This window comes from Xenopus laevis, chromosome 3L (assembly GCF_017654675.1).
Source record: "Xenopus laevis strain J_2021 chromosome 3L, Xenopus_laevis_v10.1, whole genome shotgun sequence".
Lineage (NCBI taxonomy): Eukaryota > Metazoa > Chordata > Amphibia > Anura > Pipidae > Xenopus > Xenopus laevis.
Genome location: NC_054375.1, coordinates 54,680 through 119,105, shown reverse-complemented (window position 1 = coordinate 119,105; position 64,426 = coordinate 54,680). Strand labels below are relative to the sequence as shown.

At 39.9% G+C, this 64,426-nt stretch overlaps 1 protein-coding gene across 1 annotated transcript; it reads left to right on the top strand.

The window, feature by feature from the left end:
* The first annotated feature begins 15,145 nt into the window (after window positions 1–15,145).
* rerg.L (RAS like estrogen regulated growth inhibitor L homeolog) lies at window positions 15,146–44,148 on the top strand. Its single transcript, NM_001092789.1, is given in 5 exon segments — window positions 15,146–15,176; window positions 18,846–19,013; window positions 25,129–25,185; window positions 27,755–27,828; window positions 41,788–44,148. Coding segments are annotated over 4 exon segments (600 nt in total). The 5' UTR covers window positions 15,146–15,176; window positions 18,846–18,952; the 3' UTR covers window positions 42,196–44,148.
* Window positions 44,149–64,426: the final 20,278 nt, after the last annotated feature.

Genomic DNA, 64,426 nt, shown 5'->3' with positions numbered 1-64,426 from the left:
CGCTCAGATTCGGGGAGATTAGTCGCCCAGCCACAAATCTGCTCTTCTTTGGGCGACTACTCTCCCCGAACTGCCTCCGCTGGCTACAATCTAAATTGCCGACGGGATGGCAATCAGGGCGCTTTGTTTTCCGAATATAACTCACCCCAAATCTCCCCCTAACTGACCTTCAGACTGGGCCCCCTTAGCTCATAACAAGGTTACAGATATATAGAAACATTGAGGTGTCACCCTGCTATAGTTCCAGGGGTACCCAGGGTACAAATAAACACTCACCCCAAATCTCCCCCTAACTGACCTTCAGACTGGGCCCCCTTAGCTCATAACAAGGTTACAGATCTATAGAAACATTGGGGTGTCACCCTGCTATAGTTCCAGGGGTACCCAGGGCACAAATAAGCACTCACCCCAAATCTCCCCCTAACTGGCCTTCAGACTGGGCCCCCTTAGCTCATAACAAGGTTACAGATATATAGAAACATTGGGGTGTCACCCTGCTATAGTTCCAGGGGTACCCAGGGCACAAATAAGCACTCACCCAAAATCTCCCCCTAACTGACCTTCAGACTGGGCCCCCTTAGCTCATAAGGTTACAGATCTATAGAAACATTGGGGTGTCACCCTGCTATAGTTCCAGGGGTACCCAGGGCACAAATAAGCACTCACCCCAAATCTCCCCCTAACTGGCCTTCAGGCTGGGCCCCCTTAGCTCATAACAAGGTTACAGATATATAGAAACATTGGGGCGTCACCCTGCTATAGTTCCAGGGGTACCCAGGGCACAAATAAGCACTCACCCCAAATCTCCGCCTAACAGGCCTTCAGGCTGGACCCCTTAGCTCATAACAAGGTTATAGATAAATACGAATATTGGGGTGTCACCCTGCTATAGTTCCAGGGGTACCCAGGGTACAAATAAACACTCACCCCAAATCTCCGCCTAACTGACTTTCAGGCTGGGCCCCCTTAGCTCATAACAAGGTTACAGATATATAGAAACATTGGGGTGTCACCCTGCTATAGTTCCAGGGGTACCCAGGGCACAAATAAGCACTCACCCCAAATCTCCCCCTAACTGACCTTCAGACTGGGCCCCCTTAGCTCATAACAAGGTTACAGATATATAGAAACATTGGGGTGTCACCCTGCTATAGTTCCAGGGGTACCCAGGGTACAAATAAACACTCACTCCAAATCTCCCCTAACTGACCTTCAGACTGGGCCCCCTTAGCTCATAACAAGGTTACAGATATATAGAAACATTGGGGTGTCACCCTGCTATAGTTCCAGGGGTACCCAGGGTACAAATAAGCACTCACCCCAAATCTCCCCCTAACTGACCTTCAGACTGGGCCCCCTTAGCTCATAACAAGGTTACAGATATATAGAAACATTGGGGTGTCACCCTGCTATAGTTCCAGGGGTACCCAGGGTACAAATAAACACTCACCCCAAATCTCCCCCTAACTGACCTTCAGACTGGGCCCCCTTAGCTCATAACAAGGTTACAGGTATATAGAAACATTGGGGTGTCACCCTGCTATAGTTCCAGGGGTACCCAGGGTACAAATAAGCACTCACCCCAAATCTCCCCCTAACTGACCTTCAGACTGGGCCCCCTTAGCTCATAACAAGGTTACAGATATATAGAAACATTGGGGTGTCACCCTGCTATAGTTCCAGGGGTACCCAGGGTACAAATAAACACTCACCCCAAATCTCCCCCTAACTGACCTTCAGACTGGGCCCCCTTAGCTCATAACAAGGTTACAGATATATAGAAACATTGGGGTGTCACCCTGCTATAGTTCCAGGGGTACCCAGGGTACAAATAAACACTCACCCCAAATCTCCCCCTAACTGACCTTCAGACTGGGCCCCCTTAGCTCATAACAAGGTTACAGATATATAGAAACATTGGGGTGTCACCCTGCTATAGTTCCAGGGGTACCCCAGGGTACAAATAAACACTCACCCCAAATCTCCCCCTAACTGACCTTCAGACTGGGCCCCCTTAGCTCATAACAAGGTTACAGATATATAGAAACATTGGGGTGTCACCCTGCTATAGTTCCAGGGGTACCCAGGGTACAAATAAACACTCACCCCAAATCTCCCCCTAACTGACCTTCAGGCTGGGCCCCCTTAGCTCATAACAAGGTTACAGATATATAGAAACATTGGGGTGTCACCCTGCTATAGTTCCAGGGGTACCCAGGGTACAAATAAACACTCACCCCAAATCTCCCCCTAACTGACCTTCAGACTGGGCCCCCTTAGCTCATAACAAGGTTACAGATATATAGAAACATTGGGGTGTCACCCTGCTATAGTTCCAGGGGTACCCAGGGTACAAATAAACACTCACCCCAAATCTCCCCCTAACTGACCTTCAGGCTGGGCCCCCTTAGTTCATAACAAGGTTACAGATATATAGAAACATTGGGGTGTCACCCTGCTATAGTTCCAGGGGTACCCAGGGTACAAATAAACACTCACTCCAAATCTCCCCCTAACTGACCTTCAGACTGGGCCCCCTTAGCTCATAACAAGGTTACAGATATATAGAAACATTGGGGTGTCACCCTGCTATAGTTCCAGGGGTACCCAGGGTACAAATAAGCACTCACCCCAAATCTCCCCCTAACTGACCTTCAGACTGGGCCCCCTTAGCTCATAACAAGGTTACAGATATATAGAAACATTGGGGTGTCACCCTGCTATAGTTCCAGGGGTACCCAGGGTACAAATAAACACTCACCCCAAATCTCCCCCTAACTGACCTTCAGACTGGGCCCCCTTAGCTCATAACAAGGTTACAGGTATATAGAAACATTGGGGTGTCACCCTGCTATAGTTCCAGGGGTACCCAGGGTACAAATAAGCACTCACCCCAAATCTCCCCCTAACTGACCTTCAGACTGGGCCCCCTTAGCTCATAACAAGGTTACAGATATATAGAAACATTGGGGTGTCACCCTGCTATAGTTCCAGGGGTACCCAGGGTACAAATAAACACTCACCCCAAATCTCCCCCTAACTGACCTTCAGACTGGGCCCCCTTAGCTCATAACAAGGTTACAGATATATAGAAACATTGGGGTGTCACCCTGCTATAGTTCCAGGGGTACCCAGGGTACAAATAAACACTCACCCCAAATCTCCCCCTAACTGACCTTCAGACTGGGCCCCCTTAGCTCATAACAAGGTTACAGATATATAGAAACATTGGGGTGTCACCCTGCTATAGTTCCAGGGGTACCCAGGGTACAAATAAACACTCACCCCAAATCTCCCCCTAACTGACCTTCAGACTGGGCCCCCTTAGCTCATAACAAGGTTACAGATATATAGAAACATTGGGGTGTCACCCTGCTATAGTTCCAGGGGTACCCAGGGTACAAATAAACACTCACCCCAAATCTCCCCCTAACTGACCTTCAGGCTGGGCCCCCTTAGCTCATAACAAGGTTACAGATATATAGAAACATTGGGGTGTCACCCTGCTATAGTTCCAGGGGTACCCAGGGTACAAATAAACACTCACCCCAAATCTCCCCCTAACTGACCTTCAGACTGGGCCCCCTTAGCTCATAACAAGGTTACAGATATATAGAAACATTGGGGTGTCACCCTGCTATAGTTCCAGGGGTACCCAGGGTACAAATAAACACTCACCCCAAATCTCCCCCTAACTGACCTTCAGGCTGGGCCCCCTTAGTTCATAACAAGGTTACAGATATATAGAAACATTGGGGTGTCACCCTGCTATAGTTCCAGGGGTACCCAGGGTACAAATAAACACTCACCCCAAATCTCCCCCTAACTGACCTTCAGACTGGGCCCCCTTAGCTCATAACAAGGTTACAGGTATATAGAAACATTGGGGTGTCACCCTGCTATAGTTCCAGGGGTACCCAGGGTACAAATAAACACTCACCCCAAATCTCCCCCTAACTGACCTTCAGACTGGGCCCCCTTAGCTCATAACAAGGTTACAGATATATAGAAACATTGGGGTGTCACCCTGCTATAGTTCCAGGGGTACCCAGGGTACAAATAAGCACTCACCCCAAATCTCCCCCTAACTGACCTTCAGACTGGGCCCCCTTAGCTCATAACAAGGTTACAGGTATATAGAAACATTGGGGTAACAGTCACCCTGCTAAGTAGTGTTAAATAAAGACAAAATGGTAAAAGTATAAATGTTTCTGGTAGTAGTTTCAATCATCTGCCTGTCCTGTGTATTCTCACATTTCCCATTCAGAATGGCTTCTTCCCACCCACACCCTCTGCATCAGAGCCAGGTCAATAGGCAGAGGCCCCCAGGCAAGTAGCTCTGTCTCACTACCCCCATCACTTGTTTGCCCACTGGCAGCTATAACAGCCCCCCTTCTGCTTAATACCCTGACCCCCCCCCAACACTGTCCCCCTGCCCATCCACATGCCACTTTGGCTCCCCATTGGAAGAGGTTAGAGTAACACAGGGTGGTGGGAGCAGAGTGTATTATGCTAATTGCAGATCATCAGGGAGGAAAAGATCCATTCTTATTGAATATCGGATTCCATGATATTATCTGGCCAGGAGTGGGATAACATGGAGGAAGTGGACATGTCTATGAATATGTGGCCCATTCTAGGTATATTGTCAGTTGGTATAACCCTATTCCAGTAATTAGTTGGTATAATCCCATTCCAGCAGTCAGTTGGTATAACCCTATTCCAGCAGCCAGTTGGTATAACCCCATTCCAGTAATTAGTTGGTATAACTCTTTCCAGCAATTAGTTGGTATAACCCTATTCCAGCAGTCAGCTGGTATAAGCCTATTCCAGAAGTCAGTTGGTATAACCCTATTCCAGTAGTCAGTTGGTATAACCCTATTCCAGTAATTAGTTGGTATAATCCCATTCCAGTAGTCAGTTGGTATAACCCTATTCCAGCAGCCAGTTGGTATAACCCTATTCCAGTAATTAGTTGGTATAACCCTATTCCAGTAGTCAGTTGGTATAACCCTATTCCGGTAGTCAGTTGGTATAACCCTATTCCGGTAGTCAGTTGGTATAACTAGGGTTGTCACCTTTTGCAAAAAAAATTCCGGCTGGTGGGGGCGGGTACAAAAAGGGGGCTGAGTGTGACGCCAAAGGGGTGGGTTGTGTGACAAAGGGGCGGGGCCACAGCACGGCCAGGACAAGAACCGAAGGACAAGGTAAGTTTACAGGGGATTGGGGGCGGGCCGAGGGGGTCTTTTTAAGGGTATTACAAATTTACCGGCAACTACATTGCCGGTAAATTTGTAATACCGGCCCCGGCCTTGGCAGGTGTTTTACCGGCTAGGCCGGTAAAATACCGGCCGGGTGGCAACCCTAGGTATAACCCTATTCCAGTAGTCAGTTGGTATAACCCTATTCCGGTAGTCAGTTGGTATAACCCTATTCCGGTAGTCAGTTGGTATAACCCTATTCCGGTAGTCAGTTGGTATAACCCTATTACAGCAGTCAGTTGGTATAACCCTATTCCGGTAGTCAGTTGGTATAACCCTATTACAGCAGTCAGTTGGTATAACCCTATTCCAGCAGTCAGTTGGTATAAGCCTACTCCAGTAGTCAGTTGGTATAACCCTATTCCAGCAGTCAGTTGGTATAACCCTACTCCAGCAGTCAGTTGGTATAACCCTATTCCAGCAGTCAGTTGGTATAACCCTATTCCGGTAGTCAGTTGGTATAACCCTATTCCGGTAGTCAGTTGGTATAACCCTATTCCGGTAGTCAGTTGGTATAACCCTATTCCGGCAGTCAGTTGGTATAACCCTATTCCGGCAGTCAGTTGGTATAACCCTATTCCGGCAGTCAGTTGGTATAAGCCTACTCCGGCAGTCAGTTGGTATAACCCTATTCCAGCAGTCAGTTGGTATAACCCTACTCCAGCAGTCAGTTGGTATAACCCTATTCCAGCAGTCAGTTGGTATAACCCTATTCCAGCAGTCAGTTGGTATAACCCTATTCCAGCAGTCAGTTGGTATAACCCTATTACAGCAGTCAGTTGGTATAACCCTATTCCAGCAGTCAGTTGGTATAACCCTATTCCAGCAGTCAGTTGGTATAACCCTATTCCAGCAGTCAGTTGGTATAACCCTATTCCAGCAGTCAGTTGGTATAACCCTATTCCAGTAGTCAGTTGGTATAACCCTATTCCAGTAGTCAGTTGGTATAACCCTATTCCAGCAGTCAGTTGGTATAAGCCTATTCCAGCAGTCAGTTGGTATAAGCCTATTCCAGCAGTCAGATGGTATAACCCTATTCCAGTAGTCAGTTGGTATAAGCCTATTCCAGTAGTCAGTTGTTATAACCCTATTACAGCAGTCAGTTGGTATAACCCTATTCCAGCAGTCAGTTGGTATAAGCCTATTCCAGCAGTCAGTTGGTATAACCCTATTCCAGTAGTCAGTTGGTATAACCCTATTCCAGTAGTCAGTTGGTATAAGCCTATTCCAGCAGTCAGTTGGTATAACCCTATTCCAGTAGTCAGTTGGTATAACCCTATTCCAGTAGTCAGTTGGTATAAGCCTATTCCAGCAGTCAGTTGGTATAACCCTATTCCAGCAGTCAGTTGGTATAAGCCTATTCCAGCAGTCAGTTGGTATAACCCTATTCCAGTAGTCAGTTGGTATAAGCCTATTCCAGTAATTAGTTGGTATAACTCTATTCCAGCAATTAGTTGGTATAACCCTATTTCAGCAGTCAGTTGGTATAACCCTATTCCAGTAGTCAGTTGGTATAACCCTATTCCAGCAGTCAGTTGGTATAACCCTATTCCAGTAGTCAGTTGGTATAACCCTATTCCAGCAGTCAGTTGGTATAACCCTATTCCAGCAGTCAGTTGGTATAAGCCTGTAGGGAAGTGTTATTTGCCCTTTACCTAACTGCCATAACCTGTGACTTTAAATCTGGAGCCACCAAAAACATGGCTGCTGCTTGCACTGCAGTGAGACAGTTTTCTGCCACAGCCTGGCCAATCAGCAAGAAGGATTTGCTGCTGACCTTGTGACCTCTCTGAAAGAAGTTTGGAGCCAAAATGAAAGTGAGGCTGAAGTTAACCAGGAAGAAGAGAAGAATAAAGCATGGTCTCTGCACAGAACTACTGAGAGCAGTCTGAGATTTCTCCTCTCTGATGTGAGGAGAAATCATACAAAGGGTAATACTTATATTGTCTAATATTCATTGTATTATTGTTATTTCACTGTTCTTATTGCATTGCATTTATTGCATTCCTAATATTACATATTACTGCATATCTGCTTATTGTGTGGTTTATTGTCTACTACAATTGGTACCAAAATCACTGCTATTGCAGTTCCCAGTGAGTTATATGCCACCAACATCTGGTTTTAGCCCTGGGTGGAGGCACTTAACTTATCCAAACCCCTAAATCTCCCACTTAGCGGAGGCTTGGGATCTATACTGTTAGCGCCACAGTGTGGCCCTGGATATTCCTGCCAAGAAAGGGTTACAAGCCTATTCCAGCAGTCAGTTGGTATAACCCTATTCCAGCAGTCAGTTGGTATAACCCTATTCCAGTAGTCAGTTGGTATAACCCTATTCCAGCAGTCAGTTGGTATAACCCTATTCCAGCAGTCAGTTGGTATAACCCTATTTCAGCAGTCAGTTGGTATAAACCTATTCCAGTAGTCAGTTGGTATAACCCTATTTCAGCAGTTAGTTGGTATAAGCCTATTCCAGTAGTCAGTTGGTATAATAACCCTATTCCAGTAGTCAGTTGTTATAACCCTATTACAGCAGTCAGTTGGTATAACCCTATTCCAGTAGTCAGTTGGTATAACCCTATTCTAGTAGTCAGTTGGTTTAACCCTATTCCGGTAATTAGTTGGTATAACCCTATTCCAGCAGTCAGTTGGTAAAACCCTATTCCATCAGTCAGTTGTTATAACCCTATTCCAGTAGTCAGTTGGTATAACCCAATTCCGGTAATTAGTTGGTATAACCCTATTCCAGCAGTCAGTTGGTATAAACCTATTCCAGTAGTCAGTTGGTATAAGCCTATTCCAGCAGTGAGTTGGTATAACCCTATTCCAGCAGTCAGTTGGTATAAGCCTATTCCAGTAGTCAGTTGGTATAACCCTATTCCAGTAGTCAGTTGGTATAACCCTATTTCAGCAGTCAGTTGGTATAAACCTATTCCAGTAGTCAGTTGGTATAAGCCTATTCCAGTAGTGAGTTGGTATAACCCTATTCCAGCAGTCAGTTGGTATAAGCCTATTCCAGTAGTCAGTTGGTATAACCCTATTCCAATAGTCAGTTGGTATAACCCTATTTCAGCAGTCAGTTGGTATAAGCCTATTCCAGTAGTCAGTTGGTATAACCCTATTCCAGTAGTCAGTTGGTATAATAACCCTATTCCAGTAGTCAGTTGGTATAACCCTATTACAGCAGTCAGTTGGTATAACCCTATTCCAGTAGTCAGTTGGTATAACCCTATTACAGCAGTCAGTTGGTATAACCCTATTCCAGTAGTCAGTTGGTATAACCCTATTCCAGCAGTCAGTTGGTATAACCCTATTCTAGTAGTCAGTTGGTATAACCCTATTCCAGCAGTCAGTTGGTATAAGCCTATTCCAGTAGTCAGTTGGTATAAACCTATTCCAGTAGTCAGTTGGTATAACCCTATCCCCGGTAATTAGTTGGTATAACCCTATTCCAGTAGTCATTTGGTATAAGCCTATTCCAGTAATCAGTTGGTATAACCCTATTCCAGTAGTCAGTTGGTATAACCCAATTCCGGTAATTAGTTGGTATAACCCTATTCCAGCAGTCAGTTGGTATAAACCTATTCCAGTAGTCAGTTGGTATAAGCCTATTCCAGCAGTGAGTTGGTATAACCCTATTCCAGCAGTCAGTTGGTATAAGCCTATTCCAGTAGTCAGTTGGTATAACCCTATTCCAGTAGTCAGTTGGTATAACCCTATTTCAGCAGTCAGTTGGTATAAACCTATTCCAGTAGTCAGTTGGTATAAGCCTATTCCAGTAGTGAGTTGGTATAACCCTATTCCAGCAGTCAGTTGGTATAAGCCTATTCCAGTAGTCAGTTGGTATAACCCTATTCCAGTAGTCAGTTGGTATAACCCTATTTCAGCAGTCAGTTGGTATAACCCTATTCCAGTAGTCAGTTGGTATAAGCCTATTCCAGTAGTCAGTTGGTATAACCCTATTACAGCAGTCAGTTGGTATAACCCTATTCCAGTAGTCAGTTGGTATAACCCTATTCCAGCAGTCAGTTGGTATAACCCTATTCTAGTAGTCAGTTGGTATAACCCTATTCCAGCAGTCAGTTGGTATAAGCCTATTCCAGTAGTCAGTTGGTATAAACCTATTCCAGCAGTCAGTTGGTATAACCCTATTCCAGTAGTCAGTTGGTATTACCCATTCCAGTAGTCAGTTGGTTTAACCCTATTCCGGTAATTAGTTGGTATAACCCTATTCCAGCAGTCAGTTGGTATAACCCTATTCCAGTAGTCAGTTGGTAAAACCCTATTCCATCAGTCAGTTGTTATAACCCTATTCCAGTAGTCAGTTAGTATAACCCTATTCCAGTAGTCAGTTGGTATAACCCTATTCCAGTAATTAGTTGGTATAACTCTATTCCAGCAATTAGTTGGTATAACCCTATTCCAGCAGTCAGCTGGTATAAGCCTATTCCAGTAGTCAGTTGGTATAACCCTATTCCAGTAGTCAGTTAGTATAACCCTATTCCAGTAATTAGTTGGTATAACCCTATTCCAGCAGTCAGTTGGTATAAACCTATTCCAGCAGTCAGTTGGTATAACCCTATCCCCGGTAATTAGTTGGTATAACCCTATTCCAGTAGTCATTTGGTATAAGCCTATTCCAGTAATCAGTTGGTATAACCCTATTCCAGTAGTCAGTTGGTATAACCCAATTCCGGTAATTAGTTGGTATAACCCTATTCCAGCAGTCAGTTGGTATAAACCTATTCCAGTAGTCAGTTGGTATAAGCCTATTCCAGCAGTGAGTTGGTATAACCCTATTCCAGCAGTCAGTTGGTATAAGCCTATTCCAGTAGTCAGTTGGTATAACCCTATTCCAGTAGTCAGTTGGTATAACCCTATTTCAGCAGTCAGTTGGTATAAACCTATTCCAGTAGTCAGTTGGTATAAGCCTATTCCAGTAGTGAGTTGGTATAACCCTATTCCAGCAGTCAGTTGGTATAAGCCTATTCCAGTAGTCAGTTGGTATAACCCTATTCCAGTAGTCAGTTGGTATAACCCTATTTCAGCAGTCAGTTGGTATAACCCTATTCCAGTAGTCAGTTGGTATAAGCCTATTCCAGTAGTCAGTTGGTATAACCCTATTACAGCAGTCAGTTGGTATAACCCTATTCCAGTAGTCAGTTGGTATAACCCTATTCCAGCAGTCAGTTGGTATAACCCTATTCTAGTAGTCAGTTGGTATAACCCTATTCCAGCAGTCAGTTGGTATAAGCCTATTCCAGTAGTCAGTTGGTATAAACCTATTCCAGCAGTCAGTTGGTATAACCCTATTCCAGTAGTCAGTTGGTATTACCCATTCCAGTAGTCAGTTGGTTTAACCCTATTCCGGTAATTAGTTGGTATAACCCTATTCCAGCAGTCAGTTGGTATAACCCTATTCCAGTAGTCAGTTGGTAAAACCCTATTCCATCAGTCAGTTGTTATAACCCTATTCCAGTAGTCAGTTAGTATAACCCTATTCCAGTAGTCAGTTGGTATAACCCTATTCCAGTAATTAGTTGGTATAACTCTATTCCAGCAATTAGTTGGTATAACCCTATTCCAGCAGTCAGCTGGTATAAGCCTATTCCAGTAGTCAGTTGGTATAACCCTATTCCAGTAGTCAGTTAGTATAACCCTATTCCAGTAATTAGTTGGTATAACCCTATTCCAGCAGTCAGTTGGTATAAACCTATTCCAGCAGTCATTTGGTATAACCCTATTCCAGCAGTCAGTTGGTATAAGCCAATTCCAGTAGTCAGTTGCCATTACATTGTTTGGCTCCTTGGCCCTTGTGTATATTCCTTGTGTGTTCTTGTCTGTATTCCTTGTGTGTGTTCCTTGTGTATATGCCCATGTATATTCCTTGTGTATATTCCCATGTATATTCCTTGTGTCTATTCCTTGTGTATATTCCTTGTGTCTATTCCTGTGTATATTCCTTGTGTGTGTTCTTGTCTGTATTCCTTGTGTGTGTTCCTTGTGTATATTCCCATGTATATTTCTTGTGTTTATTCCTTGTGTCTATTCCTGTCTATATTCCTTGTGTGTGTTCCTTGTGTATATTCCTTGTGTCTATTCCTGTGTATATTCCTTGTGTGTGTTCTTGTCTGTATTCCTTGTGTGTGTTCCTTGTGTATATTCCCATGTATATTTCTTGTGTTTATTCCTTGTGTCTATTCCTGTCTATATTCCTTGTGTGTGTTCCTTGTGTATATTCCTTGTGTCTATTCCTGTGTATATTCCTTGTGTGTGTTCTTGTCTGTATTCCTTGTGTGTGTTCCTTGTGTATATTCCCATGTATATTCCTTGTGTATATTCCTTGTGTCTATTCCTTGTGTATATTCCTTGTGTCTATTCCTGTGTATATTCTTTGTGTGTGTTCTTGTCTGTATTCCTTGTGTGTGTTCCTTGTGTATATTCCCATGTATATTTCTTGTGTTTATTCCTTTTGTCTATTCCTGTGTATATTCCTTGTGTGTGTTCTTGTCTGTATTCCTTGTGTGTGTTCCTTGTGTATATTCCCATGTATATTCCTTGTGTATATTCCTTGTGTCTATTCCTTGTGTATATTCCTTGTGTCTATTCCTGTGTATATTCTTTGTGTGTGTTCTTGTCTGTATTCCTTGTGTGTGTTCCTTGTGTATATTCCCATGTATATTTCTTGTGTTTATTCCTTGTGTCTATTCCTGTCTATATTCCTTGTGTGTGTTCCTTGTGTATATTCCCATGTATATTCCTTGTGTCTATTCCTTGTGTATATTCCTTGTGTCTATTCCTGTGTATATTCCTTGTGTGTGTTCTTGTCTGTATTCCTTGTGTGTGTTCCTTGTGTATATTCCCATGTATATTTCTTGTGTTTATTCCTTGTGTCTATTCCTGTCTATATTCCTTGTGTGTGTTCCTTGTGTATATTCCTTGTGTCTATTCCTGTGTATATTCCTTGTGTGTGTTCTTGTCTGTATTCCTTGTGTGTGTTCCTTGTGTATATTCCCATGTATATTCCTTGTGTATATTCCTTGTGTCTATTCCTTGTGTATATTCCTTGTGTATATTCTTTGTGTGTGTTCTTGTCTGTATTCCTTGTGTGTGTTCCTTGTGTATATTCCCATGTATATTTCTTGTGTTTATTCCTTGTGTCTATTCCTGTCTATATTCCTTGTGTGTGTTCCTTGTGTATATTCCTTGTGTGTGTTCCTTGTGTATATTCCTTGTGTCTATTCCTGTGTATATTCCTTGTGTGTGTTCTTGTCTGTATTCCTTGTGTGTGTTCCTTGTGTATATTCCCATGTATATTTCTTGTGTTTATTCCTTGTGTCTATTCCTTGTGTCTATTCCTGTGTATATTCCTTGTGTCTATTCCTTGTGTATATTCCTTGTGTCTATTCCTGTGTCTATTCCTTGTGTCTATTCCTTGTGTCTATTCCTTGTGTCTATTCCTGTGTATATTCCTTGTGTCTATTAATTGTGTATATTCCTTGTGTCTATTCCTTGTGTATATTCCTTGTGTCTATTCCTGTGTATATTCCTTGTGTGTGTTCTTGTCTGTATTCCTTGTGTGTGTTCCTTGTGTATATTCCCATGTATATTTCTTGTGTTTATTCCTTTTCTATTCCTGTGTATATTCCTTGTGTGTGTTCCTTGTGTATAGTCCCATGTATATTTCTTGTGTTTATTCCTTTTCTATTCCTGTGTATATTCCTTTTGTGTGTTCTTGTCTGTATTCCTTGTGTGTGTTCCTTGTGTATATTCCCATGTATATTTCTTGTGTTTATTCCTTGTGTCTATTCCTGTGTATATTCCTTGTGTGTGTTCCTTGTCTATATTCCTTGTGTGTGTTCCTTGTGTATATTCCTTGTGTCTATTCCTGTGTATATTCCTTGTGTGTGTTCCTTGTCTATATTCCTTGTGTGTGTTCCTTGTGTATATTCCTTGTGTCTATTCCTGTGTATATTCCTTGTGTGTGTTCTTGTCTGTATTCCTTGTGTGTGTTCCTTGTGTATATTCCCATGTATATTTCTTGTGTTTTTTCCTTGTGTCTATTCCTGTGTATATTCCTTGTGTGTGTTCCTTGTCTATATTCCTTGTGTGTGTTCCTTGTGTATATTCCTTGTGTCTATTCCTGTGTATATTCCTTGTGTGTATTCCCATGTATATTTCTTGTGTATATTCCTTGTGTGTGTTCCTTGTGTATATTCCTTGTGTGGGTTCCTTGTGTATATTCATTGTGTATAGACTATACAAGAGACAACTGCACTACTCACTCACTAGGAGGGAATCCTTTTCTTGGGAATACCATTCAGTGGCTGTAAGAACTGAATCTTGAGGAGTGGGTTGCCTTTATAGTTATTTATCTTGCAGTCTTTTATACTGCTGCCTGGTTGCTACACCAAATGGTGCCCTAGCAACCAGCAATCTTTAAACTACAAAATGGGGAGCTGCTTTATTTGTATGCCAGAAGTCAAAAACCACAAAGAGCAGATAAGGTTCTTGTTTACATGGTTCCAGTTAAAGTACTTGCTGTAAAGGAGAAATAAACATCCTCTACTTATCCAGAAAATGACATGGGCTGATTTCTTCTATTCAACTTTAACATAATGATACAACTCGCCAACATTAAACTGATTTTTTTAATTGCACAAAAAATAAATCTGGAATTTGGTTAGTAATAGTGTCTAGTGGTATCTGGCCACATAAACAATGTCTATTAAAGGAAAACTATACCCCCCCCCCAAACAATGTAGGTCTCTATAAAAAGGTATTACATAAAACAGCCCATATGTAAAACCCTGCTTCATGTAAATAAACCATTTTCATAATAATATACTTTTCTAGTAGTATGTGCTATTGGGTAATCATAAATAGAAAATTGCCATTTAAAAAAATAAGGGCTGCCCCCTGGGATCATATCATTCACAGTGCACACAAACATACCAAACAAACTATACTTGTTAGGTCACATGAGCCAATTAAGAGACAGAGTTGTGTCTTTTGCTTCAACACTTCTTCCTGTTACAGTTAGAGCTGCAGTATTTCTGGTCAGGTGATCTCTTCCTGTTACAGTTAGAGCTTCAGTATTTCTGGTCAGGTGATCTCTTCCTGTTACAGTTAGAGCTACAGTATTTCTGGTCAGGTGATCTCTTCCTGTTACAGTTAGAGCTTCAGTATTTCTGGTCAGGTGATCTCTTCCTGTTACAGTTAGAGCTACAGTATTTCTGGTCAGGTGATCTCTTCCTGTTACAGTTAAGAGTTGTAGTATTTCTGGTCAGGGGATCTCTTACTGTTACAGTTAAGAGTTGTAGTATTTCTGGTCAGGTGATCTCTGAGGCAGCACACAGACCATCATGAAATGGTGGTTCAAGGCAAGAGATGTAAAAGGACAATATTTTCTTAAGTATATATACCAGTTTGGTAAGATTCTTTAATATGCCACTTAATATGATATAAACTATCTGTTGCTTAAGAATTCATTTTGGGGAATAGTTTTCCTTTAAATAAAAGCTGCACAGTATTGAAGCCATTCCTTGGAACTTTCCATTCATTCTGGAAGACACGTTGGGGCTATAAAGTCCCTGCTGCAGTCCTGCTCACTCCATTTGAAGGGTCCAAGTGACAACTGCACTAATCACTCACTAGGGTTAGGCAACTTTACTGAAAAGCAGTAACCCAGTGTTCCCATAATCTAGTCTAGTGCAACAAGTGCAATTTATAATATTGTAGCCAAATGCTGCTGCTGTTGCACATGATGGCCTTCAGGGGTCGCCAGATTCCCAAGCTAAGGTTCTTCTGGGCTGAGTCAGTACAACAACATCCTTTTCTGTTGCTGATCTAAAGCAGAGGATAATCCGCAGTCAGATGAAGCAGCAGAGGAGAGGTAACGGCAGCACAAGAGAGGTAACGGCAGCTGGGGAAAGGAGTGGGATTCACTGGGAAGGTTTCAGATGCCTGACTCTTGGAATGAGGCTTAGCCCCTGTACCTTATTGCTGAATGTGTATTTACAGAAGGCTACAGAGAGAGAGGCAGTGAATTAGCCATTGGTATAGCCATCATTGTATATATATATATGTATTGCATATGTGTTACTGTATACTGCATTGTACACACTGATATTGCCAATTAGATAAGGATATTAAATTCAGGTTATTCTGATACACTGTATTGTCTATGGCCAGATGTATTTTGTATGTACTCGTATTGAGATATAGATAGGCAGTGAATTATTGACCCAAATCCTTATTGCTCAAGTGCTTGAGCTCACACCTGACTGATCATCCATCATGTCAAATGAATGTGCAGCAATTAATCATGTCTATACCACAGGCACCCTGATTGTTTTTGTATTGAAACATTGATAGAATAGATATTACTGCAACTGACTATACACTGAAATACAGAAATTGTATAGACGAGGCAGGTGACTTCATTTCCCTGATTATAAATATATATATATATATATATATATATATATCTAAGCCAGTGTATCTGGCAGGTAGTGGGAGCTGGGGTTATACTGTGCAGTGTAAGGGCTAAACTTGACATTGGGCTATTTTTACATTATATCTGTCAGATGAGATCTGGCCCAGAGGTGCATTGCAGCTCTCTACAGATAAGGTCTAGGGAGTTGGTACATATTATACTGTGTGTGGGGACTAAACTATACCTGCTGAGCATTGACCAAAACATACACTGCCCTTCATTTATTTCTCTAAAATAAGGCTGGGGGAGTAAAGATACTTGGTCTTACCGAAAAAATGTGGGTCCTGTAATCTTTGGGTTAAAGAAATCCTAAGAAACATATACTGAAGCAAATTAGCAGTTATGGCAAGGAGGTTCTGCCTTACTGTGTATGGCATGTAATATACATAGCACTATATTAGGAAGACAGATGAGGTTGGACAGGGGTTAATCTGTATTGAGTAGGCACTGAATTATACAGTACATAGTGCAAACATTCCATTAAACTGACAGCTATAGCCAATGGATTAGGCTTCAGTATATACACTACACCTTTGCATTATGTCCAACATATATAAAGCCGAAGGGTTAATTTCATACTGCGTAGAAACACACACAAAATATAGTTCTTTAGTAATATATATATCAGGTAAGGTTGGAACGTTATTCTGCTTTATACAGAATGAAATATATGTTATGCTTCCAGTCATTTATAAGCATTGAGTGGGTTGCTTTAATGAATAGGCAAAAGAGATGTGCCTAATCCTAACCAAAGGTCAGTGTATTAGGGTTAGGGTTAGGACTTTACATCAGCTATTTCATCTGCAGTAACATTTGAATACAATAGAAATTCCTACAAATCATATCATTTTTATTTATTTTTGTTCCTTTACTGATTTTCTTTTACATGTAAACGTATTTCCTTCTTGTATTCCTTGTAGAAGTTGGTTGAATATCACTAAGCATTTGAAAAAAAAAGCCAGGCTATTTTAAATGATGAGCCACAGCAATGCCCAGATTGGCCCAATATACTTAAACTATATATCGTCACCGCAGCACTTATGGCAGGGGATAGAATCAATAGGATCCTGTACTTACTGTAGTATATCCACTTAGATTTTAAGTTCGACGGTGCATGGACCATCTTTGTACTGTGCCCGGTATCCTATGGCATGTAATCTCTGTATATTTATAATTCTTTGTTATATTTTGTCTTTTCTACATTGTAAGATTGGACAACGCTTTGTATCCTTGTAGTGCTTTATAAATGGTCTACATATATAGTGCTGCCCCTATAGGGTACTGTATCTGGCTGATAAGGTGCAATGTAGTAGAACTAGTCTGTCACAGGATTTTTATTTACTCCCTAATTATAGCTATAACTATCTGAGATAATATACTGCTCTCTTCAGCAGGCAAGTTTAGATTTTAGTAATTAGAGCAGAAACTGGAGGCACACAAACCAAAATGCTTTTTTGGTTAAAAAAAAAGTTCATGCTTCTTATAAATTATTTGGACCAATGTGTAAAATAAATGTAATCTCTCCCTCCCACATAACCCTCCTTTCCTCTATTTCTTGCATTACACTGCCCCTGTGATATGTATGGCTTGCCCCCCACTCCACCATGTTTTATTCCACATTTTTGCTCCTTGTCTGTATTTAGCACTTCATCTGTAGGTATATTTTATTTACAAAGTACTACTTGTGTATGTTGCACTGTACAGTAGTACAGTACATGAATAGAACAAACATGGGTCATTACAATAATAAATACAAAGTACAGTTACATGAAAGAGCGAGCCATACAAGAGGATAAGATACAAGATGGCGGAGGTCCCTGCCCTGTAGAACTTACCATTTAAGTTGGAGGGTAACTTATCCAGGTTAGTATTCTACTCTGTTTGTCCTTTTGTATCATAACCACATGCCTATTATTCTCTCTCTTCCGACCATATTATTTTGCTGTACCCAGGTTTGTTCTCTCTCCTCACCCAACCACTGTCATTCTTACTCTTCCAGTTTCTCTAACAACACTCTGCCTCTACTCAAATAACGTTCAGGTTGGTGATATCGTTCTTATTATCACAAAACATAGATTGATTTCCTTTATTGCTATCAGTTTTTATCACTTTGATTCTATAAACATTTACAAAGATGGCTATTTCTTTCATGTAAAGCAAGAGTTTATTATTCGTAGTGCTCAACTATTTAATCAGTTCAGTAGCTAAAATCTAAATATTATCCTTCAGTGTTGAACTGACAGAAACCAGATGAAATGTCACAATCATTTGATTAGAAGTTGTTAGAATATGTTAGAAATGCATCTGTGCTTTAGGTTTTTGAATAAATTACAATTTTACAGCTTGGCTTATGCTTAACACTAGAACTTTTTTAAAGGAAAACTATACCCCCAAAACAATGTAGGTCTCTATAAAAAGTTATTGCATATAACAGCTCATATGTAAAACACTGCTTCGTGTAAATAAAGCCTTTTCTTAATAATATACTTTTTTAGTAGTATGTACTATTGGGTAATCATAAATAGAAAATTGCCATTTTAAAAAATAAGGGCCCCCTGGGATCGTACGATTCACTGTGCACAAAAACATACAAACAAACCATACATGTTAGGTCACGTGAGCCAATTAACAGACAGAGTTGTGTCTTTTGCTTCAACACTTCTTCCTGTTACAGTTAGAGTTGTAGTATTTCTGGTCAGGTGATCTCTTCCTTTTAAAGTTAGAGCTGCAGTATTTCTGGTCAGGTGATCTCTTCCTGTTACAGTTAGAGCTGCAGTATTTCTGGTCAGGTGATCTCTTCCTGTTACAGTTAGAGCTGCAGTATTTCTGGTCAGGTGATCTCTTCCTGTTACAGTTAGAGTTGTAGTATTTCTGGCAGGTGATCTCTGCACACAGACCATCACAAAATGGTGACTCAAGGCAAGAGATGTAAAAGGGCAAGAGTCACTAAAATATATATGCCAGTTTGGTAAGATTCTTTAATATAACACTTAATATGATGTAAACTATCTGTTGCTTAAGTGTTCATTTTGGGGGTATAGTTTTCCTTTAAGTTGTGATTTTATTTGTGTCATCTTTTTGTTTAGACTTGGTAATGCTGGAAACGTCACAGTGAGGTGTTGAAACCACAAAACAGGGATATTTGTCCCAATGTGTATTGAAAAGTTTACATAGCAGTGATTCCCTTGACATAATGGCAAAAACTGCTGAAGTGAAAATAGCAATCTTTGGGAGAGCTGGTGTTGGAAAATCTGGTAAGTCTAATGATTTTGTCACTTTAAGCCTAATTTTAATATGATTTTCAGTCTTTTGGGATTTTTTTTTACGTTCTAAAACTTATATGCATTGAGTCCAAACTAACTGAGTTACCAATCTTGCTCTGTCTTACTTTATAAAGTGTGGCAATGGTTTTAAAAAAATTCCCACAAATAATTTCACATTTTTGGTTTGTCTACTTGGATATAAAGGGATCTGTTTATCATATAAAAAACAGCAACCAGTACAACTCGCATCTCCATTTAATCACTCAACATGACTATGTAAAATATGGCGTCTGTAAAGTTGTATATACAGTTTTGGCATCAAAGTTTCTGCTTTAAATTTTGGCATAAAACGCAGCAGCAGCATCATCCTGAAAATGCTCTGTAGCAAACCGCAAACTCCAGCGAGGAAAAAAATCAACATTTTATTAGTGTTCTTTAACATGGGATATTCCTTGCCATCTATATTTTTCACATGAATGGATTACACCATCAAGATAATGGCTTAAAATAAATGCACAAAATATAAAAAGATAATACACAACTTTATAAATTCACCATTTCAGACCCCTGTATGTTTGCATTTGATTGTGATTTCAGTAGTTCTTTACAAGCCAAACTAGAGCTGCTGTTTCAGTAATGTGATAAATGCAGAGTGTTACAGTAATTGTTGATGGTCATAAAACTGAGCTCTAAAATGGTGCATATTGACACTACTTAAATGCATATTCACAACAATTCACATGCTATTGATGGCAAAAGATTGGTCAACAGAGATGAAACCTTGAAGGTAAGTAAAAAACATCTATTAGATCTTTTAGATCTCTATTAGATCTCTTTTGGAACAAATACTCTACACTAGAGCAAATGTATCAAAATCCAAGAAACGTTCTGGTGTTTTTATTTATCTTGCATGAGAAATCCCAGTACTGTTAGGATTCACCATTTGATAAATATGCTTGTAAAAATCCCATAGGAATGAATAGAATGTTGGTGAGGGTTTTTTCTGGTGAGTTCTGATTTCACATTTCATAAATCTGCCCCTTATGAGTTATTAAGTCCTATTACTTTTTCTCACAACAATCTTATAAGGGCACAAAGATGTCTGAAAACATTTTGTACGGAATACAAAGAAATAGCTTGAGAAAAACCATAACTCCAATGTTTTCATCAAAGAATTAGTCTGTGAGGGATTGCTAGGGCATTTAGGGTTACAGCCAGGCCCGGATTTGTGGCGAAGCCACATAGGCCTTGGCCTAGGGCGGCACATTTTTGCCGCCCAGCCGCTCTGTGGGGAGCCTGTGCTCCCCAGTGCTCTGGTGCTCACGTGTGGTAGTGCGAATTCGGCGCTAGTTACAGCAAAATCAATGTTTCACCACAGTTAATTTCTCTTAAAGGAGAACTAAACTTTAACTAAAGGCAGTGTAAAAGATATTGAACCACATTCAATTCATGGACAAGATTGAATTCGAGAAAGAAAAAACTTTTCTCCAAATTCAGTTTGTTTTTTTCCCATAGACTTCAGTAAAGTTTTCAAAAAATTGAAACGTTTTTCTGAATGGAATTGCAACTCAAATTGAATCGCGTCCATGAGTCTTGACGTGATTAACCCTTTTTGTCAAATTGAAATAAATCTGGCCCAATGTTTGCATAAGCATAGATATGAATTAAGGGAAATTCTGAGCATTTTTTGTCCAACAAAGTGCATAATTCTGAGGGACCAGGACTTGTGTGCAATTCCTATTAACTGGGTTAGGGTTGCCACCTATCTCAATCATGTGTATGTTGTCAATGGAATAAGTATAAAGGTAAATTCTCTTATGCTGCCAAAAAGCCATATTTACAGCATTATTTGATACCACCTTGCTGTGTAAAAAAAAAAAAAGTACATTTGTTGTAACCAGTTTCTTTACACAGCATTTTTCACTAGTCTGCCGCATTTTGTGATACAATTTACACACACAGCCACATAATCCCAGTAAATCAGATTTTTAGATATCCTGGATTTTCGGAGGCAACTATTTATATTCAGAAGGAGATGTGGGATGTATTTGATTACTGCTTTATAAATAGGCACATAGGTGTATGTGAGGGTTAAGCCAAAACCACTAGGTAAACTGCAGAATAAGGATTTGCCTGTATTTATCTTTTGTGTTTAGTTTCAGCCAGATTTACACCATAATATTTGGCTGTATATACTCTGGATCCAGACTACTAAGTAAAACGATTTCTGCTTAAAAAATGTATGATGAGCCAAATTTTTAGTTTCTCTAAATATTTTGACTGGTCTTTGGAAAAGTTATGTGTTTGTAAATGTTAATTACTTCATGTGCTTGCACATTGTTTATACCACCATGTCTACTTATGCCAAAATCCCAGTGAATTTACTATGTTGCTCTGCTCTTTTCATTTCCAGAATATAAATTCAATCTAAAGGTGCCTCTGCAACTATTAAAGGGACACAAGTGGTATTTTCTGTAAAGTGTGTGGGCTACAGTTTAGAAAAAGTGTTTATGCCTACATTCTGGAATCCATGTAATAGTACTCATGTTAATATTCATTTCCTTTCTGGTGAGAAACAGTAGTTCTGTTTTGCTTTAAGATGGTCATAAAGGGGCACATTTAAAGGGATGGTTCACATTTGAATTAACTTTTAATATGATGTAGAGAGTGATATTCTGGGACAAATTTGAGTTATATAGCTGTTTAATCAGCCACTTTAGTTTGTAATTCCAGCAAATTTGTTGCTAGTGTCCAAATTACCCTAGCAACAATGCACTGATGTGAATGAGAGACTGGAATATGAATAGGTAATAAAAAGTAACAATACATTTGTAGCCTTACACAGCATTTGTCTTTTAGATGGAGTCTGTGAAACCCATTTGAAAGCCAGAAAGTGCCAGAAGAAGAACAAAGCTCATTATTCAAAAACTAAAAAATGAAGACCAATTAAAAAACTGCTTAGAATTATCTGTTCTTTAACATAAAAAAATTAACTTAAAGGTGAACCCTTTAAGCTGGCCATTCGATCCTCCACCAATTTGGCAGCTTATCTGTCTCTGTAGGGCCCTACCCAATTGCCTCCTATCAGACAGTTGAAAATCCCTTTGGGCAAGGACCACATTGATGCGTTGATGCAGTCGTCTCCTAGCAGGCCCTCTTTATGTTGAAACAATTCGACCTGGGTCCAAACAATTTAATCAGCCCAAATTGGCCCAGCATGTAATTGGCCAAATGGGGCTAATCAAACAAGTGGCTCATGTATGGTCAGCAGGAGTAAAAGTAATCCGGGGAAAAAAAAATAATAAATAAATAAATAAATAAATATATATATATATATATATATATATATATATATATATATATATATATATATATATATATATATATATATATATATATATATATATATATATATATATATATATATATATATATATATATTGGAAATAAATGACCAGCAACACTGAGATATTTCAAATGGCCCTGTGTGGACCGAAACATCACGTCGCTTTACATGTGATTTCTTCAATACACTTTGACCATTCACGAAATATCTTGGTGTTGCTGGTCATTTTTTTCCAATATCTCATTTTGTTACCTTGCACCCGAGTTGAAACAGAAAGAGCAGAGTGCTGCCCACAGCCCACATGGACTCATATATATATGTATATGCCACAATGAAAAGACCACACCAATCAGGTCTTGAAAAAAAGTGAAAAAATTAGGGTTAGCTAGTCCTGAAGCCAGCTCAAGTGAGGAGCCGAAACCTTGAATAAAAAAAAATGTACAATTTTTTTTAACACCTGATTGGTGCGGTCTTTTCATTGTGGTAAATATGTTTTTTTTTGACCTGCACACAGGCATGTGAATGAATGTTTACCGAGTGCACCATACTGGATCTCTGTATGTGTATATATATATATATATATATATATATATATATATATAAATATATATATATATATATATATACATATAAAAATAGCAAAAATGAAGCAAAGCAAGTGAGACCCTTGGGTGTAAATGGTTCCATGAGAAGGTTTCCTTTAGGGATACACCGAGTCCCTATTATCAGGTTTTACACTGATCTTTGAATTTTTCAGGAAGGATTCTGCTGAATCCCGAGTTTAAAACTTAATTTGCATGCAAAATAGGGAATGGAAGGGGGAAAGAAAGAAATTTTTTTTGACCCTTTAATCCTCTGACCTAAATTTGTACTTTAAAAGGTTCAGATTCGGTTCATCCAGGATTTTGGATTTAGCTGACTCATGCTGAAAAAGTCTTGGATTCTGGGGAATCCTGAATTTAGTGCATCTCTAGTGTATCTTGTCAGTTCTGATCATTTAAGTGTTGATGTCTATAACTCTAGAGCAAGTTCATAAAGACTAGAATATGGAAAGTAAACAAAGGACCAGGACCAGAAGGTATTGCCCCCAAGGTACTAAATGAGCTTATCATGCCAGACTTTCCTGTGGGATTTATGAGTATTTATTAAATGGTGAACTCTAACTTTGACAACAAGATAAGGTACTGGTACTCAAAAGACAATAGCAAACTGGGGACTAGTTTCATTTGTCTTTATTTTGACAAAATCATTTCCAGGGGCTAGTACCCGGTTTGCAATTTCTTTTTGAGTACTGGTTCCTTATCTTCTAGTGGCTAGATTGTGAGGAGAGTGTCGTCTCCCCAGAGGACGTGCACCAGACTACATTGCTTAGGAAAGGCCCAGGCGTGCTCATGGAAACAAGTTGTGGCTATGAACTCTAACTCTAACCCTATGAGTTTGTGTCATTTTTATTGTGTGTGCAATAGATCTTGCCAGACTAATCTAATGGCCTTCTATTACAAGTACAAGTCTAGAGTTTGGGATGGCAGCGGATGTGATCTACTTGTGTGTGATGTGATTTTGCTGAAAGATTTTATGCATTACCACACAGACAGTTACTGATTAATGTTCCTGATTGTACTCCACATGTTTTACTACATGTTGTAATGCTTTGTGCTGTTATTGTGCTGCCTTACAGTGTTAAAGTGGACCTGTCACCCAGACACAAATAGCTGTATAATAAAAGTCCTTTTCAAGTGAAACATGAAATACAATTTCTATTTTTTATTAAAGCATTCATAGCTGTTGTAAGCTAATTTAAAAATCTCAGCTTTCAATCACATATTGCCTGCCCCTCCTCTATGCCTTAGGCAATTACTTTCACTTTCCATTCAGCACTTCCTACGTGTCACTGCTCTCCCCACATTCCCCCATTCTCCTCACCATTTAATTGTGTAGCCAGGACATGGGGATGGACATCGGGTCCCCCATTCTGGTGCACAAACAAGATTCTGAGATGATGCAAGGCTTGTCTTAATAACAGTGTCCACAAAATGGCTCCTGCCTGCTTGTTATAATTATGAGTTCCCAGACTAATGGAAACAAGATTTAAATAATTTATATTGTGTAGTTAAAGTTTATTTTGCTTGACTAATGTGATAAAATAGAATTTTGAATATTTTTTTGGGGTGACAGGTCCACTTTCAGTGTATATGTTAAACAAAATGTAGTTATTCATTGTGCTATGCCTGGTTATGCCCACTGATGGGAATAACATAAACATTAAGCTCTGCCTGCCATCCTTCTAATCTTGTGCCAATTTTTATTTTTTCTGTCTGTTTCCCACTGCTTTTCTTATATAGTAAATGGAATAACATGTCCAACTTTACTTCACATTATCTCATAATTTTTAAAGACAGTTAAAATAACTCAACTTGTAAACCAAAATATTTAATTGCTTTTAAAGGAGAACAAAGCCCTAAAAATGAATGGCTACAAATGGCATATTTTATATACTGCATGTACTGTATTGCACGAGGCTAAAGTTTGAGCTTGTCAATAGCAGCAATGATCCAGGACTTCAGACTTGTCACAGGGGGTCGCCATCTTGGAAAGTGTCTGTGACACTCACAAGCTCACTATCTTGCTACTGTGGATGTTAAGCATTTCAGAATATTATGTCCAGTGTATTAGAAGAAGGTATTAAAAGTCGAACCTGACAATATAAGATTTGTTTTTAGTATATGAGGATGATTTCAGTTTTGTTTTTTACCCTCAAAGCTCTTGTGGTGAGGTTTCTAACCAAGCGATTCATCTGGGAATACGATCCAACTTTAGGTAGGTTTTAGTGTGGCAAATGTATTTTTGTGTATATTATTTATGTATTATTGTATATACTGAAGGTGGGAAACACTGGTTAAATATCATCTGTTTGCAATCATTACCTTCTCTAGTATTAATGTATTCATTCTTCTGTGTGTGAGATTTAGGGTTCCTAATTGGAATATTTAGATCTTTGCAGAAAAGAAAATAAGTGCAACCCCAGGGGCAGCAGCCGCATCTTGTATGCTGTCCCATTGTTGCTTGCAGTGGCTTCTATTGATCTTTACTCGGCACATTACACTGCTAATATGACAAGTCGGAGCTGCCATTAGAGCAGGGGTGAGGTGGGAAATGGAAAACAAAGCCATCTGGGGGCTTTACAAATTGGCTCTCCTCTACTTTTATTGGCTTTCCTTGTTAAGTGTTAGCATTTCCCTTTTATAAGTTGGTACAGTCTGTAACACCTATTTGGGCTGCATAGCACACAAATAGTTAAACTGTCCAGCTAGCAGTAGAAGCATGGGTTACACGCGACTTCACACAACAGGGTCAGGGCCTTCGCCATGTGGAAGTGTTCCCTCTATGGTGTAGTGCAACTACATCCCCCAGGCTACTGTGCATACAACAAAAGATGGGCGCCAGGAGGTTCTTGCAGTAAAACAGAAGCGGTTTATTTAACTATGCACGAGGCAAGTGACCACAGGTTTAGTAGTCACACAGGAGCTGAGGCAATAGCACATTTCTCACACAGAGCTGCAGGCATTAGGCATTTCTCACAGAGGAAAGGTCTCCATTAGGCATTTGCAGTATTCACACATTCCCTCCTGGAAGTTGTCAGGAAGCAGCTTGTACCCTACAGTCCCTCTTCACTGAGGTCCCTGACTGGAGGCAACACATAAAGCCTCTGGGAAGCTCCTCCCTTACTGCAAATCCTTGTTGGAGCTCAGAACTGCTCTTTCTCTCTCACCTCTCTGCCTTTCTCTCCTAGAGAGACTATGACAAGTCTGCCCTAGTGTAACTATTCCTCATTCACGGGGTTACCTGGTCCCCAACTTCTTCTCCAAAGCACATGGGCCTTTCTGGGCCTAGTTGTACCCAGGCTCCCCTGAGCCCACCCAGCTGGATCACCATCCACAGGCCAAAGAGGAAGTGGCCACTCCCTACACTCACTATATAGCAGTGTAGCAGGGGAGTGTCATTCTCTCCTGGCAGATCACTCTAAGAAAAAGGTGGGGGCCTTAAAGCTGCAGGGCAGAATACCCAGTAGGGGTCCCTACAAGTCTATATGCTGAAAATGGATCACAATTACCATGCTTCCTATAGATTCATGATATTTTAACACAAATTATTAAATATGTAACTATTTTAAATTCCTTATATGAAGGTAAAGTGTGTGTGGCATGTATGCATTTCCCTTAATCTCTATATAGAACAGTACACTTCTTATATTCCCCATCAAATAGAATTATTATCATAGGGTTAGGCTAATATGAGTATATCCCCTATTACTGGTCACTGTTAAAAGAGAAAAAGGTGCCTCCACCAATGTCCTCATGAACAGTCAGTGTTAACACTGTGAAAGGACAAATATCCTTTAGTGAGGTAACCATTCTCTATCTCAAAATCTGCAATCAGCCCTTGATCCCAACTAAGATATAGTTAATCCTTATTGCAGACAAAACAATCTTATTGTAATGCTTCAATGATTTTCAGAAGGCCCTTATGTAAAGACGCCTAGATCCCAAGCATTCTGCATGATTGCTGCCGGAAGATGCCCCTAACTGTGTTATTGTGTGAAAGGCAGGGTGCCATACAATGAATTTCATAGTCCTTAGATCTGTGACTCCCCATGTTTTGTTTTCTGGATGCTTCTCCCCTCAAGAAAATAGTAATAGTGGCAAAAGTGAACTTTGTTGGCTGGTATGATATCACCATCTTATGGTGGTAGTTAGGGTTACTAGGTTATTTTCTTTCTAAGTTCAAGCACCCTTTGAGATCCAATATTTCACCCCCTTTGCTTCTAACAAGGTTGTAGATATACTGTTATATCAGACACCAAACTTCACAAACATCTAAGACAGGAAATATGTGTTCATCTGAAATCTAATTGACCTTCCCAGTGGGCTTCCAGTAGTATCTAGAAGGAAGAATCTCAGAATCTCCCAAAATCTTACCCTTATTGACTGAAGGTAAGAAGGGGTCAAAAATACAGTTTGGGCACTTCTGTACTACGGGAACAAAAAGACCAGTGTAACCCTAACCCTAAAACATTTGCTGAAACAAGATGGGAAATCATTTGCTTTCCCCCATGAGGTCCAAAAATAAATTGAGAGGATTGAAAGGAAGCAAATGCATTTTGAGTTATTTATGGGTACTAAATACATATATTTTCCCAATGCCGATCTGCCTTGATCCTTTCATTATATCCTTTCATTAAATCCATTCTTTTTATCCTCCCACATTAAACTCCCACATTTCCACAATCAAGTACATCAGATTTACAATGAGAGTATTTTATCAAGCTCATTTATACATACACCAGCACGCAGCAAAAAATAATTTTATGCTTTCTTACTATTTTTAGAGTCTACGTATCGGCATCAAGCAACCATTGATGATGACCTGGTTACCATGGAATTGCTGGATACTGCTGGCCAGGTGAATAAAAGCTTTTTTTATGCTTTTTGTTAATGTACATTATGAGCTGGAATGTGTATTGCCGTATGTATGATCTATGAATTAATCCTTTATCTATTTCTGATACTATAAATGGGAATGACGCATGTTGGTACATCCCACTGACGCATACACTGCTGCAGGTTTGCAGCCTTTAATATTAGATTAAATTATTTCATTCTGTATATGAGGAAAATAAATACAACCTATATACAGTTCATTGCAAGCTGGATTAACTTTAAATACTCTAATAATATATTTGGTGTTGTTTGTATTCAGGGTAAGGATTGCGGTACACAAAACGCATTAGCGGCATGTATTGATCGACTATAGACCGTGATCACAAACCTTAACCCTCCACTCTATGTCGTCTGTTTACATGACTATGGAAGCTCTGCGTATTGTACATACTGAACAGCTCTGCCTATTATTTTTAGCTGGGGACAACCTTTTTTGTATTACATTGGGAACAGCTCTGCATATTACATTTAGCAATGATGAAACTCTTCATCTTATGCTTAGCAGTGTACACACTCAGAATAGTGACTTTCTCTATATACAAAGGCACACAAATGTGGCTGGTAGGTAAACAGCTATGTGCAGGGTAACCTGGTGAACACCCTTTATTGGCTAGACTGAGACTGGAAGCCATGGTACAGTGAAAACAATAATTTTGTAACCAAGAAGGAAAGATAAAAATGGAATAAGCAACAAAATTGTGAAATTTAAACACTTGCCAGTAATTGAGGCTAGTGGCAGGCAAAGGCAAAGTCCAGTTACCTACTGGAGGTTCAACACTGGCCAAAGACAGACTGAGTCAGCAAACTGGCCAGAGGTCAAAACCAGGAGAACCATAGGATCAGGCAAATGAAGGGGACCGGAGCAAGGGAACTAGGCATGAATCAAAGAACTGAAGCATGGGAACAAGGGAAAAACCAAACAGGGCATCTGGCAGGAATCAGGTGAGTAAGGGGCTTGATCAGGCTGGGGAGCTTTGATGATCAAGCACTGGGAGCTGCATGAAGCACTCTCATTGTAAAATTGGGCACCCTCTAGTATCAACAGTACTGCATAGCAATAATCATGAACAAAGCATAATAAACATGTTCTTAATGGGCTGTTGCTAAACACTACACTCATCAAGTCCCTTAATTGTAGGCTGCTTACACATGGTGATATTGAGTGTTTGAGGTAGGAAGATTTATCTGTGTTGAAGGGAGAGTATCTGGCTAGTACAAGATCTAAAACCCTCCAGAGGCTCACCATGTGTGTGGTCTGACTATGAAGATTTTCATCCATCCAGGTCATGGTATATCTAATATTTTTTGAATTACTTATATTAGACATGTGTGTGGTCAATGCAGGAGCAGTTAATCACAAAGTCTAGGGTTCGAAAACAGGCAGATCCTGACAAATCTTACACATCACACTCTCCAGTGGACACAGATTTGCTTGCTAGGAATTTGGCACAACTCTGCATATTACACTGCATTTTACACACCCTTTCATATTACCAGTTATGGGATCTATTTTCCAGAATACTTGGGACCTGGGGTTTTCTGAATAGGAGATCGACCACCATACTATTTTTTAACCTTAAAAACAGATCCCACACCTACTTCACTTACTTCTAATTACTTCGGTCTCATAACATATTTTAAAAACTTTTTTTCTCATTGTTATTGTCATTATTGCTCCTTATTTAAATAATATTTTTCTAATCACTTTCTTGCATTGATCTCCTGTCCCTTTGTTCCTAATTTTATCACATTCTTTTCTCTGCCGTCCCAATTTTGCTGCTTCTACTTTTTCTCTTGCTTTCTCTTTCCTTTTCTCCTCACCCCAGACACTCATAGGAGTTAGTGAGCTTTGGGCCGACTTCAGCACACCATTATTCCCACAGCAAAAAAAAATGTGGGATGTAATTTTTCTACTACAAAGTTACAGCCTGTATGATTAATTTTAGGCAAGGAAATGTAGGATAATGAAAATCGGAGGTTAAGAAAACTGCATCATATATATATAAACCGTAACCCAATATCTTCATTTGTACAAAGTCATTTTATATATTCACTATACTAGGTATGAGTAGTAAAGAATGGTGCGTAGACTCAACAAGCGGAGAGTCAATCCACTTTTAAATGCAAATAAATCTTCCAGCAAGGTCGCACTCACTTTTGATAAAATGTAGCATTTATTCCAAACACAGTAAAACCATATGGAAAGTTCATGTGCAGCACATAGCAAACTTATCTGTACAGAGTGGGTAAAGTAGCAACGTTTCGGGAACATCTCGTCCCCTTTCTCAAGCTCGGCTTTGTCCCAGCGTGTCACATACTCAAACGTTAATTTCCAGGATCATGTTTAGGCATAAGTGACGTAGCCGGTCACCATGGTTACATGTGTTTTAAAGAATCACGTACTCATGGAAGCGGACACACCTACAAACGTCATAGTAGCTATCAAGTATTTGCATAGCAACAATCAAGTTAAATGTACATAACAACTGGTAGAATTCAAATGATACAAATATGATTAGTCATACATATTAATCAAGCTGCAATTGCATGGATACATTACCTCACAGAAATAAGTGCAAGTCAAAATCACAGTTTAACCCTTTGGCGTATAATGTCTTCAGCCTATCTATCCACTGAACCTCAGTTTTCTTCAATGCCAAATTACGGTCACCATCTCTTTTAGGGGGAGGAATATGCTGGATCACTCTAAATCTTAATTCTTCTGATGAATGTCCCATATCTATCTAATGTATAGATACAGGCAAAGATTTGTTCTTAGTGTTAATAGTTGATCTATGTTGGGAAAACCTATCTCTAACCTTTTGAGTGGTTTGACCAACATAGACCAGTCCACATGGACAAAAAAGCATGTGAACCACAAAACTTGTAACAGGTGTTAAAGCCATGGATCTTGTATGTTCTCTTGTTCTCTGTGTCACTGAACTCAGAACCCAAAAGTGCATATTTACATTGGACCCAGAATTTACACTTAAACATGCCTTCCCTTTTTGGACCTTTGAATATTTCCTTCTTGCGGGGTAGACGTACCTCACCACTTTGTTACCTATAGCAGTACCCCTACGAAAAGACATCATTGGTAATTATTGGAAGTCAGTGATAGAAGGATATGCATCTCTTAATAGATGCCAATGTTTGTACAAAACGGATTTACAGTCATTACTACATGCGTTATACTGTGAAACAAAGGCAACCCTTTGATTGTGACCCCTATATTTAAGTTTTTTCTGTACTAATTCTCTATGTTGTATCATATCTATATTTTTCTGTATGATATGATTCAGATACCCTCTATCTAAGAGTTTGTTACTCATAGTTCTTAGATCTTCATCAAGAACATGTGGTTCACTTCATGTAATTCTACATTCTCTTGAGAACTGACTGATGGGTATGTATATATATATATATATATATATATAAATATATATATATATATATATATATATATATATATATATATATATATATATATATATAGGGATGTGAAATTTAGACACCCTCGCACATTACTGACAGGCACATCCCTAGTAATCCGGAAGTGGGTCCTGATGGGGACCTTGTGCTTATTTAACCCATGTAGTTCTCACAGTGTACACCGGATGGCACTGTGTCAGAGTATAAAGGTATTGGGAACCATGAGGTCTGGGTCCATTGCTTTAGCCCAACCAAGCAGGCTGGAAGGGAATGGGTATTGTGACCCTAGGCGCATTGGCCCTAGTAATTAGATAGCATACTCTTTTATAGATCACTCTAGGAGTGATAGAGAGGTTATATAGTTGAGCATCTTGAGGCTCTGCCGAGGAGATTAGAGGGATTAAGATCCCAGGGTATTACTGACCCGGAGTAGGGACTAAAGTGTTGAGACTAGGGATGGTAGGAATTCCCCTAGACTGCCACTGAAAGAGATCCTGAAAACTGGGCAATACCCCTCACAAGCTGCAACTCTCTCTGCTGTATATTCCCTGGCCTGCAGGGATTTAGCCTATACTGGTACTGTGAGTATATGCTACCTTTATGCTGTCTGATTGTTTTAAACTCCATTGTGGATATGTGCTATGTGCTATGTTAAATAAAGACCAGGGATGGGCGAATTTGACCCGTTTCGCTTCGCCAAAAATTCGCCGCCGGCGAAATGTTGCAGACGCCCATTAAAGTCTATGGGCGTCAAAAAAATTTTGTCGCGCGGCGAAACTGTTTTGACGCACGCTGCCATACGTGTCTATGGGCGTCATTTTTTCCGCGAAACGAGGCGAAAAAATTCGCCCATCCCTAATAAAGACAGCTCATTGTTTAAGTGTTAAAGAACTACTGGCACCCATCATTTGTGCTATTGCACCTGGTAACAGTTGCACTACACCCTGCCTCCACCCCGCTGCGAGGGCTTACCCCTGAGAGACAGGGCCTCATATGTGATATTATAACTAAGAAGACTACTTAGAAATAACTAATAAAACAAATTGATGAAAGAGTAGTTATTTAGCATGTTTTGGTGCATGCTACTATCAGTTACCCTAACCTCTAATTTACTATCACACAGTGATATTCCGTGTATAACCCTAACCCCTATTTAAAAGCTGGTAAGAAGGCAGCAATAATTTAATAAAAAATGAAATAAAAAATAAAGAACAATCGAAAGTTGCGTATATTGTGTAACTTGCCAAAGGTTAATTTGCACCCTTCACAAGTGCAAGTGATCCTGTCATAGCAGAGATGCCCTTTTCACCATTTGATGAATACATTTCTAAAAATCTCATAGGAATGAATAGAAAGTGGGTGGGTTTTTCTACACCTTCAAATTATTGTGTTGGCCTGGAACTTTTGTGAGACTCACTATTACGTCTTAAAGAATTGGAACCTGTGGTAAAGTAGCTGCTAGTTTTGAATTATTCGTCATGCTCTGTCCAGTAAAATAAAATAGATGAATTTATTTGAATGGATCAAAGGACAGATTATTATTGGCAACATTTTAAAAACCTTTTATCCAAAGACTCATGCTTTTCATGCTGTTCCCTTTTGTGAGTTATGTTACATAGCCTTCCCACACAAAATCCAATGCTTTGTGTGAAAAACATTGAAAAGAACAGATGTCCTTGGATATATTCACGTTTCATTCCACGTAAGATGAATTCATACATGCAGATAGACCAAAAAAAGAAATACATTGGGTAAAACACCACCTCCCTCTTGTGCGGATATGAAAATAATAATGTAAAAATCTGTGGAAGTGCCTCAAAAATAAGTAATTAAGATTTTCAGTTGGGATGTTCAACCAGTGGCCTTTTTGACTGCTTGTGTCCCTTAGGTGTTTTTTTATTTACAGTATCTTATTTTAACATTTTCATAACAAATTTGTTTTGCTTGTTTCAGTACAAATCTTTGGTTAGAATTACGGAAAGGCCCTTCATAGCAGTGTCGGACTGGGACACCAGGGGCCCACCCAAAAACCTTAGACCAGGGGCCACTCTCAGTACTATTATTCTTCATCTCCACAATCAACCTCTATTCTCCTAGTCTGTTTTCTTTACATACTATAATCTTTTATTCCATCTATTTAGCCTCTTTGTTCTCATAGAAATAGGGGATGGCCATGAAATAGGCCAAAAGTTTAGCAGCATGAGGGCCCCCTGACACCTGGGCCCACCGGGAGTTTTCCTGGTATCCCGGTGGGCCCGTCCGACACTGCTTCATAGACTCTGCTATAATCAAATTATACCATCTTTTCTCTGTAATAATAAAACAGTTCCTTGTACTTGATCCAGACTAGGCTATAATTAATCCTTATTTTTGTCTGGGACAGCATGAGATTGTATATCAAGGTGATTTGCTCCCTATTGTAAGGCTGGGAGCAGAGGTTTTCAAAAAATGTGCGTTGTTTGGGGTTAACCCTAACCTGGAAGAAAGTCTGGGTTGTAAAATATTGGAGTGCGGGGAGAAGCGTTTGTGCTAATCCGCTCTTTATGTGTCAGTTGGAGTTTATCCCAGAGCTTCCTGGTCTGTTTCAATATGGGGTTTGTAAGTGTAGCTGGAATTCTGTACGTGCACAAAAGGGTTCTAGGGAGTAACGGTGCCAGCAATTGAGCTTCTAAGGAGACCCATCTAACAGCAGAGGGAGGCAGTGGATCTTGACCATTTGAGACCATCTGAGCCACTTTGCAATAATGGAAGAGATTTGGGAAATGTAGGCCCCCTTGTGATACGGAGCACTTTATAGTAAATTTATTTACTCTAGGATGTTTATTATTCCAAAAGAACTTAAACATCTGTAGGGAAGTGTTATTTGCCCTTTGCCCAACTGCATAACCCTGTGGGGGTCATTTATAAAGTTCGCGCAGCGCATATTTTTCAAAAATTGGTTGTATAGTGCATGTTTTTTCGTGAACGCTAATATCTGCACTGCTCTGCCTGTCTTTCCGGTTTTTGCGAATTCGCAGTGTGAATACATTTTTGCAAATGGTGCGCAAATGGGAGTTGGGAGTTTGCGCGGTTGTTGGGCGTGAAAATAGCATTGACAGTAACTTAAATTTGCGAATATTTTATCTGCCACAAAAGTTGCGGCGTAATTGAGTCGCAGAGTGTGCGCATAAATATTCCCAATTTGCGAATTGTGACATATTTAAAAAGCAGCTATAGACATTCGCATTGTGAAAAAAAAATTCGCAATTCTGTTTACACCCTCTTATTCAGCTTTATAAATATAACCATGTGCTGTGCAAATATATTCACTTTGCAACCAATCTGCCCTGCGCAAAGTTTATAAATGACCCCTGTGACTTTAAATCTGGAGCCACCAAAAACATGGCTGCTGCTTGCACTGCAGTGAGACAGTTTTCAGCCACAGCCTGGCCAATCAGCAAGAAGGATTTGCTTCTGACCTTGTGAACTCTCTGAAAGAAGTTTGGAGCCAAAATGAAAGTGAGGCTGAGGTTAAGCAGGAAGAAGAGTAGAAGAAAGCATGGTCTCTGCACAGCAGCCTGAGATTTCTTCTCTCTGCTGTAAGTGTTCCTGCTGATTTATCTGAGTAGGAAGCCAGGGATTTCACCTATAGAATATTTACCCATATAGGGAATCCCATAGTCAGAGCACAGGGAGTTAACCCTTTCCAGTCAGCCATCATAGTGAGTGGAACTAGTGCAGCTGAGCTATTGCTAGGGGAGTAATCCCTGTAGGATAGATAGGACTTCAGCCCTGTAGTGAGTTGCCAGCGTGTACACCCGATCTGGACTGTGGATTTCCCATGAGCCTCTGTGACACGTACAGTGGATCCTCAGGAATTCAGGAAGCCTTTCCCTACACCAGCATTCCAAGCTCAGTGTGGATTAAAGCTGCCAGACTGCTTCCCTGTATCTGCTCTGCCTCACAGGATCCTTCTTCTTTCACTATCACTGGGAGTTGGTGAGACCTTCACTTTACACATCTAGTGTTGCAACAAAAACCTCTAAACTTACTACTTTGCTATATCTCCTCAGACCCCTAGTGTACACACTCACCACTCTTAAAGTGACAGTGGGTGATACTTATTATATTGTCTTATATTCATTGTATTATTGTTATTTCACTGTTCTTATTGCATTGCATATATTGCCTATTGTATGCTTTATTATCTGCTACAATTGGTACCAAAATCCACTGCTGTTGCAGTTCCCAGTGAGTTATATGCCACCAACATCTGGTTTTAGCCCTGGCTGGAGGCACTTAACTTATCCAAACCCCTAAATCTCCCACTTAGCGGAGGCTTGGGATCTATACTGTTAGCGCCACAGTGTGGCCCTGGATATTCCTGCCAAGAAAGGGTTACACATCTCTTTGTAGTGTTTCTATGTCTGAATTGATTACTTGGATGGAGAGTATGTAAAATAGATATAAAATCTTTGGGACAATTACCATTATATATTTTTATATTTTAATTTTTCCTGCATCTCCCACATACGTACCCCCCCCATACACAAACAGTTTTGGGGTTTCTAGAAAGCTTGACTATTGGATCAGTTATTTCTGAGCACTAATTACGCTGTCAGATCAGGTATTATTTTATGTCATGGATTTGCACAATTTTATTGAACTTTTAGCCCTGCATTATTGTTGATTAGGTGTTTTATTATCATAGTTTCTAAACTGGCATTTTAGAGTAAAAATACCTATTTAACTATGTTGGATTTGTTAGAATGTGCACTTTCTAAAAATATATAGCCTTCTGGGGGTCTTAGGGCACATGATACACGGACAGGGGGATTTGTTTGCAGAAGCTCAGTTGGTATCAAAGAAAAAAAATATATGCTCTATTTTTATTTAAGGTCCCTTTATGCCACATACTAAATTATGGATATTTGGAATCAAACTGTGAAAAGACCTCCAGCATTCATGCTTATGGCAATTTATCATTGTATGTAAAAAATTGTGCTAGATAAATGAGGCAAATTACAGGTATAGGATCTGTTATCCGGAAACCAGTTATCCAGAAAGCTACGAATTACACATAGACCATCTCCCATTGACTCCATTGTAATCAAATGATAAAAATTTTTTTAATTATTTCCTTTTTCTCTGTAGTAATTAAATTGTACCTTGTACTTAATCCAAATTACGCAAAGATGCCTTATCCAGAAATCCCCAGGCCCAAGCATTCTGGATAACAGGTCCCATAGCTGTAGTTTGTAACAGAAAGAAATATTTACCCATTTTGCATTTAGTTTGAACATAAATGTGTCCAGTGGACCCCTGGCATTCATAATTAGGGTGTTTTATCTTGGGATCTAATGATATATGGGAGATACAATGCTGCAAAATGGAAACTTTGAAGCAATTTTATCAAAATGTCTATATTCAGGAAAGCTTTGTGGTTAGGTACCTTGGAGTAGAAATATATATTTACCAATGTTTCGGACCATCCAGGTCTTTTCTCATGCCCCTATTACTTAACATCTGGACAACCCAAATAAGGGTGGTGCTTAGGCAACAAACATTGTCACTTTACAATTGGTTAATTGTGATCACAAAAAGAACCTTGTTAACAGCACTCTATAGGGTATCATTAAAAAAACTTCTTTTTATTCAAACGGTGCATTTTATGCATATGCATACAGTAAAAATATAACACTAAAACACATCCAAAACCTTTTGTGTCATAAACATAAAAACCTTTTTGGAAGAAGCTCCCACCACACCCCTAAATGGCGCCCACCAATATCATGTAATGTATACTATTGTGTATTTGCTGGCTAAATCCACGGTATATATTTATCAGCCCAAGATTAATCTGTATCCAGCTAGTTCATAATCCACCCATTGGTATCAGAATAGCACATTTGTGCTGTTATTTTTGGGCATCTTGAATTAGCGTGTGAGAGTTGTAGTTCATTCTAAACTTGGTCCAAGTGCTGAGATGTGAGTTGTGATCCCCAAGCAGGTTTCTTAGTCAGCGCCTGTAACCTCCCAATTCTTAGAGCCTGGTGCATGTACAATGGTTTCCACCGTGTATCCGTTCACTCACAATTTTCAAATATTCACAGCACCAGTCTTGGATTTCTTTGCATAAAATGCCTTTATTGAGACATGGGCTCAGACCCCAATACACTGGCAAGGTGTATTAGTCAATATTTGAAAGTTGTGATCCCCATACAGTCCCACCAATTACGTGTGCGGCCAGCTTCATAATAGTTACATGATACTGTTCATTTGTTGTCGGCTAAATGTGATATTTTTTACTCACGGACCGGCTGTTCCATGACCTGTATAAAAACACTCAAAAACTGGCCATGGAACTCCTCTGTAACTTATAATACATAATAATTTTACAAGAGGGGTTACTTTATTCAATAAATAAATATAAACCTTTCTTAAAGAAGGTTAATAGACTATAATAGTTTTGCCACAAGGTTTCCTCTTCTTTTCCTAGTGCATTAGTGAGCTCTTATTAATCCTTCAACACAAAATCTGAAATCTGGTATTAGCTCACGTCAGTTTACATATACAGCCCTTTATTTATAAACTAAAAATGGCACAAAGGAAGGAGTTTGTGCAACTACAACAGTGTGTCGGATGGCTGTTTTGGTAAATGAATGTTTATTTTCCTTCTGTCAACCACACTTATTGTTTCTGGGCAGAGGTTATTGGCAGTACAGGTATGGGATCCGTTATCCGGAAACCCGTTATCCCGAAAGTTCCGAATTATGGAAGTCTCCCATAGACCCCATTATAATCAAATAATCCAAAATTTAAAAAATTATTTCCTTTTTCTCTGTAGTAGGAAAACAGTAGCTTGTACTTGATCCCAACTAAGATATAATTAATCCTTATTGGAAGTAAAACCAGACTATTGGGTTTATTTAATGTTTACATGAATTTCTTGTAGTCTTACGGTGTGAAGATCCAAATTACGGAAAGACCCGTTATCCGAAAAGCCCCAGGTCTCGATGATTCCGGATAATAGGTCCAATACCTGTACAGTGGACTGGTTCCCAGTAATATAAGGGTACCTGGAGTTAAGGGCAATATAAAGTGGATGGTCACATCAATAAAGTATGATTGTCCCTGGCAGCTCAGTTTTTCTGGGGAGTTTTTTTTTCTGGGAAGAACACTGGATAAAGTAAAATTAACATAAGAAATAAAACATTACAACTAAAAGCTTAACTTTTGGAAAACACTTCTCAAATGTTACGTTAGAGAGGGGCACAATACAACATTACCTATTAGCAAAAAGAAATTCAAAATAATGTCCACTTGCAAGTTGTCTCTGAACTGCACTGTCCACAAAAAGTCTAAAACTATACTTCCGTATCTCAGTAAAAGGTTAAGCAACATACACTTATATTTTCCAGGAGTAACCTTTTAAACTTTTAGTATTATGTAGACACAAATATTCTGACAGTTTGCAGTTGGTTTTCATTATTGTGTGTTTTTTTACATGTTATGTTTTACAACACTCAGAGCTTGAACGTAAACATTTGAACAGCTGCTAATGCTTTATTACCAGACAGTGGTGTTAGTCAGAATAGAAAAGGAATAGTAGAGAGTCCAGCATAATAGACATACATTATTCTGTAAAATCAGGATTCACTTTCCCTTTAACCCTTTAAATGCCACAGAACGTAAAATTTACATTCTGTGGATAAAGGGACTGAAATGCCATAGAACATACAATTTTGCGAATGAGCGGCTTTTTAAGCTACTCATTTGATACCTGCTCCTTCCCCTGCCCGTAGGCAACAAGCAGGAGGTGGGAATGAGCAGGCCAATGTGTGTGATCACCCAGGGGCCCATAGGCAGCAGCAGGATCACACTGACTACGTGACTCCTGATCCGGGACTCTCCTGTCTCTTCTTCAGCAGACTTCAGCCTACCCCGGGTTAGTGTAACATACACACACAAATACACAAAAACACATATTTTACACTATTACACACTTACATTTATACGTACACACACATATATTTTGGGGAGATCAGGGGGTTTCACACATTCACAACACTCACACATACTTGCACACAACACACAATTTACCTAGTGTACACACATATACCTATACACACAATCGTTTTTTTTATTTTTCTTACTGCATCATGTGGTGTTTTGTCTGTGATTTTTTTTATTGCATATAGTGTATTCGCTAATCACACTGCATTTTCAGTGCTGCTTTGGTTTTGTTTCTGTCCGTAAAACGTATTTGTCCAAGCCATAATATTCATTTGCTGCTTGGTGCTTTGCCATATAAAGGCATTTACCCATTTAACATTCGGCAAGTTGTGTATTTTCTGTAAATATGTGACTTACTTATTTGCCACTTTTACCCCACATAAATCATTTAGGGGTCTCCATGCCAGTTGCTTCGGTAATCCTATGGACCATGGGCATCAAATTGTTCAGTGAACCCCTGGCAATCATATTTAGGATGGATTTTCTTGGTACGCAAATATATATGGGCGATATGATGCTGGAAAGTTAAAGCATTAGTAAATTTTCAGAGATTTCACCAAAATCGCCAATTTTGGTAAAGACTTGCGATTTAGTAGTTTGGAGCACAAAGGCATGAGTACCCATTTTAGATTTGGTACAATGTGTACTTTCCAAAAATATATGGTTTTGGCGGTAAATATATTTTTCAGTGTTTTTAACCCCACAAAAAATGAAATATTTGTGTTGATTATTCATTATCTGAAGTAACCTACAGGATGTATGCGCTAACTTCATTTTGGAGTCTCTAAATGCCAGATACTTTGATAACCCTATGCACAATGGGTTAGAGTTTCAGGCGATAGTCAGACAGGCAAGGATCAAAACAGGAGATTAGAGACAGAATAAACGCACTATATATAGGTACTATAATAATGAATGGTCAATGAGTTTTGTGGCTAAGGCCCCTTTAAATATTCAAACTTCGCACCAAACTACGATGATGTCTTTATTCTCGGCGTGTAAAAGTCAGAAGTCGCCGCGCATGCCATAGGAAGATGCACAATGGAGGGAAGAGAATCAGGGCCTTTGCCCTTTGCAAGCATCCCCACCGGCCCCTAGACCACCAGGTAACCACACACATCCAAGGTTTCAAATTTAAAAAGCCTTTATTGGTATCACATGGCAGAAATCTCTGAAAAAAGACATTTAATTTAACTGTTTACTTTAAAAAGTAGAAGAATGGGTTAGTGCCGATGGTTTAATAATATTGCTGTAAATGTCGAAAAGAAATGGGCAGGGTTTGGCATTCTGCCTTTAAGCTCTAATTGGGTTATGTAATGAAAGGCACAAAGTTTGCATAGGGGCAGTAACCTATAGTAACCAATCAGCAAGCAGCATTTGCTGGCCACCTGTTTAGAAGCCAACATCTTATTGGTTGCTAATGGTGACTGCTCCTGGGCAAACTTATTGCCTTTTATCACATATAGGGGTTAGTCTCTTACTTTGTACTTATTCTGGTCATCCTTAACCAAATGTTCCAGTGAGAGACAGACACACACACACTTTTCCTTGATTTAAGATGAGTCAGCGCTAAAAATAGCTTAGTGGTATATAGTGTAGTATATTTATACTTCTTTTTTGGTCTTATTTAGCCTGCTTTCCAAACTCTCAGTTATACAGAGTTAACATACACAGCACATTCATGTGGCTCCCATACATGGTAGTATTAAATCACCAGCTGTGGGTTTGGTGGGTACTCACAAGCGTTTAAAAGTAATTGATGCCCATCAAATTAGGTTAATCCTCACATGCAAATGCCATCCTCCATTGTATCTTAAAAATGGAGCAAATATATATGGTATAAAATCCTTTTATTTAGTGATAAAGCTATTTAAAATCACACTCACAAATAAAGCGCAGATTCTTCCAGCGGAGTTGCACGCATCCATCTTTCGAGCTCTGTAAGCTCACTGAGAGATCTGCAATTTCCGTGAAATTTTGCGCATGTGCAGTTGTCGCAAACCGGCAACCTGCTCCAACTGCGCATGTGCAGAAATACCGATCTTCCAGTCAGCTTACAGAGATCGTGGAAGATGGATGCGTGGAACTTCGCTGGAAGAATCTGCGCAGAGGGGTAAGTATGGAGTATGGGCATCTCCCCGGGGGGGGGTAGTTAGACTGGGGGGAGGAGGGTCTACCTGGGGTGGGGGGTATGGGTTTTTTATGAACAGGTTGAATTCTCCTTTAAGCTATTTTTAGCGTTGAATCAGCTTTAATCAAGGAAAGGTTTGGTGTACTCAGAGGTGAGTGAGTGTTTTGGAGTCGGCAAAGAAGGGGGAACTCTGGTAATCTTTGGGTAAATTGTTTGACTGCTTTACACACACCCGGCTGAGCATTAACTTAATAATAATTATTTAGTAGGCATGTATGCCTCATGCAAAAACTAGAATCTAAGTTCAATGTAATTATTATGCACTTTTCAATTCTTCACAAGCTTTTCACTTTTTTATTTCAGGAGGATATTATTCAAAGAGAGGGGCATGCACGGTGGGCAGACGGATTTGCAATAGTCTATGACATTACAGATAAAGGAAGTTTTGATGAAGTCCTACCATTTAAGAACCTTCTTGATGAGATCAAAAAACCAAAGAATGTAACTTTCATTTTGGTGGGAAATAAAGCCGACTTGGATCACTCTAGACAAGTCAGCACTGAAGAGGGAGAAAAACTAGCAACAGAACTGGCCTGTGCATTTTATGAGTGTTCGGCATGCACAGGGGAGGGAAACATCTCTGAAGCCTTTTATGACCTGTGTCGAGAAGTAAGGAGACGGAAAATGGTACAGGGAAAAACAAGAAGAAGAAGTTCCACAACACATGTTAAGCAGGCCATTAACAAAATGTTAACTAAAATCAGCAGCTGAAAAGTGAATGGGGGCATTTGTTCATAAAATTAATTTTGTATTTTCTGTCTGAATATTCAAACACAGGGTTTATTGATGACAAACACTGCACACCTGTTTTTATATAAGACTCATTTGTGCCACTACTGCACACCGTTACCACTGCTGACCCACAAAATCCATGGGTACTTAGAGAATTGCATTGTTTTCCTAGAAGAGTTAGTGGCCATTGTATTTGAACTACCCTGCTTAACAACCAAAAGCTTATGACTTGTGCATCTGTCAAATTAAGTCATTCCTTGAAATTGGGACATAGGAGAAAAGGTGTAGAGGTCATTATTGCATGTCCTTATCTATTACTCTTCTTAATACAATATATGCACTACTGTAAGAGCACAGTTTGGACATAAAATTATTTCATTTGATAGCAAACCAGCATCAGAGTGTTTAGGTGGTTAATCAGTCAGCCCTGCAGTTTATATTGTTCAAGGTTTCTTTTAAGGGGGTGGCGGCATCTTAAGGGGTGTTCTGACTGGATTAGGGTAATCTTTTTGGAAGCTTAGCCTGCAAATAGACAAAAAATCCCCCACAAAAACAAGTGTTGCGGAGTTATATGCCTTTCATTGCTGTCCTACAAAATTGATCTTAATAAGCAGTAATCTGGTTCCAGAACCATTGACTTTTCCTCTCATCCCAAACACCTATTAAATGGCTGTACTCAAGAGGATCAAGTTTTTTAGGACATTGGTTCTTATTTTAATTAACCTGTCTGATTGACAGCCACCAGCACCCAAAAAAACTATTGCTCTATTTTTGTTAATCTTAGTTTTCATCACTTATCTGTTTTATTCAGGCCCTATACTATTCATTTCCACATTCCACACTGGTTGGTAGCGTAATTTCCCCTCAAATTATTACACTGAAAAAAATGCAGCACACCCAATAACAATGACAGTTTGCCAGTATAACACTAGTAAATGACCCACTATATGTGTTTGTACCACGTATTTATACCAGTAGTGGATGGTTCTATCTAGTCTGTCCCTTCACCTTTTAGGTACATTTTCCCATATGTTATCCCCATATATCCTTGTTTTACTATTAGGATACCTTATTAAAAGAGAACTAAACCCTACCCCATACTCAGTCTCCTCGTGTGCTGACCTGCTATAAATGCAGTTTCACAGTTCAAAGGTGTATCTTCCATCTTCTGATCCTCTTCTGTTCTGGATACTGATGCACAGTAGAAGCCTATTCAGGACATAGATTCAACTGCGCATGCTCCATGTCTGCGGATCAGAAGATCGGGGAAGATGGCTCCTTTGAACTCCACTGCACAACTTTGCACTGCACAACTGCAGGTCAGCACACAGGGAGACTTCTGAAAAGAATAGATGCCAACATATTGTTTACTGAGATTATATATGATTTATTCGTTTCTTACCCAGTCGAATTTAATATCTGAGGTCCCTATCACACACTAGGGCTAATTTTATTAGGAGCCAATGAACTTCCTCTATGTGTTCCTCAGCAAATTAGTGTTTCTTATAGTCTAACAACATTTTGGAGTTATGAAATATGGATCATAGTACAATATTTCCAGATGCTTTACTTAAGAATTCCCATAGCAATCAGTGATTAGCTTATCTCAGCCTGCTGCAGGTAGAACAATGAAAGCATGAATCTGATTGGCTGTTATGGGTTACTGTCCAGTTGCAAATTTGCCCAGTGTTTATAAATAACCCCCTTATCTTGTACAGAACTGATGTATGTTGTTCCACATTGTAAATCGCTTATAGTAAATATTTTTAATGGATAATCATAGGCCTTGATGATCAGTGCATGCTATGGCAGTAAAATAACATTTATGCAAAACGTATGTATAAGTGGTAGTAAAGTTATGAAGATTTGTAAGTTTGCACTACAGACTATATGCATCTGTAAAAACATTTCTGTATTAAAATATATTCCATATTTGGTTTGTACTCATTATACTCTAAAAAGGGATATTAGTAATAATAAGTGTCACATATACAGGTAAGGGATCAGTTATCCAGAAACCTGTTATCCAGAAAGCACCAAATTACAGAAAGACCTCCTATAGACTCCAATGTTCGTGTCTCTGGTGTTTGAGTCTGGCAGCTCAGTAATTCGGACGCAGACTCTGAACTGTTACAATTTAGCAGCATTTAGTTGATATATTTCTCAGCAGCATCTCTGGAGTATTAGCAAGTATTGTATCAATCTAACAGCTGTCTGTAATGAAATCCAGGGATTCTGCTCAGCAGGGACAAAGATAAAAAATACATCCTTTAAATGTATCCACTTAGAATAGTTTTGGGGGGTCTGCAAACTCCCCCCCCCTGCCAGAGCTGCTTTAGAAGGTGAAAAATTACACTTGACCCTTGACTGATGCATTCATATTATTAATCTTTTTATTTCAAGGCATGTAAATGCAAAAATAATTTTAACATGTAACATGAGTATGTCAAAACATTTTTGAAGGGAAACAAAATATTCTCTTTTTATTCATATTCAATTTTCATAATAATTCTAATATTTGGTATTGGCACCTATTGCAGCTATAAAAACTTTAAAGGGAAATTAAACCCATAAACTCATTCAGCTGGGTTTATGCAGAAATGTGCGTAAACACTTCCTGACACTATTCCTTTCAGTCTGAGGAATCATGTATATTTGTGTAAACAAAATACTTTTAGATTTAGTTTTAGAATTTTACATAATGCTTATGCACATTTTCTAAAGAGGCTTGAGAGGTTTTTTTTTGCCTTCCTCTGGATCAACTAGCAGTTAGGCAGGTTAAAAAAAGTAAAAAGGTTGAACTTGATGGACGTGTGTCTTTTTTCAACCTAACTTACTATTTTGCTATATTACATAACCCCAACTGAATGAGTTCATGTCAAAAAGGGGGTATGGCAAAAAGGAGGGTATAATAATAAAAGTTTTTATTGCTGCAATAGGTGGCAATACCAAATATTAGGGTTATTATGTAAATTGAATATGAATTTCCCTTCAAAAATGTTTTGACATAAAATCATGTTACATGTTAAAAATATTTTTGCATCAGAAATACTGCAGGGAGAGCACACTAAACTGAATTCAACAATTGGGTAAGACACTATAGTAAGAGAAGTGGATCTGTGTAAGGTGACAACTCCCCCTTAATAGCAGATTGTGTGATTAATTAAGGTACATTGAATAATCCTCTTTAAACAGGTGGGTCTTTAAGGAGCGTTTGGAAAGAAGGAGAAAGAACAGTTCGAGGCAGAGAGTTCCCAAGAAAAGCAGAGGCCCGAGAGAAGTCTTGTAGACGAGAATGGGCAGAAGTGATGAGAGGAGAAGTGATGCGAAGGTCATAAGCAGAGTGAAGGTTGCGTGAAGGAGTGTATTTGGAGATCAGAGATGAAATAAAGGGTCTAGCAGCAGCATTTCGATCAGATTGGAGTTGTGAAAGGCGACTTGTTTGAATACCTGCGAGGAGTAGGTTGCAGTAATAAAGGTGGGAGATAAGTGACTGAATAAGTGTTTTGGTTGATTCTGAACTGAAATATGGTCGTATTCAGGCAATGTTGTGCAGTTGAATATGACAAGATTTTGCAAGTGTTTGGATGTGTGGTGAAAAAGACAGATGCAAGTCTAGGATAACTTCTAGGCACTGTCTGTGTGGTGGAATGAAAGGGTTGTTGTTTACTGTGAGTGATATCTGAGGGACAGGGGAAGATCTTGGAGGAAATATAATGAGTTCTGTTTTTGAAAGGTTCAGTTTCAGGTGGCGTTGTGACACCAGGAGGAGACAGCAGAGAGACAGTCTGTGAATTGGGAAAGGACAGAAGGACAGAGGTCAGGAGTAGACAAGTAGAGTTGGGTGTCATCAGAATAAAGGTGATACTGAAGTCCAAACGACTGAATGCCACTGAAAACGTTTTCCTAGCGAAGTAGTATAGAGCGAGAACAGCAGGGGGCCTAGAACAGAGCCTTGAGGAACTTGAGGTCAGACAGATAAGATGTAAACCATGATCTAGAAAGATTAGTATGGAATAGTGAGCTTTAGACTTTGCCAGTAGAAGATCATTGGTTACTTTGGTGAGTGCAGTTTCAGTTGAGTGTGTTGGGTGGAAGCCAGATTGCAGGGGGTCAAGAAGGGAGTTGTGAGTGAGATGCTGGATCAGGCGTTTGTAAACAAGCCTTTCTAGTAATTTGGATGCGAATGGAAGAAGGGAAACTGGACGATAGTTATTGGGAGAGCTGGGATCAAGGGAAGGTTTTTTGAGGATGGAAGTGATAAGTGCTTGTTTGTATAAGGATGGAAAAGTACCAGTAGAGAGTGAAAGATTAAATAGGTGGGTAAGTGCAGGAGAGAGTGTATCAGAGAATGGATAGAGGAGGCGAGAGGGTATGCGGTCAAGGGAGCAGGTTGTGGGTTTTCAGCAGGATAGACGTTTGCTAACTTCATCTAGTGTTGTAGGGATGAAGGAGTGCAGAGTGGATGTGAGTGGACTGCACGTGAGACTGAGATTGTTGTCAGATGGTATGCTCAGCCTACTGAGATTGATTTTTTCATTAAAGAAATGAGCAAGATCTTGGGCAGTTACATTAATGGGTGCAGGGGGTGGAGGGGGGCATAGGAGTGAGTTAAATGTGGAAAACAGTCACTGCGGTTTAGAGGACAGAGTGGAGATTAAAGAAGAGAAGTATCGTTCTTTAAGATAGCGTTCGATTGTAGCAGGAGAGCATGAATTTAAAGTGGATGAAGTCAGGATCAGTTTTGACTTTCTCCACCGTCGCTTAGCTGATCTACTACATCTAGGTTTCTGTACGTGTGGGTAGAGAGAGGTGGTTGCGATAGTGCAGGTGAAAGTGTTATCTGAAAGGAGAGTAGATGATGGTCAGATAGGGGGTAAGGAGAGTTAGTAAGGTTGGATGGGCGGCACGAGTGGCAGACCATAAGATCAAGAGCATGATCCTCGATGTGGGTAGGTGAGTTGGTCCACTGAGAGAGAGACCAAATGAAGTTGTTAGAGAGAGGAGTTTAGAGGTGGCAGGAGAAGCAGCGTTGTCAATGGGGATGTTGAAGTCACCTAAAATGAGAGCAGGTGTCTCGATGGAGAGAAAGTATGGAAGCCAAGCAGCAAAGTGATCCAAGAAAGTAGAGTAGGGACCTGGGGGGCGATATATGACAGCAACACGCAGAGAGATTGGAGAAAACAAACGTATGCTGTGGACTTCAAAAGAAGTGAAGGAGAGAGAAGTTGGTGTGGTTAGATTTTGAAACCGACATTTGAAACCTACCCCACCGCCATGATGGCCATCCGGTCTAGGGGTGTGATTAAGTGAGAAGCCTCCATAGCAAAGAGCAGCAGGAGAAGCAGTGTCTGTGGGAGAGAGCCATGTTTCAGTCATAGCCACAAGGTATTTGGATATAAAGAGATCATGGACTGCTGTGAGTTTATTGCAGATTGACCGTGCATTCCAGAGGGCATATGAGAAAGGCAGAGAGGGTGCTGGCTTTATGTGAATAAGCTTTGCAGGATTAGAAGTGCATAAAGTTTTAGACACTGGAACCATGCACAATCCTGTTTCAATGGATTTCAAGGTGATTCACTTTGGGTTGCAATATATATTTTTTGTCCTTTCTCCTTCACAAGCCATTTAAATATCTTTATACAAACTTGCAATTGTTCCCTTTGCAAAAGTATTTCTTACCTACAGGCCTAAGTGTGTGGTCACTGCCCATCTTTACATGCCGCTGATATAGTCTTCAAATTGCCCAGCTCAGTTTTGAGACTTTATGAATCTCAAATTGGTTCCGTAAAAAAGGGTTTTTTAGTTAGTATGTTTGGGACAGTCCCACAGGCAAAGAACATCATATCTGGCAATATTAGGGTTAAGTGCCATAGTACTACAAAAAATGTAATGTTATTGCACAGCACTGAGCCAAAAACAACACACCTAGATGGAAACAATGCACTTGCAGATACCTTTTCTGCCTGTCTATCCATAGATCAGATCTCCTGGCAAATCATTACCCTATTCCAGGAGAAGCACGAATTGTGACCGTTTGCTTGGTACTAACCCGTCGCATGTCACTGCAGGAGTGACAACTTTGCTTTGGGTGCCTCACTGCCTCAGCCAACTGCTGCCCTACCCCTAATACACTGGTTAGCAGTCAGAGATTACAATAATAAATCCCTAATACTTAATGAAACTGTTTATTTTAGCATATTTATAATGAGCACATGTTCACTATACTGTTTTTATTAATGTAATGTTATTTCAAGATTTCATAGCAATCGGTCACTTTACAGCATCTCTTACTTGCTTTACTGTGGTAATCACTTTATGGTTCTGATGTCACCTCCTATTGATTGACTTATTTTGTGTATATTTGTGATTGGGTTGTAGGCATGCAGATCTGCCATCAGAGGGGCACAAGGGGTACAGCCGTACCAGGCCCGGTCATTGTTCAGCCCTTGAGTCTTGAAGCAACTCCAAATGGAGCCAAAAGCGGACGCCAAATAGAGCCAAAAGCCACCACCAAGTGGAGACGGAAGCCGACAGCTGCCAAATGCAGCCAAAGAAAAGATGCTGTCAAATACAGCAGAATGATGAAAACCTTTAAAGGTAAGCTCCACTGAATTCCAATGTTTTTTTTTTATTTATTTTTTTTAAACCCCTGGTCACCAGGGGGGTTATAGGGGGCCCTGGCAACCAGTGTTTTTTTTTCTTTTAAACTTTTATGGGTGACCATGGCCACCAATGTTTTTTTTTTTTACTTTTAGGGGGCCCTAGCCACCAATGGCATTTTACAACTTGTAGGGGGGGTAATGCCCAACAATATTTTTTTACAACTTGTGGGTGTCTTAACTGTTAGTTCTGTCTGTGTGCCCTTTTTTTACTGTGGGGTGGGGTTTGGAGGCAGGCAGAAATCAGGGGGCCTAGAAAATGTTGTCGTACAGGGCCCCGTGATTTCTGATCGTGGCCCTGTAGACATGGGACTGAAACGTCATGCTGGCTGTACATGCTGTTTTTTAATACACTTGTTTGACTTTTTAAGATAAACAATGGTGTTTCTGGTCTTTTTTGTATTTTATATATAGTGAATAACGTACCCCCTCTTGTAAAATATAAGGATATTATAAGTTAACGAGGTGATCCATGACCATATAAAAACACAAGGCTGAAGGCCGAGTGTTTTTTTACAGGTCATGGAACTGACTTCTAATATCCTCATATTTTGCAACACGGAGTACTTTATCCCTACTGTTTGCCATATAGAAAAGGATGATCTTATATTGGGCAGACAACAGCAGCCATATGACCTACAATCATAAAGCCCGGCTGAACCATGAGCCAAGCTACCCAGTAATTGACTGAAGGCCAAGTAATACAAAAAATAAACCAATTCAAAGAGCAATATGTCTGTGATTGAAGGAATGATATATCAAACTGCAAGAAACTCACCATCTACCAATCACTGGGGAGGGAAATACAGACTGGACTCATACCTGGAAAGGCTACAGAACATCTGAGACAGATCCAGAGCAATGGCGTACAGTGTACTCAGTCTGGAAACAGAACTGGATATGCACAGACAGACCTACGGGCCCAGGGAGAACAAACTGTACCAGTGATGTGACGTGGAGGATGAGGCTCACTTCTTACTATAGTGCCCCAAAAACTTGTTTTTCTGTTATGGTGGGACTTTGGCCACCAATGTTTTTTTTTTTTTTTTATATATAAACTTGTAGGGGGCCCTGACTACCAATTTTTTTTTTTAAATTTTATGTGGAGGCCCTGAACACCATTCTTTTTTTGGGGGGGGCTGGCTGCCTGCCAATGTTGCATGTTTATATATGTACTTTTTACTCCCAGTCCAGCCCTGTCTGTACCCATATAATGCCACTCCCAACCCCACCAATTACACTCCTTCCATACTTGAACAATGCTAAATATATTTGCTCCTGCCAATAAAGCTCATTTCATTTGATTTAAGGGCCATGGCATACTTCATTTTTGGAAAGTCACCCAAAGTTTCCTCGCAATTCACTTTATCACCAGTGGAAAGCATTTACAGGAGATTAGACACTCAAAGAGAGCAGATTTATTGCAGGCCACCAATCTCCTGGTGTATCACCCTAAGAGAAGAGTAGGGGGGAGAGCATGTGAGGGTATGTGAGGCGTATGAGAGAAAGAGACTGTATTTGCATAGTGCTGCTAGGATACACAGTACTGTAGAGTGATATAGAGTAGCTAAGTACTCACAGGGGTACACGTAATAAAACAATTATGTATAACTCTATATAAAGCACTGCGTATCGATGTAAAACTCTATATCTATAACTCTATATAAAGCAAGGGAGATTCTGGCTACTGTGTATCTGCTGTGCATGCTTTGGGAGAAAGAGCTGCAACAGTGAGAGAGGGAGCCACAAGCACAGATCCTGAACCAAGGGAAGCTGCTACAGAGAGAGAGAGAGAGAGAGAGAGAGAGAGAGACTCACCCTGCTATCCCAGTTTTGGACTGGCACCTGAGAGAGAGAGAGAGAGAGAGAGCCTGGAGAGAAGCTCACCCTGCTATCCCAGTTTTGGACTGACACCTGTAAAAGAAAGGGAGCAGGAGTCTGACTGTTTGGTAGGAAAGTTCCAGGTTGGAAGGCTACACAGAGGCCCAGGTGATTACAGCTGCTGGACAACAGAGCTTCTGGCATCATCTCACCTCATACTCAAAGTGATCTAGTGACTCAGGAGCACAGACTGTGAGTATCTTGCCAACATATTACACTATTAGAGAACTGTGTACAACTTACTTAGCCTAATTCACTAACTAGTGAATTGGGCAGCAAACTGGAAAATGAGGCCCAATGTAGTGATGGGCGAATTTGTCCCGTTTCGCCGAAAAATTTGGGAATTTCCCATGAAAACTGCAACAAATTTGTGAAACTCCGCTGGCAACCCGTTTTGGATGCCAGCATCTGTCTTTGGATGCCGGCACACATTCACCGTCGAAAATGCCTCGGTGTCCAAAAAAAGGGACACCGATGTTCTTTTTTTGGACGCCGGGAAATTTTCGCGGCAGTTTCACAAATTTATTCGCCGGCAGCGAAACGTGGGAATTTCGTCCATCACTAGTCCAGTGTTGATAAATGCAGGTTATACACTGTGGCAAAAATAATATAAATGCAAGTTCTACACTAAATGGCAGCTGTAGTTGCGTCATGTGGGACTCTGAGGGTTAGCTCTGTACACCTGAGAGCGCAATGCCTCTATACACTGAGCGATCTTATTAGGGATAGTAATATCCTAATAAATGTCTGTACAGAGCTCAATTTATTGACTTCCACCTGCCTTCACCCCACCCCTTTTGTGATGTCACTGCGGGGTGGGTCTATAAAAAGAGAGCAGGAGGGGGCGGCTTGAGAAATTCTCGATCCGCACATCACTACTGGGTTTTCATTTGGACGGGGTTGAACTTGATGGACTTTGTCTATGTAAACTTTCAGTTCAATGTTAGTATGATGTAGAAAGTAATTTGTAATTGGTTTTCATTTTTTATTATGTGGTTTTTTTAGTTATTGGGCTTTTTATTCAGCAGCTCTCCACTTTGCAGTTACAGAAATCTGGTTGCTAGGTTCAAACATCATAGCAACCATGCACATATATGAATGAGACAAGAATGTGAATAGGACATGGCTTGAGATGAGTTATAAAGCAATAACTAAATGTAACACAGTTAAATTAAATATATGAATATTCACTAAATATCTCAGATCTGCAAGAGGTTAAATTCCTGACAGTGTGCAATCACTTGGACTGCACCAAAATACTGACCAGGAGTGCAACAGAATATAAGTTTGAATGTTTTACTGTTTATTAGCGTCTAATGAAGAAATAAATAGTTTCTAATAGAGCAGCTAACTTCTGTGAACAAAATCATAGCCACACACTGAGCAGAATCTTTACCAGACTATAATTCTTAATGGACTTTCCCTTACCCCCCATGTATATCCCATCATTTGGTCTGGCCCCTCCTCAGTGCTTTAGCTCCACAGAAGAGGTAAGATGTCTGTTACTGCTCTAATCACCTCAAACGTTTTACAGTTGATTTTATGGGTTATTTCTTTGCTGAAGCAACTTGTTTTACCTCCAGCTATAGCAACTTCATGCTTTTAACAGTTTAGTAGTGTGTAACATATTCCAAAAAGTGTGTAATGGAGACAGGCCGAGCACATGGCATCTAAAATGTCTGCCTGCTGTAATCCTCTCACTGTCACCTGATTACTGTTATAAACTGCTCTCTGTTATGTAAAAGCCACTGTACCATCACTGTTCTGTTACTGAGTGCTTTAGCTCCACACAAGAGGAGGGCTGCAGGCCTGTGATGTACCTGAAAGTGCTGGCAGAGTTCTCCTTACTGCTTTACAGCTTCCCAGACAGCTGCACCCCAATAAAACCTTATAAAGTTCTGGGATGTCTGCCTGTGTTCAAGCCCTTATACCTGCTGCAGTGACTATCCCTACACTGGTGGAGTGTGTGGACCAGAGGGTCATGTGGGTCGCTGTGACATATAACTTTATAGTCTTATAGAGCATTTGCTTTTTACATGGGGTCAGTGACCCCCATTTGAAAGCTGGAAAGAGTTAGAAGAAGAAGAAGGCAAATAATAAAAACATTATAACAAAGAAAAAATTAAGGCCAATTTAAAAGTTGCTAAGAATTTGAAATTCTATAACATACTAAAAGTTAAGTTAAAGGTGACGCACCCCTTTAAAGCAGTGCTGTCCATCTGACTGTCTGTGAGCTGCATCCGACCCATGACCCCTACATGAATCTCTGACTGCTGGGACTGCTTATCTTGTAAAGAGACTGGTCCTGGCATTGGAACACCTCAGACTCAGACTGGAAGGCCCCAAACACACATGCGGATTTAACAAGCGTTTTTGGCACGTTTCGCACTGCAGGTTTTTTTTTTTTTAAAAAAAGCAGATCACAGCGGTTTATAGGAACAGTTCAGTGTGAAAACAAAAACTAGGTAAATGGTCTGTGCAAAATAAAAAATGTTTCTAGTTAATTAGGCAAAAATGTAATGTATAAAGGCTGGAGTGAGTGGATGTGTACAGGGCCGCCATCAGGGGGACAGGCGTACCAGGCACGGGCATGAAGGGGGGCCCTGTAGCGCTGCACTTTGTAAGGGGCCCCCCTTACGAGCGCCCGAGCCGTACGTCTTTGCCAAATGCGTTGCCGAATGTGCAAGTGCAGAAAAGCCGAAGCCAAAGCGCCGAAAATACCCGAAGTCACAAAAACAGCCAAAGCTGAAGTCCTGAAGCCACGAGTTCAATTCTACTGAACACCAGATTGTGTGTTTTTTTTTTTAATCCCCTGGCCACCAATAGGCCCCTGCCACCAATCTTTATTTAAAATATTCTTTTTTTTGGGGCCCCAATTTGTTTTTAACTTATAAGGGGGCCCCTGCCACCAATGTTATTTTTTTTAAAAAATTTTTGTTGGGGCCCTAATTATTAACTTGTAAGTGGGCCCTTGCCACCAATGTTTTTGTTTTTTTGTTTTTTTTAAATTTTTTTAATTTTTTTTTTGTTGGAGCCCCAAGTTTTTTTAAACCTATAAGGGGGCCCCTGCCACCAATGTTTTTTTATAAAAAAAACCTTTTTTTTTTTTTTAATTATTTTTTTTGGGGGCCCCAATTTTTTATGAGGGGGCCCTGACTATCAATAGCTTTTTATAACTTTTGTGGGGGGTTACTTTTTAGCGCTGATGTCTGTATGGTCTTTTAACTGCGATATGGGGTGGAGCTTGGGCATCAGTGTGGGCAGGGCCCAGGGGGCCCCAAAGATTTTGTTTTATGGGGCCCCGTGATTTCTAATGGCGGCCCTGGATGTGTAACATAATAGCCAGAACACTACTTCCTGCTTTTCAGCTCTCTAACTGAGTTAGTCAGCGACTTGAAGGGGGGCCACATGGGACATAAATGTTCAATGAGTTTGTAATTGATCCTCAGCATTCAGCTCAGATTCAAAAGCAACAGATATGAACCATGTGACCCCCCTTCAAGTCTCTGATTGGTTACTGCCTGACCCCAGATGCAGCAGCAACGTCATCAGGACATTCCTGCTGTTGGGGTATATAAGAACACCCCCTAGCTCCTCCTCCACTTCTCTGCTGGTCCTGGAAGCCATTTGGAGCCCCCCTGCTGCGTCCTGCGGTCCTCCGGTGATCCTTGCCTGGGAGATCTTCTGCACCTGCCCCAGGTAACACATTTTCACACTCACTTACACACCTTTATCTAATTTCTCTTTCTTATTTTAGTTTCCCATTTTTTCCCCACTTACTTTGATTTACCTTGATTTACTTTTGCGCACACACACTCACACCTTTGCACACACACACACACACATACACATTTGTATTGTTGTTTATTATTTTATTGCTTGTTTTGCGCAGAGATTATATCTTTCTTTTATTGTCTTATACTTGATTTTCAGTGATTTTTATTGCTCTTTTTTCGGGGTTTTTTTCGCTTTAGTGTTGCTGCCAATTACTGTTGTTTTTATTGGTTTTCAGTGATTAATTGCATTTCAGTGTTGCTTTGCTGTTGATTTATTGTTCTAGCTTGTTTTTGCTGGTACTTTGAGTTTTGTTTCTCCAGATTATTGTTTTTTTATTGATCTTCCGTGTTTTTATTCCATTTCAGTGTTGCTTTACTGTTGATTTATCGTTCTAGCCGGTTTGTGTTGGTGCTTTGCGTTCTCTTTACTTTTCTTTCTTGATTTTCAGTTCTCTTATTGCATTGCGATTTCTACTTTGCTGTTTACTGGCTCCACCTTGTTTTTGCTTGTGCAGGTATAGGATCCCTTATCCAGAGACTCGATATCCAGAAAGCTCCATTTTATCCAAATAATCCAAATGTTTTTTTTCTCTGTAATAATCAAACAGTAGCTTGTACTTGATCCCAACTAACATATAATTAATCCTTATTGGAAGCAAAACCAGCCTTTTGGGTTTATTTAATGTTTAAATGAATTTCTAGTAGACATAATGCATGAAGACCCAAATTACGGAAAACCCCAGGTCCCGAGCATTCTGGATAACAGGTCCCATACCTATACTGTCATTTTTAGCGCTGATCAGTTTTTTGTGTTTTCTTGATTAGTGATCATTTGTCACTTAATTTTTATTGAATTTCCAGTTGTTGCTGTTTAATAGTTGTTCATTTACTTGTCCATTTAGTTGTTCAATACCTGCTCTTTTTTTGGGCCACTACTGATCAGATATTATGGTTACTAGTAGTTGTTTTCACTTGGTATTGAGTATTTGGATTGTGAGACAGGGTTTTTGTTTCAGGGAGTTTGAGAGTCCAGAGGGTTAGGCTTTTTGTTCTAGAAAGTTCCAGGGAGTTTGAGAGTTTAGGGGGTTGGACCTATAGTTGTTGTTTATTTTTTTATCTTATCTTCAGGTTTTTTTTCTCGACTCTGCCTTGCCTATGTTGCAGTAGTTTTGCATAGTCTGATCCAGCTAACATTTTTCTGGCAGTGAAATCACTACTAATAAACTATCGTGCTATCCATTCCAATGTTTTCTGCCACAATGCCTAGAAACTGGTATCAGCTACTGCTCCAGGTTCTGTATTTCAATGAAATTCTAAGGCTGTACCCCCTAATGATCCTTCCCATGACAGGCTAGATAAATTGAGGCCCCTAATAGACAGCCTGTCTGAGCGCTTTGCAGAAGTGTACACCCCCTCCCAAAACATTTGTAATGACAAGTCCTTTCTCCTCTTCAAAGGGCACCTACACTTCCGTCAGTACATCCCAAGCAAGCGTGCCCACTATGGGATCAAATTTTATAAACTTTGCAAAAGCAGCTCGGGGTTCACCAACCGCTTTTTGATTTACAAAGGAAAGGACTCACAATTAGACTCCCCTTGACCTGACTGGCAAAATTGTGTGGGAGTTCATCACTCCACTATTGGGCCGAGGTTACCACTTATACGTGCATAACTTTTACACCAGTATCCTCCTATTCAAGACCCTACATTGTTTAGACACCCCAGCCTGTGGCACCATAAATAGTAACTGGAAAGGATTGCCCAGGGAGCTCCTCGACAAAAAACTGAACCATGGAGAAATGTATTCCCTAAGAAATGATGAGCTCCTTGCCATCAAATTTTTTGATAAAAAAAATGTTTTTATGCTGACAACCATCCACGACACGTCAGTAATTGAAGAGCAGAGAGCTGTTAGGCCCCCAAAATCTAAGCCTCTCTGTAGCAAGGAGTACACTAAGAACATGGGTGGCGTTGACAGAACAGACCAACTCCAACATTATTATGATGCTACCCAAAAAACAAATGCCTGGTATATATCTTATTCAAATAGCCCTTTGAAATTCCTATGTTGTCTAGAAAGCACCACTACCAGGCCCCAAAGTGTCATATTATAAGTTCCAGTTGCTGATAATCCCTGCCCTGTTGTTTTGTGGTATAGAGGAGGCATTGCCTGAGATGCGTGCCAATGACAACGTGGCCCGATTGGTAGGGAAGAATTTTATAGACACGCTTCCACCAACTCCTGGAAAACCAAGAGCCCAAAAAGCCTGCAAGGTGTGCCGCAAAAGGGGTAGCAGACGTGATACACAGTGCTATTGCCCAAAGTGCCCTTGTAACCCCAGGTTATGTTTCAAACCATGTTTTGAAATATACCACACTCAGTTGCACTACTGAAAATGTTGTAGATTGTTGTGTACTGATTGGCTTTATTATAAGAATTGGCATCCTGCTTTGTGCAAAATGTATATTCAGGGCACTCCTAGCATTTTATGTTGTGATTCATTTGGTATTTTCTTTTCCATAAACTGTTCCTATGGTTAGAGGTAGCACTAGGGGGTGTAGCCAAGAGACGCGTTAGGTGAAGGTCAAGGGCGCCTTAACATTTGTGGTTCGTGATGACTGAGATAATTTCATCTTGCCTGCTGATGATGTCTTCTCTCTGATGCCACAAAACATTTTTTTTACTGACACCTCATTAGCTCCCCTCTGAGTGCGGTTGATCAGTTTATCGGAATGTTGGGGCAACATTGTGTTAGGTCTCCCTAGAATTTTGATTAGTATGGGCTTCAGTTTTTTTTTTTTTTTTGTAAAGTGATCTTTGCCTGTTATGGCTTTTTGTTTGCAGTTGGCAAAGAAAGTTATGGTTTGCTGATAGATGGGAACATTTTGCATTTCAAAAGGCTAATTGTAGTCTTTGACTTTATTATGGATAGTAGTTAGTACAGTACTGAATGCATGGCTCAGATGGTTGGAGAGAAACAGGGCACTAGATTGAACTGAAAACTCATCAGCTTTTGGTGCAGATTCTTTAATTCTGGGAAATATATATTTTGTTCTTGTGTTGATAATGTTTTTTGCAGAATCATGGTTGGGAGCGTGATTAGACTTTTTTGGTGAATCCATAAGTTGATTTCACCTCTTCTTCTATCTAATGGTTCAAGCTTTAGGGCAGAGACACACGTGGAGATTCAGGGAGATTAGTCGCCCAGTGCCGGCTAGATTCTAAGTGGCCAGCGGAATGGCTCTTGGAACGCTTCATTTTCCAAGTTGCCCAAAGTTTCCTTGTGAGGCGACTTCGGAAAACAAAGCATTCTGAGTGCCATCCCACCACGGTTTTGATTCGAGCCGGCGCTGGGCGACTAATCTCCCCGAATCTCCATATGTGTCTCTGCCCTTATTATTGGCATCTCAAATGCTCACCTTTCAGTGCAGTTACTGAAGGCACCTGTGTTTCTGACAGTATGAATATATAGTGGCAAATGTTTTTTTTATAATTGTGCACATTTTCTAGTTCTAGTTTTCTAGGTGTTCTAAAAGTAAAAAGAATAAAAAAAAGCTGGCTTGCCAAAGGACATTGAAGAGTATAGATGAAACAGAAGATGCTCCCCCAAACAGATAATGGTAAGTTGAATATTCAGTAACTATTCAGTAAGTTTTTGTTACTTGTCTTTGGGGTTTTGTAGATAAATCTACTTTTGAGGTTTTTTTATCTTCATTTCAAGACAAACTATAACATTTTACAAATAACTGCATCCAATTCTACAACAACGAAAACAAGTATTGTGCCGCTAAATAGCAAGTGGTGTGCACTTTCAAGAAATATATAGTTTGTGGGGGGTATTTCACAGGTAAGGGGGTGTTTAGCCTGAAAAACTGCAAGGTAGGCACATGGAGCGCAGCCTCAAAATTTAGCTATTGCCCCTGTTTTAGGGTGTTTGGTGGCTGTCTTTAGGTGCACCCATACATGCAGGGTATCAATTTGTTTAGGAGAAGTTACAGATTGATATATAGCAGGTTTTTTTTTATTTCTCATGGCAATTTTGGGGTGAAATCTAACTTTGAAAACTTTTTTTTTTCTTTATTTCAGGACAAACCGCTAAATTCTACGGAGAACTGCGCCCACAGATCTGCATGCAGGAAAGCAAGGATGGCTCCGCTGAATAGCTGAAGGTGTGCACTTTCAAGAAATATATAGTTTGTGGGGGTTATTTCCCAGGTAAAGGGGTGTTTCGACTGAAGAACTGCAAGCTGTGCACTTAGAGCGCAGCCCCAAACTTTCAAGCTAAAATTTCCCTTATGTATTGCCCCTGTTTTTGGATGTTTGGAGGCTGCGTCTTTAGGTGCACCTATACATGCAGGGTATCATTTTATTCAGGAGAACCTTTTCTTTCATATTTGCGGGATACCAATACATATCTGGTATCATTGGATTCAGCAGAATCAGGGCTTTTACAAACAGTAACATTTTTGTCAGTAAATATAATTCTTTGAAAAAAAAACACAAAATGAAAACATTTTATTCTTTATTTCCCTTTTTTTTTTTTTTTACATATTTCACTCAAAATTTATTATATCTCCAGAAAAAGAACAAAATTTTGTTTGTGTTCAAGCCCAATTCATTACAAAAAAATAATATATAATGTCTTATTTCATGTAGGTTTTCTTTTCAAAAATACTCAGTAAAGTAATGAGTGCAAAATGTCTAAAAACTGCTTAGCAGTAGATGTTCATATTTAGGACAAATCTGTTGGCAGGAAAAGGGTTAAGCTTAGGTAATAGCACAGCAGTGCTAGCGTATATGCAGTGGTCAGCACTGCAACACGGATCATGCCAAAAATGCTCGGTAAATACACGTGTGTCTGGGGCTTAGGTTAGTACCACACGGGGGCTGAAGTTGGCCTGCCACAAATCAGTCCCTGCACAGGCATTAGCCTCCTCTTCTGCCTGTACCCGGAACCATTGTGTTGTTAAATTGGGTGAGGGTTAAAAACAGAGAGTAGTCAAAACTGGCTTCTATTATTGGCACATATCCCAGAAAAATACTAGCCCAGTACCACAGAAGCTGGATAGCACTGAATTAAAGGGGCAGCATCAATAGTGACTTAATATTGCTGGTTTATATTACTTTCTTATCCTTAACTTAATATTGTTGGTGACATTCAGATCCCTGCCATATACCCTATTTAACTAATAAAAGGGATCTTGTTTAAACAACTATAACTTTATTGTGGTTAGTCTAGGGCAGTGCTGCTAACTTCTGTGGTACCGAGGGATGGAATATTTCTGGTTTACATGGTGGAGGGCCGATAATGGAATGCAGTGTTTACTGCTTCCCTTTTTAAATAGCACCCTCTTTAAACCACATCCATGTTATCACAAAAATGTAAAGACCATACCCATATTAATGGTGGTAGCACACAAAAAAATTAAATAGTTGGTGCTCATTGCAGGGATAGCACTCATCACTTATGTGAAAAAGTCATATTAAAACCCTTAAATTCATAAGCCTCGCCCCCAGTGGATAGCACAACAACCCCCAGCACATGATTAAACACCTTGGGGACCCCTTAACAAGTATTTGCAAATGCTAACAAACCTCCACCAAGTTCACCGCTTACAGGCAGAGCATGGCACATACAGACAGAGCAGTCAGAGTATGACACACAGAGGCAGCATAGGGCATACAGAATATGGCACACACAAGCAAAGAAGGGCAGTCAGAGTATGGCACACACAGGCAGATTGTATGTCACATCTTCCCCAGGGAGATGCTGTGGAATATGAGCAAGTTGGACCCTAAAGACTGGTTATCTCGGGGTGTAACCATATTCAGCAGTAATGAGGTCAGAAGCCATGATAAACCATGAAAGAAAAATGAATAAACTCAGAGAATTGAATACACAAGTAACAGTTCTCTCAATGAATATACAGACGTGAATAGTAGAAATCGGCAGGCAGAGACACAATCCAGACTCAAGCCAAAAACCAGATATGTGAAGTTGAGGGACAGGTCAGGAGTCAGAACCGGGAATCCAAGACCAGGGTTGGGAGGGAAACAGGAGTACTGGAACAAGGCAGGAAACTGGAACAGTCTGGGAACCGGAAACAATGAACCAGAGGGGGGTCACAGAAACTAGGGTACTAGAACACAAGACAAGGAGTCACAACAACCAGAGGCAAGATCACAGCAATAGCTTAATGACCATGTACTGAGCAAAGGTCAGGGGCATGCTTACAAAGGGTTAGAATTGAATAATGAATTACAGATGGGGATATACTAGTGTTTGCTTCCCTGACTAAAGCTAAAGTGCTCACCCTTGGGGGTTTATCAATATCTGGGCTGAAGTATTGTCTTATCCTTACCAGTCACAATTCTTATTTGTAGTTTATTTGTTACAATCTGGTATGGACGTGTGAAGTGGATACGTTCTGGTTCCATACGTTATACCACTCAGTGGAACTCTTATCTGTATCTTTACTTTTTTCTTGTCCATTTCCTAATTTGTGCTGTTGTGTTAACCTTACCCTATTCTATCTTGTCTAGTTCAAACTATGTGACCTGACTGAATCCAGTCCCCTGGACTATTTACAACCCACCCTAATTATTTTATTATCTCTGTCTATCTGTAACTTTGTAATTTATTGCCCATTAACCCTTTTTCAATGATCGAACAGAATATATATGATGTGCCTTTTCAGCCTTTTATTTGTATTTTGCCTGACGAAGGGGCCTGTGTGCTCCGAAAACTTGCAATTGTTACTTATTCAGTTAGCCAATAGAAGGTATCACCAAACTGTACATTTTCTGCAAGTAATTCTACACAGAGTCCAGAGTTTGAAACCCAGTAAGTCCTGACAGTGTGGCACACACAGGTAGGGTAGAACAGGCAGAGCAGGGTAGGAGACAGGGAAACCTATGAGGACCACTCTAAGAGAACATCCTGTGCTAAGTACAGTGTCACAATGCCAGTGCTTCTCCTACAATCTGTCTGAGATATGAACAGCTAAACAATGTGGTTACTGCCAGTCAGAGGTGTGATCGATGCAGGGTATTACAGGTGTGAACAATGCAGGTCCTTACAAGTATGAGCAATACATAGGGTTACAAATATGAGCAATGCAGGGCTTTTACATCTTTAATCTGAGGTGTGAACAATGCAGGGGCCATTTAATCTCAGTTTTGATACCCTTTGAAGTTTACACAAAGATAAGCAATCAAAACAGCCAGACTTCAAGGGAAGGGGGCACTAGTTGGACACCACTGGTCTAGGTGAATTACCGGGTGTCACAGAGTGTGTGTATGTATGTATGTGTGTATATATATATATATATATATATATATATATATATATATATATATATATATATATATATATATATATATATATATATATATATATATATATATATACACACACACACACACATATATACAAGTCATGGATCAGCACACTCGTAGAAGTGAATAAAGTGTTTTATTGGTAACAGCATTATTATCCGATGTTTCAGTCCCACCTGGGGACCTTTCTCAAGGTGGGACCGAAACGTCAGATAATAATGCTGTGTTACCAATAAAACACTTTATTCACTTCTACAACGAGTGTGCTGATCCATGACTACTGCATATTATGAATATTGATCGTGCACCTCTACTCTACCTGAGATTGAGTGCGGACACCCAGAGCATATATATATAATATATTGTGGGGGAATGGCTCTTTAGGTAGTAGCAGCAGCAACTCCTCTCACACAGACAGTACACAGGTTTCCAGCTGATCTCACGTGTGCATTTATTTAACACAGCAGCTTAAACACCAACATAACAGTTCATACCCTTTGGGAAGGCAGTAAACAAAAATAGTCCAGCTGTACTGATAAATGAAAATGTCCTTTTCCCAAAGGTCCCACAGTCTCCCACTGGGGCAATATAAGTCCAGCAAACAAAATTAACTGTTAACTCACAGTCCTTTGGAGATTCCTTGTGCTTTTCTCCTGGAAGCAGCCGCTCCCCAAACACTTAAGGCAGTAGCTGGTAGCCAGTCCTTGTTACCTGATAACTTGCCTCTTTCTGGAAACTTGTGCCCAGCAATAAAAGTCCTTATGCTTTAAACACAAGTAACATGCAGTTACTAAGCAAACTTTTAACACAGCCCTCCAGTAGCTCTCCTTTCTCTCTCTCTCCAGGGCAGAGAGCAGCCTTAATTGAGCCCCCACCTTTTACTCCAGGTGAGACTAATCACCTCCCTGCTACTCACAGCCTCATTTTCACATCCCTCTGCTTCATAGAGAATTCTGGGAGGGATATACTTTCCATCTATGATTTTCCCAACCATGCTACAATATATATATATATATATATATATATATATATATATACACAAATATGTGTAACTGTATATAGTGCTACTAGAATACACCACTGTACAGTATAGGTAATTACACACAGGGGGCAAAGGAATATAACAAATAAATCTAAATATACATATTAAGTGCTATGTGGTTATAGACACTTTAGAAAGGATATGTTTATAATATACACTCATCTAAATATAATATAAATGGAAAGAGCACAATGCATTCCCTCTCCACCCCTTGCTCATGCACCTTAACCAGAAAAAAACACACAGGAAGGTAGATGAAAACCAAAGTGAAACGCAGAATGTGCTCTCTGTTCCCATGCGCCACCTACTGTTCAAATAGGAAACCTACACGTGAGTGGACAGGCACATCATTATTTCCTCCAGCATCATTTTACACATCATGTGACCTTAGTATGGCTGCCTCTCTGTGAGCATGCAGAGAAGTATAGCTGCCTGAGCAGCGTTTAGCATGTGAATGTATTGTTCCCTGTTTTACTTCCAATCAGTTCCCTTGACAACTGGCTAGGCAGTGAGGGAAGGGGTTAGCAAAACGTTACATCACAGTGATTGACTTTGTGATTGTTGATCGTTTATCTGATAACCCAACTCTTACTTGAGATTTCTGGAAAACTGCAACAGTGTGAAGTATTTCTGTAGATGCACCGTGTCACAACAATCTTCCACATCTTTGTTTTTCTCTGTACCACTAGGCCAGTGTACAGTAGAGAGAAATGTGCCTCCCAACTCTCCTGTTTATCACGGAACAGTTCTGATTTTGACAGCTCAACCCACAGTCCCAGTTTGTTACTGAAATGTCCCAACTTTCTCTTTGATCTCCTGTACTGAACAGCCAGAAAAAGATACAAAGTTTCTAAACCTTAACTGACTTTTGGAAGAGAGCCCAGAATATATATAATGTCTTCATTTGCATCATACATTTAATTGTCAATGTAACATATAGTTTTATCAACTACAGGTTTTTGGAGATCAAACTGCACTTGTGCATTAGACATTTTAATTCAAATTATAAAATATCTCACAAAAATACACTCTACATCAATCTTACCTAACATATGAAGATCTTAATGTGCACAAATTAACCTTGTTATAGGTAGGAAATTATGTTTTGGATAACATTGTAGCTTTGCTCACTGTGATGTTACTGACAAATCTCCTTCTGATCTTTCCCATTCAGCTTCTCACTGGCAAATGGCTCTCAAAGGCTCAGGGACCTGATTTTATTCACCTGCTAGGGGTGGGACAGATTTAGTCACATGTATATAAAGCAGAGCCAGGGAAAGAAGTCTCATTTTGCATTGGGTCTCTGGGCTGGTAACATATAGCAGGTATGAGGAATATTTGTTTAAATTGCTTTTTTTTTAAAGTGGAAGTATTTATTCTGTAAATCTTTTTTAAATTGTTTATCACAGCTTTTAATACCAATTACATTATGCAGATGTGAGTCAATAATAAGAAACCAATGTATGTTTGGGCTTGTCATGGAATGATAGCATTTATTTATACCACAAAT